Here is a 71,555-nt window from a genome sequence, read left to right on the forward strand (position 1 = left end):
TAAAATCCACCCACAGCTACCAGTTTCAAACCAGTGGGCAGGTGTGACAGACAGAGAGGGCAGCCTAAATGGCAGAGGCTTGTTTGAGTTGCACTAGTCTTCCTGCATTGACTCAGCAGAGCATATGCCCCCGGCCACATGAAACACTCGTCAGCCTGTGGCTTTACAGTGTCCTGCCCGCAGCCTTTAAAGAGGAAACTGAATCATAAGTCAAAATGCAACATCTGTGAGAGAGACATGTTTTAGTGGCTCTTTTGGCATGTTTAGGGACACTAAGGTTGACTGGACGTAAAATATATATTTTTTTGTTTTATATTCACAAATTTGTAATATTAGGCCTATCTGCGGCTCCAATGGAACAAACAGTGGAAATCCTCCCTTTCTGGCACTTTTTTAAAGGTAAACATCTTCTTAAAAATCACATTTTTGTTGTTTTTAATATGCTCCTAAAATGAAATAATCCTGGTGATAAAAAAAATATAAGGTACACTGCAAATATTCATGGTGAAATGTTGCTTACCAGTGAGCTTACTCCAGTGAACAGTCTTGGAGGATGACTGACGTGAGCTCTGGTTTCTGTTTGTTTTGCAGGTAGGTTTTATCCTCAGGGCACGTAGTGTTTCTTGTCTCTCCTTTGCCAAGATTATTCGGAAGACCTCACCACAATCCTCCTCCCCCATATCAATTCAGAGAAATGTCTCAGCATGTTTTGCCTGTATGGTATGCACCATGTTTGTGTGTGTGTGTGTGTGTGTGTGTAGTTGGCTGGGGGAATGCAGACTATATCACAGTCTCACTTTGACCCGTCTGCCAGACTGCACATAAATATCTTGCAATTCCTATTGTAGGTCTGTGATAGAGGACAGGAGTACAATTGGGGATTACATTCAAGCATATTGCTTTTTAGTTCTGGTTTAGTGGTTATATTCTGTATGTAAATATAGCTAAATATTATGGATTACACATTTGTTGTTTTACATTGCAGCAAATCCTACACTTCTTAGGCAAGGGAAACAGTGAAAAAATGGTCACCCATCACCTGTTTGTTGCATTTTTTAAAGACATGACTGCATACTAAAATGCACTAGCAATATGTGGTACTCAGTTGTGACAGCATACAATAGGGTTAGAAAAGTGAAACAGCCCCCCCTACTGTTGCATCTTTTAAACTACAACAAACTATTACAAGGTTTATGCCATTATTAACACTCTATTGCATCAGTACCAAAGCCGATGATAAAGTTCATACAATAATATATGTAAAAAAAAAAAAATGCATTGTTTCATCTATTTATTAAAAATCTTTTATTTCACATTCAACAATGTAACAACTGTAGCAATATGCAAGTCCCTATACAACATTATACATTCAAATAAATAAAGTATGCAATAAACATATTTACATATCGGACAATTACTCATATTGCATTTCTCTATGTCCTAATAATGTGCTCATCAATGAGCCATAGCTCAACACTAGAGACATTACAAGGTTGTGAAAAATGTCTTACACGTTGCTCCTCACACTGTTTTAAGGTAGTACAGTGTAACGCAACATAAACACATTTCTTACCAAAATAAATATTTTGAGGGGATTTGAATCACATTAGAAAGAGCACTTGGGTTTCCTCCAATTCCATCAGAATAGCATTTGTTTATAAGAACAGAAAATAAGTTAACAAACTCGCTCTTTACACGGTAAAACTTGGTATTGTGAACTATAAACCTTTAAACAAACTAAAACTGAGATGTATTATTAACCTTAAAAAATCGTGTGACATCGTGTGAAATTAAAGGACTGTGTATTTTGTGTAAAGCAGTGCAGTTGGACTGATTTTCAACAACGCAAATCATTATACAGATGTTATGCCATTACCACATACACATGTTCATCACACTGATATACAGTAGGTCTACTGTATATTTTGGTGCACTGAAACTCTCTTCAGTTTACATAAACATACTATTACAGTGTATTACAGCTTAAAGCTTGGCTCACCACATTCTCCGTTGTTAACTATGCAAATTAGCCATAGGTCATTGGGAACACCTGCTCACATCTGCATTTTAAAAGCACCCAGAGACCAAGGTTTTCTGGCTGCGTGTGAGGTTGCTGCAGTGTGTGTGCAGGTGCAGACAGCTGACTGGTCTACAGTAGAAGAACAGACTGATGACGATGCATTGTGCCCCATCCCCCTGGGCATTTCTGTCAGGGCGACCATGTCACAGGCCGTCCATCATGGCCAGAAGGTCGTCTCCTTTGCTGCTAGCACTGGGAGATTGATCCCCAGACTCTGTGAACTCCCCCATGATCTTGGCCAGTTCTGCATTGGCCTGCTGGTCCTGAAAGACAATGTTATTCACCAATCACTGTGCCAGAGTGGTCATGACAAGGACTAATACCTCATTACAGTCAATCCTATTAGACTGGCAAAGCCACACATCTCTGATCATTGACTGTTTAATCTTAAGCCTATCATTGAGATAAGTAAAATTTGGCCCTGAGTCTAACCACGAGGCTTATCATGGGTAAAAGATAGCCGATAGTTGTGCTGGTCACAGACTGGGGCAGAACAGACTACAAGATTTTTGCCACAGTTTGTTTTTCCCGGACAAATCTTCTTAGATCTGGGATAAAAACCCTGGAGTCAAGTGGCTCTGAGATCACGTCGTGAGCTTTCCCAGATGCTACATCAGTTTTTAAACATATTTGATATCATTGTAGTCAAATATAGGATGTGTTGGGGCCCCTTTGGAGACAAGTATGAGATAGGAGAGAGCAGCATGGAATCAGAGAGAAGCAGACAGTCCAAATCAAAATAAACATCATAGCTAGAAAGAGAGCCAACATGAGCACTTTGTGGATTGTGTGGACGTGATGTATGGAAGGCTTAATAAACACCAGGGTTGTAAACAAATTAATTTATCCATGCTGGCCCCGCCAAGATTAAAACATCTGCCACCATAAACAGATTTTCTATTTTTGGAGTTGGACTGTTCTTTAGGAGCACTGTTGAAATATATATGCTGTTCAGTTACGCATTGTATCACACTGTCAGAGTGCAGAATGTACTCTGGGCACAGATAAAGCAGCAGAATGTCAGGCTCAGTGAAAGTGACACATAACTGTATATTTTGCTCAGTCTAAAAGTTTGCATTCACTCACAGCTGCTCCTCTCATCCATCAATCTGATTTGATCAGCTGTGAATGGATCGACAGATCAGTTATCCACATGGCGCATCACAGACTGCTGCTGAGGAGTTTTTGTAGTCTTTTTCTTGAGAAGTTTTGTAGTCTGCACTGTAGTCTACACTAGACAGTATGGTCGCACTTTGAAAGTGCAACAAACTTCAGACTTTCATCACACAAATACTGGACATCGAGTTATTTTATACTAAGAGAAACAGTGTGTGAGGACAGATAACGAAGCTTTACCTTTGTTGCTTGGATGTTTATGACTCCATATGAGAGCTCATCTGGTCTTGATATTAATGCCTCTCTGTAATAAAAAAGAGCCACAATGTCAGTTTAGAGTAATTGAAACAAGTTAAATAGCTTAACTTTAGTAACAGTTTCATTTGATCAAGTTCGGTACAAAATATCGACAGCACACACACACAAATAAGGGGACTCACTCTTCTTCCTCGTCTGTGGCGAAGAGGTTGACTCGGAAGCGGCTGTCTGCATTTCCTGGTTTCTGAACTTCTAACCCTCCCATTAACTTGGCCAACAAATTCAGCTCCTCTTTGGCCAGAGGGTTGGGAGCAGCGCTGACCTATTGACACACAATGGCTCGTTTACTTTAGTACATTTGTGTTGAACCTTTTGTTTAAAGATCCGGCCACATGATGACAATGATTATGCAACAGGAAGTAGAGTACAGTTCTGTACCAGAGTCACTTCATCATATTCCTGTTCATGATATGTACCATGGACATGTGAAGAGCTAAAACATGCCACAAACAGTCTTAAAAATGTAACTTGTGTGCATGAAGTTGATGAACATTTTGTGCATTGATATAATCATTATTTTTTTACACAGCTGACAATAAAGCCATTTCACCTTAGTGTGCTGAGCAGAATTTTTAGATGTTCCAGACATGTGGGTTTCCACTGGGCGGCTTACACTATACCTGAATAAAAAGATGCAAAAAAGGAGACAATGATCACCTGAACTCCAAAGATGATTTATCTACTCATCCAGTAGCCTTTATTCTTTTTTTATGGACTGGTGAAAAGTGTCAGGCATTTAATCCTCCGCAGCTTGCTCACAGTGTGATGTAGTGAAATTATGTGATATCAAATCACATAAGTAAGACTTGTCAAGAGTCGTCAAGTCTACACCGTAACGTTTTAAAGGGATAGTTCACTACAAAGTCAAAAATACATATTTTCCTCTTATCTGTAGGGCTTTTTATCTGTCTAGATTGTTTTAGTTATGGTTGCCAAGTGTTGGAGATATTAGTCGTAGAGATGTCTGCCTTCTATCTGTTATAATGGAACTAGACGGCTTGTGGTGCTTAAAAATGCCCAAAACATTTTTTTTTAACTCAACAGCAACTTTCCCATTCAGAAATCATGACCAGGTTATTTATGATAAACTACAGACTTTATTGTGAGCAGTTTCATGTAGGAACTATTTTCTTTCTATCAAAATGCATCCACCAACCAAAGTATGCATCTACTCATGGATGAGAGGCTTGTGTTTGTGACAGCATGGGACGTTAACATTAATGGCATCCTACTCGGCTGAGCTGTAATATTAGATAGCTCAGTGGTGCTGGGTGAGCTAGTGGTAGATGCTCACTTCCTTCTGAGCAGTGATACCGTTGCCGGGTGTAGTTAAGTAGGAAGGAAACCATTCCTACATGAAACTGCACATAAGATTATGGATTATCTCAAGTAACTAAGCTAAGCCAATATCTCCAACACTCGACAACTTGCATCAAAACAATCTAGATTAATAAATAGCACCACAGGTAAGAGGAAAAACATGTATTTTTGATTTTGGGGCAAACTTTCCCTAAGCCTGTGCTTAGTTCTTACGAATATCTCATGAATTAGAAGACATAATCTAATCCCCAGGCCACTGTCATTGCATAAATATAGTACCAAGTCATGTTCATGTACATTTTTTGTTCTTTGCAGCGTCTTACATATTTGTGCCAAGTTTGGTGACCCGATCTCCAAATATCTCAAAAGATCCCTCCCGGAAAGCAGCTGTGTAGTTTCCTCCATTACTGAACTGCAGTCTGGACATCTCTTCACCAGTACAGCTAAACATCCTGAAATCACCAGATATAAAAACACAAACCATTACAGACAGGCATGTTTTCGAATCAGTTTCTACGCATAGCAGTTTCTTTTCCTGTAATGAAAGTAAGTCGACAAGTGTATGCAACATGCAATGCATCTAAACTTAGAATGTAAAAGCTTGTTCAACAAAACCTCTTTAATGCTATTAGCTGGAGATAGGCCTACTTAACTTCAGATTACAGTGTCTGGGTGAGATAAGCAAACATATGAAAGACAAAAAGGCAAACATTAAAGATCAGTATAAGGACCAAAGGTAGATTTTAGTATCCGAGCCACTTGTTTAAGATCAGTCTCAGTGATCTCCATTATTCTTCAGAGTAAAAACTGTTTGGATCTGAGTGGAAACAGTAAGAAAGTTAGTGTGGTACCTTATCAAGCCAGGGACTTGTGTTCCATAAGGCACGGGACCACTGGTAGGAAGCACAAAGCGACCATTGGAGTTTTGCACTTTGTCCTTTAAAAAAATTGACACCTGACAGAGATGAAAACACAGAAACGGGCATGTTAGAGAAATAAAACACAAAACAAAAGAGAATATTATATCATACAGTTAATTTTGTCCCCATGATTCAAACTTGTCAACATAAAGGACTTACCCTTATATGCATGTCTTGGAAGAAGATAAGAAGAGTTTGTCTGATCAGCTGGAATTCCCCACTGGACAAGGGTGTATACATCTACAAAAAAAAGTATAATCGGGAAAATGTCATTCAATGAGTAAACTACCCAGCTCATGTATGTAGAACATTTCTCATTTTCTTAAATTATCAATGGTAAACATTATCGCGTTTAAGCTATATAAAAGTATAAAATAACAAGCAATGTAAAACAACTGTTGCTGCTGACACTTGATATCACATGTGCGGTCATACTGCGACTCGGTGTGTGTGATTATAGTAATCTAAATGGTTTGGTATTATAGCAACATAGTGTATCAACGGAAGTTTGTGTAAAAATTCTGGGAGGAAGTGGAGGAGAAGAGGAGATGTGTACGTGTAAGTGAGATTCTCCATCAGGTTGCATTTTTCTTCAATACCGTAGACAAGTAAATGTACACGGTGCAGAGGCCAATTTTCATTTTCTTGCCTGTGTGTTTTTTGCCGCCCCCCACAGGCCTAGAGTGTGCTTACTGAGGAATGAAGGCCTGGCTAAGACAAGGCAAGGTGCCGCTGACTGTAGGTACACAGCTTTTAACCTCTCATCTGGTGCTACCTTTTATTTAGGGAACCTGAATTTTTTTTAGTTCAGTTTCAGACAGTCCTTTTTTGCTGCTCAAAGCCAGTCATTATTAATCTATAAATGTACTTTTAATCAGCTACCACATGAGGGGTCAAAAGGTTAGTAGACCTGGTATAATAACCATCAGTTTTCATAACACGATTTTAGATGGACTACTTTACTTTAATGCAGGCTTTCAAGCCAGGAAAAGACAACATTTAAATTATTAAGAGATGCGAAATCTAAAATGATATCTGATCTCATACCATGATGATATCGATATAACATCAATATATTGCCCAGCTTTAGTGATACATTGTGAGTCATTGATTTTTCTCAGTTTTGTACTTCACACCTGACTATGTATACCTAATCTAAAAAAGGGTTACTTTTTTTCTGTGGTTTCCCTTTCTTCTTCTTGCTATACTTAGACAAGGTTGGTGGCTGTTTTGCATTCTTTTAACTCTGACCTACAGCAGTTAGCATGCCACCAAAAACTTAAATATCTCACTGCAGGGAAGCCCAACAAGCCATGTGTAATGTTGCAACCCTCTCCTGTCCGTAAGTAATGTGAGGGAAGTGAAGTCAAGCGTCATACCTCTATGAGTTGTCGGTACGTCTCATCAACCTGGCTGAGAATGCTGGGAGTGTCTTTCACGAAGTCTTTGATTGCATCCATGTGGTTGAAGGAGACGAGGAGGATGTCCTTGGGTCGGGGACAGAGGAGCACCTGGTACTTGAAAGCCATGGTCATCAAGTCATAGAGCTGTTAGAGGGGACACACATGCACAACTTTACTGACTCATCCATCAAAATAAAACCAATGCTATTGTTGTAGAATAAACAGCAGAGGGAGCCACAGACAGTGTTAAACAAATGAATCACTACATACTTCACAATGACTGTTTTTCTCAATGCTTAAAGTAAATAAATAGTCCAATAGTTATGCACTGTTATATAAATTTAAAGCATTTCTTGAATAGATTTATCTAATGTAGATCTGAAGCATGCTTAACTATAAGTACTAATCAGGTGTATATGTTGAGTAAAACAAACTGGCATCACTGTGCAGTTGACGAGAGAATGTGATTAATGTGTGGATTTGCCTCGTGTACTGAAGCGAACATTTAAATTAGATGAAAAAAGAAACAGAAAAAATCAACAAATGCATGATACAACACAGTGTACAGTTATACAGGAGAGTTACATCTGCATGACGACTCACCTTATCCATGCTAGCTTGATTGAGTCTCATTATCGAGGCATGGGCGAGCCTGTCAAACACAGTCCGTAGAGCCTTTTTGGAGTAAAGCTCCTGTGGCTTGAAAAGCTCCTCTAGGAACTTTTTGTTGAACATGGTGGTGATGATGTCATTCATCACTAGTCAGGCAAACAGTGCAAAAGAAAAGTCCACAGAGTTAACCAAGGTTAGACAAATGTATTTTCGTCACTTTAGGTTCAGAAGCAGGCAGCAATCTATACTATATGTTGGCCAAAACCATTTCATCCAAAGCCTTTCCCAACGGCCCTAATGAAGCAGCAGCGTGGGAAGCCATCAGCGTATGTGCTTGGCTAGTCAGGTGGGAAAATGTTTGTGCTAGCACTCCCCTCAGAGTGTTTCATTTTGCGGCGATTACGTTCATTAATCTCTGTTGCAATTGGCAGAGGTGATCACAATCACTGCTGTGACTGTGGGAAGTCATACCTCATAGAGTCACTTCGCTTTTTTCCAAATAATTCACGGTCTTATGATTAGCTGAAGGGTGAGACAAAAAATTGTTTAATACAGCGAGGCCTGGTACTATTTTCTGTAGTACAACTTGGCAAAAAAGAAGCTACAAAGTTTGCCAAAAAAGAGGAACTCTTAAAAATAAAACACTGTTCTTAGAGACAGACAGTGTAATGACCCCAGATGAGCTTCTTGATATATGCAGAATACACAACAACAATGCACTATTTTTTTAAGGTAAGAATCAAATTTATGTAGTGATTATCTTATGGTACATAGTAAATGTTTTTTCATATGTGGTATATGGACCTGTACAGTAGCTTTAAAGGAATACTTCTCCCTCAAAATAGCCATTTATGTATCAATTACTCACCCTACATTACACTAAATCTGTGAAGAAAACAGTTTTTCTCAAATGTCTTAACTGTGAACAAACAATACAAAAACTGAGAAAATGCACTCTCACCTCTTCACGCTACTACCAAGCATTTGACTGTATAAATGAGACTTGGATAACAATGTTGTGTGAGAATTTAAAAACAGATGTTTTGGTAGAGTTTTGCTGTTGTTAAACTTTGCACCCATTTACTTGACTTAATCAAGGTTTTTCTCGGTTTTTGAAGCTTTTTCTCACAGTAGAGGCATGTAAGAAAAACAGAACTTTCTTTATGAATTAAATGTAGCACTGGGTGAGTAAAAGATGTACAAACGATCACTTTGAGGGTGAAGTTTTTCTTTAACTGCTCTTAAATTTCATTAAATTTGCAGACATTGATCACTGTTTTAAACAATAAAGGCCCATATTACCAATAAAGTTGGTGGCCAAAGCACAATTTTTGTGAGCTGATCTGTACATATGAGGTCTCATCTGCTGTTTATATCTAAAGTCCTATCGTTTATTCAGCGTATGGCTTTTCAGTCTAGGCCAAAGCAGAGCAAAAGAGCCACTAATGCATCAGTGCATGACTATGCTGAAGCTCTGTAATAATACCTCTCCTTCTGTCATCCTCTATCCAGCCAGCTATGGTGGAAACTTTATGATTTAGGAGGAGATAGATAAGTAAAACAGTGTCCTGGAAAGTTGACTGTTCAGTGAAAAATGACTCATGGTTTTACCAATGTTGTTGTATAGAAAAATAGCATATATGCGAAAATCCTGTATAGTAGAACAAAAAGAGCAGTTTACAAAACTGAAATTTGCACTCGGCTCCTGATGACAATACCCCACGCAACAGCAACTGCTGTCTAATATGATTTTATCAAAATATGTGAATATACAAAAGACAATCGGTTGACTCATAACTGTTAACTTACTCTTGACTTCCTCACCAACCAGTAAACGGACTAAATGAATGAGCAGTTATCGCAGCCGTTTCACTGCAGGGTGACATTTATGTTGTTATCTGGTTAGCAGCTAAGCTAGCTACCTTTCTTAGCTTTGTCAGCAGGGATATTCTGAGCTCGGAGCCGCTGGTCCAGGATGTACAGCATTTCTCCGCCGAGGTTGATGAACAGCAGAGGCAGAGTTCTTGAAGACATGGTGTGATTTGGACGGCTGAATATCTCCAGAAGACGTAGTTAGCTAGCGGTTGGAGCTAGCTCGGATGTTTGCAGGTAGGGGGTCTGTCTGTTTGGTAAAGCCTCCTCTGGTTGCCAGGCCACGAAGCAATCAGCCAACCAGCGCGTTGTACGCTGTGACGTACATGAAAGGGGAGGGGCCAGTCGTGTGTGAAACTTTCAGTGAAACCCATAGACTGTGTATTATATTATATTATATTATATTATATTATATTATATTACAATATATTACAATACACATATTGTATATATTACAATTATATTACAATATATTGTATTGTATTATATTATATTATATTATCATATCATATTATATAAGTCCCTAAAACAGGGGTCTTAAATGTTTTCCAGGCTAAGGACCCCTATCATATCATATCATATCATATCATGATATATTATATACAGCCTATGGTAAAACTACGGTGTGATAGGCTTGATCACACATGCATTTAACTCCCATTGTTCTAAATTAGACTTTAATAATAACAATATATTGACATACTCAGTTCATCTATGTATTGTGTTTTCATTACAGTTTTTCAGGCTAAGGACCCCTAAGCTAAAAGTCGGAGCAGGGACCCCATGCTACACATATTTTAAAAAACTGAGTTGCATATCAAACAGGGTCTACAACAATGTGTTGAGTGGTCCAAATTGGTCCAGATTCATATGCTTATGCAGTACGTTTGTTTTTGAGGTGGACAGTATTTAATTTACTCTCACTCAGAAAGTGATCCATTGTGGGTCACAAGAATGTCAGTACACTTGAAATACTATTTAAGCGAAATTGGCCAATATATTTCAATAGCAAATAATAGTTAGCTAAGTAGTTTGCAACAATTAGCCCGTAATCAACAATGTGTGCAATAAATAAAATCTTTTACAAATAGGCCAGTGTATGTTTGCTTATAATATGTTAGGTCCGTGACATGTTTTAATTTTTGACAAACAAACAAATAAAAAAAACTGAAATTAACACTTAAATAGTCAAACAGTAATTTGACCCTCTGGGGAGAAAATAAAGGATTATTATCTATTATCATATTCATTTTGTCATTTTATTATGAGCTGTTTTGTGTCCTCTTGTCCTTGATCCTCTTCCACAGAGTCCACCATGATGTTTTACAGTAGCCCACAAAAGACAAACCAAACACTGGCTCTAAATAGGGTCATCAGTGTTTTCATGTTGGCCACTGAAGGTCTTACACACTTAGGACACAAAAGAGGCTTCAGTTGGTTGCAGTCTGAAATCTCACCACTAGATGCCACTAAATCCAGTACACAAATTATACCTTTAAAGGGTGAAGAAAATAACATCAAAGAATCTGTTTTGTTTTTATTGACAATGTTGTACAAAAGGGTTCATACTGAAATGTAATTAATCATGTTGCGAGTTACTAAACAATGCAGTTTATTTACAGTATTGCAGATCACAGCGAGCACTAACTGTCACACTGTTAGATTTACATGTAAGGCCACAGGTAAAAAAACAAAATTTAATTCACTGAATTGTATTTTTCATTAGCTGATACTTCATTGTTGCCTGCATGAAAGCTAGGCCTGCTACAGGAATGAACAAATGACTTCAACAATAGCTGGACATCATCAACAAACAGCATACTGAATAAGGGTCATAATCCTTTATCCTCTTAAGCTGAAACATCTCCGTTCCTGATGCGGATTTCTCGCGCCATCCTGCACATCTCACAAATCCCACAGAAAAAGGTCATCAGGGCATCATTGGTTATTGTTCCCTGTGGTCAAAAGATTGAAAACAAAATCACTAAAGGGAAGAGCAACCCTCTCGATGAGGAAATTTACCACAGTTCAGGTTTCTCAATTGCAGGGAACACCCAACATTTCCTACATTTATGAAATCTGTCTTTCAAAAGAGCCATGTTATTGAAAACAGGTCCTGTGTGAGACTTACAACAACACCCAAAACACAAGCAGGGGTCCTCTCGAGACTTTGAAATATAATTATATGTGTAACTCACCTGAATACCATAAGTCAGTCTCATATGAGTCCTAATGGCTGTTGAGCTTCCTGGCACACAACCCAAACAGCAGTTTTCTCCGTACTTATTTGCTGTGTAGCAACTCAATACAAGTGGACAGAAGCAACCAAGAGCACCTGCAAAACAAATTTCATTGAGAATATTTAAAAAGGGAAAACGCATTTGGAAGAAGTGAAAAGTTTATATTTCCCCCCAAACACCCATCCTTTGTTGGAATATGTTTAATTCTAATAGTTTAATAATTCTTTATTTTTATTTATTTATCTCATATGAAAAACATCCCATGTTCTCTGCTTTTTTTCTTTCTACATTGTTAAAAAAAAGTTCATTTTGTAAAAGTACTTAGTACTTAGCAAGAGAAATTAAAAAAAACAAAAAAAAAACAATAGAAACAGCATGAAAGTGATCCTCTATGGACCAATATTAAATAATGTCACAGTGAAGCATCTTAAATGTTACTTACAGACAAACCAGTCACTGCAGCAGGAGCACAGACCCGTGCTCCACTCTCCTGTTTGGACATTTGTCCCATAGCCGCCTGCACCTGGTTGGTGGGTGACCACTGGATTTGACATTTTGGATTACTGATTCTGCTTGCTGATTTTGATGTAGCTGCCTGGAAGAACAAATTCAGCTGTTAAAACAGGAAAAATGCAAAACAGCATTTTGTTACGGATGAGAAAGCTGCCTTAATCAATTTTTCCCATGGACTAATATTGTTTTCACATTTTTTTGCACATACTTACATGCATTTCTATTAATTTCCATTCTCATTTCACAATCAGAGTAGGAAATGTCTTCATTTAATTAATCATAGAATAATCCAGAGGTATTAGTGTATATATTCTAGTTCTCTCTATTGGAGAATAACTGTAAAACAGAATTAGTGTGTTAAAATACTCTAAAGCTTCATAAGCGTTCATGAATCTCCCTGCAAAAGCATATAATGTATCAAACATGTCATGAATTTCTTCTTTAACACAGAACAAGATGCTAGCTGGTGGGTTTTGAGATTTTTTTTTATTTCTACACTAATTAATTGATAACTGTTTCACATGGTTCTTCATCAATATACTTGTATTTTGAGAAAATCCTTCTTGACACAGTGTGTACAACTCAGCTACTACTGGTCAAAAATATTTTGTTGTGGTACTCGTGTCTCAAACTTGAAAGACCTGACTTGGAAATTTAGATATTTGAAGAATGCCATGTATATATGTAAAAGCACTTTTAACACAAAGTACTAAAGAACATGTGACAGTTTGTAATCTTGTATCAGTGCTGTCAAGAGGAGTTTATTGCAAAAGCACAACTTTAAGTGTAGAAAATATGAATTATTTGCAAATATGCCCTATGGGCAATATCAGTTTAACTACATTAATAGTGAATTCTTAAGTTAAACTACTGCGAGAGAAAAAAGGTGTCACTTACCAGAAGTGTATGTCACTGTGAGCTCCTCCTGATCAAACTGACAAAGCTGTACACCACACAGGAAACTGTGACGAGTGTGAGCTGTGAAATGCTGGTTTGCCAACAAACTGCTGTTTCTGAGGACGACAAAGATCTGTGGTGCTTTACTGATAGGCTCAGACCATTAACAAGAACTGCTGCTTTGCTTTGAGGCTGATAGTGGCTATAATCACAAATAGCTACAGATCACTGGAACATGTAACTGTTGGGAGGTGAAAGCTTTGAATTAAATGGTTTTCAATCTTGCATTAGATCAACACAATCCTGAGAATTCAGTTTTCAAAATTGGTAATTGCCTGCTTTCTTATAACAACCACAAATGCATCATGACCCTTTTGTCATATAGCTTGAGGTTTGCAAAAGGGGGACAGCTTTACGCAAGAGCTGAATCAGTACAAAACGACATGCAACTTGCTTTCTGAATGAGTAAAACCCCAGAGGGAATCAAAATGTTCACATGAATGTTCCAGTTATATATATTATATATATCTTCATTTGTTAGTTTTGCACATCTTAGGTGTGAAATAACCTGAAATATTAATTAAATATTTAGGAAGAACAATATAACATCTCTGAAATCCACTGTTATGTCATCCAGCATATTAGACATTATATCAAATGATGACTATGGGGTTCATCAGTTTACAGGGGCCATAGTTTGGGGTCATATTGTACTGGATTGTTCCCAGGATTTATTCTTGCTAACTGGTCCTAGAGTCCATATTTAGCCAGGGAAAAAGGTATTCAAGTATGCTGCACCCTTAGCATAGACTCAGTTGCAAACTTTTCTAAATATTCAGTCTCATTGGACTCATTCTAGATGTTTCTAAATGGCTGGATGTGTGGACATCTGCCTGTAGACATTTTGAATGATTGAAGGATGGTGTGTTTATTATCATTTGTTTTGATTTTGAATTGTCATATGTGTGTTTTCTTGTCTGCAACCCTGTAATTTATCCCGATGCCTCTTTTGGCCAGAAAACTCTTAGATATTTTTAATCTCAATGAGCCTTCTGCTCAATTACAGGTTAAATAAAAATCACATTTCAGTGAGATCCTTTGTAGATTTTTTTTCCCTCATTATCTGTTTATTGGAGTTCCCGACATCATTTGGTTCCTTGCTCAAGTGAGATCAATGGCCAACTCACTTGTTTTGTGCAGATGAATCTTAAACACTTCTGATTTCAGTTGGATTTCAGTAGAAACGAATTCCAAAGTACATCTGAATACACATTTCTTGAACATTTTATTTCTGACATCAACTTGACGACAAAAGCAAGTAACATTCTAGGATGGAAACATGTGAAAAGGAGAAGCTATGTTTCCACCTCCCACACATCCGAGAGAGTGTGGAAGTGAAGGTGTTGGCTAAGACAAGCTTTTAGAATCAGCTGTTATAACACAGAATATTGTCTTTTATTGGGTGTGAACATCTTTTGTCTTAACTGCCTTGGTGCCTGTAGAGGCTAAACTTTTCTTCATCTGCAGCCGCTGCTCTGCCTTCTGCTTCTGCACCTCTTTGAAGACCTGAGAAGAGACACACATGGGAAGTGTGTAAGTGTCAGTAGAGGCACAAAGTAACACCTTTGACTTGTTGGAGTCAGTTAGACGAGCGTATACATCAACATACAGAAAGCTTCAGCAAAGCTCTCAGAAACAATATGCACTTATGTTTCAAGGATTTTACAAACTGTATTATAAGAATACTTCAACAAAATGAACAAAATGACCATTTGCGTATCAACTCCTCACTATGTGTTAACTTGAATTTGTAAAGAAAACCACTGTTTTTTTCTCATGCCAACATGATGAACGTAGAGTCAAAAAACAGAAAACATTCTTCATGAATTGAAGTAATAAGGGTCTGTGGCAAAACTATATCAAAACATCTGTTTAGAAAAACTCACACAATTCGTGCAGTATCATCCAAGTCTCATTTATCGAGTCATATACTCTGTACTTCCCAAACATGCATTCTGCTAGAACTCAGCGATCTAGAGCACTTTCACCCGTGAGCAGCGGTCTTGAGCATGCCTGGGCATACGTGTGTATTTGAGCTCTGCTCACATGTGTGCACCTGTTTGAAACTGATGTGCTCTGAATCATGATTTAGAAATAAATGTTTTAAAATTACTGAACATGCGAGTCAATACTGCAGAAGTTGTGTGAGAGTTTGTTAACAAATGTTTTGACACAGTTTTGTTGCGGAGCCTGATTACTTCAATTCATATGGAATATTTGCAGTTTTTGGATTCTTCATTCACTGTGGAAGCATACAAGAAGAACAATTTTCTTCACAAATTCATGATAACGTTTGGTGTCACTGATATACAAGTGGTCATTTAGCACGTGAGGTAATCTATTCTTTTTCAAGTGATACCATTATTATACACTGCCGATTAAAAGACACTACATCATACAAAGAAAATATAGATGTAAACAGAATAATTGGGTTTTTTGTTTGCTACCTTAATGCAGAAGGCTTTCTTTGCCAGCCAGCGGCGAGTGGCCCGTCTGTTGTACTCTGGAGGGAAGGAGTAGGTGATACCCAACTCCTCGCACACTTTCTCAAAGGAATCATAGCTAACCAACCTCAGGTTTTTCAAAAGCTTTTTCCTTCGGTCAATGGCCATGAGCATCCGCCTCTTGTTAGCTTTGTCCTGGGATGAAATGACATATAAAACAATGAGGTTGAACTACAAATATGATTTAAACAGGGTCAAATGGGAGAAATTATGGTCACCAATTGAAGTTTATAACCTCATCAGCATGCGAGACACTTTGTTACGAATGCAGCAGAGTAACAAGTTAACTATGTTTCATGTATGATGTAATGTGGAAATTTCCAACCATGATCGTGCTAAGCATGTTCTTGTTAATGTGGGGGAGTAAACAGGATATCCTGTAGCACACGCATGCATCACACCAGAGGAAGACAGAGAGGAAATGTGGAGAGACGTATTCATACATGAAAGTTGTAGTGGTGCAAGTCAGGTAACTCATGACACAATACGTCATCTAAGATTTTTATAAAACTGTCCACAGAAGAACCCTTTCTGTTTCGCTTGCCAGGGAGAAAAATGATGCTGATTCTGCTCCTTTACTCACCTTGTGATGTTTCTGCAAGTGCTCCTGATAGTTTCGGATTCTAGCCGTCAAAACAGCCACTGAGGGAAAAGAAATTAAAAGGGAAGCTGAATTAATATACAGTTAAAAAACACCATATCGTATCTTTGTATTTTAATGAAAATGTACAACACAGAAGAACTCACCCTGGACTTCCATTGAGTGGCGGTCATCCTTATCCCTTTGGACTTTAGCAATCATCTGCTCCTTTTTCATCTGCAGCTTTTCACTCTGAAGACATGAACACAGAAATTATCTGTTTATGACTCTTCTTTCTGAGAGTGGTTTTTTTATTGTTGTCAAAAACATTTTGGAAAAACAAGAAAAAAAGTACAGCATGAAGCGTCGATCAGTGTGGAGAACTCACATGACTTGCCAACTCCAGTGACAGAAGTCTTTTGACAATATCATCAGTCCTATTAACAGAAAATACATGAGTGTTAGAGGAAATGAAATAACAATAAATATGAGTATACATTTCTAATGAATTGTGAATATTTTTTTCTTTTTTTTTTTTTTTTTTACTTCTTTCATGTAAGGTTCTGTATAATGTAAGTTTACGTTTGAGCAAGAGGCACAGCCGCATAATCCATCTTCAGCATTGTTGGAGGAAGATCGCTGAGCTGGCTCACAGGTGCTGAAAGATACAAAATGTGTGGATGAAAAGCAAGCATGTCAAAGTATACTACGCAGGATTGTCAAGTACAGTTCTTAAACACGACCACCAGAAAAAGTTCAATTAAAAGCCAATCCCAGATCCATCGTTTGGCATTTTGTTGGAATATATTTGTGGGTTATTTTTAGTGCTTTGTGTCTTGCATGCCTGCTGCTTGCGGTTCGGCACCTGGTCACTGCCTTTTTATAAAGCTTCGACCTCACCTGAGCAATGTACACACACATAAACCTCATTAACACAGAAAATAAGAAGAAATGAGTAAATACAGGCAGAGGGCAGAGTCCCTGCAGATAAAAACACAGCCACTCACTTCTAGTGGGTTATAAGTAATGATCACAAGGTTTTATTTATATTTGAGTGCATACTTTTTTTATTTTATTTTTTCAGAAAACCCTAAATAATATATCGATATATACTGATGATAATGTAGCCTCATAACATACCAGTTTTCCTCTTCTTTGCACTCCGAGCATAATGTCTCACTGGTGGTGGAACAGCAAAGCTACCTGCACCTGAGGAGAGAGGAAAAGCACATTTAAATGTTTTGTGAGTGGAGTAAATAAAGAAAACACCGAAAGAGAAACATCACAGACAAAGACATCACGCCTTATTTGAGTTTAAAGAGGCCCAACAGTTGGTGTTTGAACAATAAGTGAATCAAGAACAAAACCTGATACAGTCAATGTTGCAAGACAAATGAAGACATGACATTTGTCAGACACAATACAAACTAGCTCAGTTACCGGTCAAAGCTGACTGTGACACACATGGGAACGTCACATAATGCTGCAAGTTGCTACTGAAGCAAATCAAGACATCTGTGACACAATAACTCATGTTGTGACCTTCACAAATCTGGTTTGTACGTCAAGACTTCTACAAAAAAAACTCTCATGCTCACAAAGACACAAAATAGGAAGCACAAAAGCTGGGGTGTGAGAAATTCAATGAAGTTGTTAAAAAAAAAAAGTGGTAAATCTGTAATGACATTGACTGCCATCTTTTAAAGATGAGTTCTGTCTGCGGTGATGCAATAGTAAAGAAATACTGAAAAAAGAAACAGGCCATTTATAGGACCGGCACCACAGAGGCCTATATTCTGAGTTCATAGTGCCCTTTGCAGATTTTCTGCCTCATATTTCCTCACAGACTCTGAGGCTAGGGATGCATGATAATGTTTTTTTTTAAATGTTTATTCTTTATTTTTTTATCAATATCCGATATACCAATCTATAACAACAACAACAACAATAAGACACGTATGTTGATATATGCTTCTTTTTTGGAAAATTATTAACTCTCTTCCCCAAATCCTCCGACTGAATATTCCTCCTTTTATCTGTATCTGTATGCCCTGGTTTATCTCTATTTTTATATGTAAATATATATATTCATTTATTCACTTATTTACTGTTGTTACCTGTGATGTTTGTACTTGTTTATTTTGATTATGAAAAAAAAAAGAAGTTTGTCATTTTGGCAGAAACCAGCATATTGGCCAATTCTGATATTACATTTTAAAGCCAGTTTCCGCCAATACTGATGACGTGCCAATATTATTATGCATCCCTATCTGAGGCTATCCTAAATTTGGTATCATTGCAAGAGGACAAACTTAATTCTGATCAGAAGTAAGGCGATCCTTTCATCCCTCCTGCATGTGAAAAAACTCTCTACTTGTGACTAGACCCAATACCAGACATTTTTATTTGCATCATGTCGCTTAGCATGGATGGAGTGATGTCTTCATGGCTGTGTGTTAATTTCTATTCTGATCTGCGAGAGGAAAGTTACAGGATGATGATGCAGCTGATCAACACATTTACGGTGCATGACAAGCAGGACTGAGATAATCTGTATAACACGGCCGTCACACACCCCTGATAAAACACAGCTATGCACATATCAGATTGTGAGAGGAAACTGTTTTTTTTTAATACCAGTGTAATTAAAATACCAAAGTATGTAATTTCCTTTAGAACACTGATGCTTCATTCCTGCAGAAATACAGACGCATGTGCAGCGAACACGATGGTGCACTGCAGCTGTTGTGGTGTCTCAGAGCTCTCCGGCCATTAGATCATTTACAAAAGGTTTTCTTGGTGGTAAACATAATGTTACGTTTGCGAGGGCAGCTGCTTTTTATTTCTCATGATACTGTCAGTGATTTAATTTCTGTCAGACAGCACTGTTGATGTATTTGATCCTCCTCAGACTAGTAACTGTGCACCCAACCAAATGAATAACGACATAGGGTTATAAACTATTTATCTATAGACATCTGATTCATCATTTTCCTGCTTTTGTCATCAAACCCAGACGCGAATTGGTCTGCAAAAAGATGACAACTTGTTCACAGGCAGGTCTGTTTGAAGGTTTGGTGCATCTGTGACTGTCAGTGTGAAATTAGGATGCCACAGTGTGAAAACCAGTTATCACTTGAGGAGGGAAATGAAAGTATAGCTGCTCTAGATGCTCATGATATGATTGATAATACAAGATGAGATGCATCAGATGGAACAGAGTCTGTTCGGATATATATGTACTGAGTGAAGTTTGCGATAACAAATCTGCAACCCTGCTGCAGAAATGGGTCTATGTTAAAAGTATTTATCATCTTATGTAGAACTATATGTGACGTTGGTATTTTAAAAAATAATTTGGTTTTGAGTGATCTACCTGCAATACAGACGATGTAGCTTTTTATTCATCAAAGTTACTTTGAAACACAAACATATATGTTTTCAAAGTAACACTGACCATATTTCACACACATCAAACATTCTCAGCGGCTTTTTTCTATGACATTCACTTGTGCCAAGAGCTGTTGCCAATGAGAGAAAATGTATTCTTGAGATCACTCATCTGCATCAAGTCATTTTGCAACGACTAATGTTAGTTGATCCTTATCTTAGCTGTGCACTTCAGATTTTTGTCATTTAATTTAGTCCTGGCCCCACTTTGGGCATTTATTATTCAACACACCGACTCAGCTTTTCCTTTTGTTGCGAGTATTGCAATAATGTTTTGTGATACTGTATCAGTTTTAAAAAAAATACTAAACAAATTGTTTTCTTAATTTATCTGAAGAATATTGCGAGCACTTTTATTTTTACTAATATAGGTTAACATTAATTCCTTTGTTCAGACTGCACAAAAAGCAGTGCTATGATATTTGTTGTCACAGAGAACGGGATAAAGACAAATGCAGATTTCACTGTTCTGATTACATGAAAAAGGTAAACTGTTATATGCATATATGGCAGTGTGTTCTTTATACTAGACAGTTTTCCAAAAATTAGATTTAAAAAAAATTGCATGATACTGCCTTGCACACAGTATCACAATATATTGCAATATATTGAATCATTTCCACTTTATCGTGATGTGTATCGCACTGTCAGATTCTTGACAACACAAAGCCCTTATAAGTACTTTGAGCCGATCTTACATGGAGCTATTTTATAAAGCTCTATAGCTGAGTGTTTTAACTTTTTGTAGCCTTCATACTTTACTTTTGGTTCTTTTTGTCTTTTCCCTGTAACTGTATGTTGCAATTCTATGTAACCACAATGTAAATATTTACCTTTATATCTTCTTTTTTTTTAAAACCATGACTGATACTGTATACACATTATTGTATGTAACCTTCATATCTTATTTTTTCTTCACTAAAAGCCTAACTAGGAGCAGGAGTTTGAAACTAGCAATAGCTATGATCTCTATATGTGAAACATCAGTTGCTACGGTTTGTTTTTAACAGGCTGAAGCTGTACTACGTTAAATTGCTTTGTCCCTCTCAAACAAACGAAATTAGGGGTCGACTGATATTGTTTTATCAGGTCCGATACAAATAGCATTCATTAGTACTTAAGGAGACAGATAACTGATGTTTGAAACCAATATGCATTTACAATAAAACGAAAATATTTCTCAAAATTTTAAATCAGGAATATAACACACTCACAACACAAAACTTTGTTTACATGCCTTCAGAAAATGTATCATCAACACTGAAACTTTCAACATCATATACAGCAAGTTTCCCACAACTTTTTCTTAAATAAAGTTCAGTAAAAATTTAAATAAAATGAGTGAATAAACCCTGAGGTTTAACAAAGTAAAAGTTCCTCCCATGGTGACACTTTCTTTGCATGCATTGCAGAGTGTTGGTGTTGGTTGAGTGTAATACACACACTTCTGTCATTAACCGACTTTATCAGCGATCATAAAAATAAAATGCCGATACAGATAAATTGGCAAAATGCCTAATATCGGCCCCAATAACTGGCCAGGCCAATAATCTCTTGTCCCTTAAACAAAATAAATAAACAACACCAAATAAGGCTTTATTTATGAATAATTTCAAAACCCTTTAAAACATTTAAGGATCCATGTGGCCCTTGCGGGTGCTCAGGATATTGACCATTTACAGTTGAGTGACCTTTTCCAAAGCCAAACAAAAACACATTTAGTCCATCCCCAGTGCTGAAAGATTGTTTTAAGTGCCTCCCCCGTTTAGCACCACCCCTCCCCTCTCATAAATAACGAACAGTCCCTTACATTTTCCGTTTGTTGTTAATAACGTTGCAAGTTAAAGCTATGTAAAGACTGGAAATTTTAACTCTGGAGCACAAAGCCAACAATATCCGTAATTTTTAATATGCTAATGAAACTGAGACAGTTTCCGTTTTCCGTCCCTGCAGCGGGTGCTGACCGTCGGTGTGCTAACTGACGATGCTAATGCTAAGTGTCCACAGACAGACGGTGTTTGGCACCGTTCACCTGCTTTAATAAAACGCATCAACCAGCTAGTTCATTAACGCATTTGGACAGTTTTTTTACACTCCTCCTGTCCGTCACACTCACCACAGCTGACTCTCGGTCCCGATACCGAAGCCGGGCTGCGTGTCCACGGTCTCGCTGACAGGACTGAGCACACGGCGCCGCTTTCCCGCAAAACACCCACCGAAGGCCTCAGAACAGCCCGTAGAGCTATGTTTGTGAACATGGCTGTCTAGATAACTCACTGAGTGGAATAAAAACTGTCCCAAAGTTATAAAAATGTGACAGGTAATCACACTCGACCCCTATATGAGGCTCGCCATTTTGGACAGACCAAACTAGCTGAGTAAGGATAGGGGGTTATTATACCCAGGCTACGCTAACAATCCCAGAACACATCGATAGGACAAGAAAGGGGGGATTATTTCAGTTTTTTTTCATAAAAATAGCAACAGTTTGTTCCAGTATTACTTTCTTTAGTTGTAAAGATAGTTTACTAAAAACTGAATCACTTTATTTGCTGTATTTAAGGTTTTTGTGAAGAGTGCTGTGAATGACAAAGGGTTTCAGATTGGGTAGAAATGGGTTTTAGGGACTGTTCATTATTTATAGGGTGAGGGTGGGGGCAATGTTAAACAAGGATGGTATTTTTTTATTATTTTTTTTGTTTAACATTGAGGAAAGACATACAACTTTAAATTGTTGTATTTTGTTTATAATAAGATACCCTCTAAACTCCATAACCTGCCAGCATGTTTGAAAGACATTTGTAAAAAATCTCATGGGCTCATAATGTAAAAATTAGGTGATAATGATGTGATTTGTAAGGAGGATTTGCATTTTGCTTAAGGAGTTAGCTTTGTGTTGGTAATAACTCTTATTCCTGTGCTGTTTTAATTTGGTGTGAATATAGGGGAAAAAGTGAAGTGAAAGTGTTCGTAGTTTTGGAGAGGGCCAAGATGACAAAAAATGTCACATCCCAGCCACTCCACTCCTCCAGTAAGTAAAGGACAGTCCCTTACAGTGTAAAAACAACACGTAGCAATAGGTAAATTAATCAAAATATTGAAACAGTGATCATGATTTGACAGCTTATTGTTAATAACAATCATGGACATATACTCAGTGGTGTATTGGGGGAGACACCCAGGTATACAGGTTAAACCCACCTTTTTTTTCTGTCCATTAACAGTATAACCCATTTATCAGCCAAAAATCTACTGAAATATATAAGGGAGTATACCTCCTTCCTCCATGGGTAACCTACCAGCCCACCAGGTTGTAGACTACACCCACCTCATTAACTACCACTACACCACTGCATATACGGTGCCAATTGCAGTGGAAGTTTATGCTTTACATTAATTAACCTACATAAAATGGCTAACGAGAGAGTGGAAGAGGACAGAGAAGATGAACAGAATAAAGAATACAACACAATAAAAAGCAGACGAGTATTAATGGGAATGTTTTAAACGATCATGTGCTCTTTCAATCAAGCAAAACTTCCCAGCTTTTAATTAAATTAATCTTAATAACTATCCATTACCTCAACTAAAAGGAAACATAAGGCAGTGTGGACTACACTGAAAGTCATGTGTAATCAATATTTTTTTTCAGTTCCCGGTTTTTAATGAGTGCTCTTATTTTAGCTCTTTAATTAATTACAAAGTCTTGCTTTTTTGTACTTGTGTGTGTGACCTTAGGTTTTAATATATGAAACACTTTGTGTTACAGTTTTGCTTGTATGAAAAGTGCTATAAAATTAAAGTCTGATTGATTGATTGATTGATTGACTGATTGATAAAATCAGGTGTCCTATTTTACCAGCAAAATTCCTCACAGCCCTCAGTTAGTCTGCAAGACAGCACATCAGCCAGTTGTTAATGGTGATGAAAAAATATTGTGTTTCCTATTCCTCTTGTATTTCCCTGTAATAAGGTTTACAAAAAATATTGTAATGAAAAAAAAAACAGCAAACAAAGAATAAAAACAAACGCTACTTTAAAGTCTAAAAACCATTTGCCAAAAAGAGTCCCATTTTACCTGAAATCCCCACAGGCAGCTTTGTTGAGTGATGGTTTTACACACACGCAGTTTTCACTGAAAATTGCTCTGCTTCCAGTTTAAATCACATCCACAGCTACAGGGAATAACTTTTCTGGCAAACATGGTGGGTAAAGTGGTTCAGAGGTGAATGATCAGTCAATGGGAAAATCTTTTTTTTTCCCTGTCTTGTACAGTTTAATTTTTATATTCAAAGAAATTGTTTTAACTGTGTCCCCATGGTATAAAAAAAAGTATCACGCTGACATATAATCCCCACAAGAACATCATCTCAAAATATCAAATGTTTCTTCAGTAAAAAAGTTTATTTTCTAAAAAGGTGACATATCTACAAAGTGTGGTACAGACAGAGTATCATAATCGTCATTTATTCAAAGTGATTTTAGAATCAGATCTTGAATGCATTTACAACCTTATGCTCTGCTCAATCAACGTCTCACAATCAGCTCATTACAAACTCAGATCTACATGAACATGATGCAAAGCGGCTACATTTATAATCGGAAAAATACTTTTATTCATTGATGATATCATTCAGTGCTCGAAGAAAAGGAAACTCCTCCCACAAAATGTCTGCCCCTTTCTCAGGTACACAATCATGGCACGGTCCAAAAAAACATTGCTCATTTGGCATCCCATCAGCTGCGACATTCTGGTAGCACTTTGGACTGAAGGACTCTTCAGTCTCCAGGAGGGGCTGTGTGGACTCAGAGCGCAGGTACACATGGTCTTTAACTGTAGGGCTGCTGCATGGAGCGGTGAAGATCACAGTCGCGTAAGGAACAGAGTCGCTGTTTGAACCATTGTAGCCGATGATGAATGGTGAACCACAAATGGACTCTCCCAGGTCGCTGGTGTCCTCTGTGTTGCTCAACCACGGGTCATCGTCCTCTTTGCTTAGATTCACAGGGAAGTCCAGGAAGCTCAGTTGGGACAGGTACATTGGATCAGGCTCATCAGTGTCCCAGGGAAGATAGGAATCCTGAAAAATAAAAAACAAAAATAAATAAATAAATACTAATAATAATAATTAGTAAAGAATTTCTTAAATTTTGGAAAGAGCTAAAAATATAGATAGAGTCTTTACTTTGTCTCTTGCCATTTTTTTATCAATATATGTTAAATGAACAATTGACCCCCAAATCCCAAAGACATATTTGATATATTGCACGGTAGGTAAGAGGAAAAAACATTTTTGACTTTGGAGTGAACTGTCCCTTTAATTAAAATTAAAGAAGCATTCATGGCTTTTTTGACTACTTGGAGTCTGTGAAAAAAGCTGTAAACACTACGCTGACATACAAAATGATTAGTGTGTTTGCAAACAGCTGCTTGTTTACACATCCTGCAGACATGGTGCAACATTATCATTTATTTAGTGGTGTGTTTGTGGCCACCTAGGGAGTCCAATATCCAAGTCCAGGATTCCCTTTCCATTCCAATTCCAGAGGGAGACATCTGGCTCTACAGCTGATAAATGCTCACTTTGTCACCAGCTTACTTAGTATATCTGCTGTTTAGTGGTGGGCAGGTAGTGCACAGAGGATTTATTGCTGCTTTTTATCTTGCATGGAATTATATTCCATACCTGTGTTGATTCTGATGTCCATCTCTTGATGCTGCTATTAGCCGGATCTGGAACAGTTGGCCAAAAATGACCCTTCAGCCTGCAAAAGAAAGAAAAATGTTTTGAGAACAAATGGTGTCACAAATTTACAGTGAAAGACTGTAGCAATGATCTCACCTTCTGTGAGTGGAGAAACAAGTCATGACTATTAAGATGACCAACAACGCCAGGCCGACACCGGACACAGTTACAACCGTCACAACACCAACAGCATCTGAGAGGAGAGACACACATTTTACTTCTGAATGAAATGTCTGCTCTCTTGATCTCTCTATTTTAGGATATGATGATATGTTTGGAGGCCTTTTTCCTTTTTACTAGTCCGGTAACATTATCTCCGCCATCTTTCTCAGCTTAGCTGTTCCACAATTGGAGACTGACCTCTGGTGGCAGAGGTTGTGCACCGCAATACAGTGCATCCCCTTAATACAGCACCTCCGTATCAGTTTAATGGAAAAAGGAGCGTCTGTCTGTTTTGTCAGTATTTAAAATCATACCATCAGGATTTCTTAATACCTGATATACAATAGTAGCTTGATAACACCCAAGCCTAGACACTGTCAAATGATGATACCCACCAAAGGGATCAAATTTAAAATGAATTGTTGATCCGTTCAGGCTCCCACCAAACGTGCTGACCATCATCAAAGCGTCATACAGAAACACAGTGTTGAGGCCTTTCAGGACCACTCTCCTCTCCTCCGGGTCAGCATTCACGACTGAAAGAAAAGTCAGACATTAAAAAGCATAAAATATAGGTGTTATTATACCTAGGATGCAGGATTGTTTGCTTATTCAATTACATTACGTGTTTCACCTCTTTATATTTGGGGTTCGGTTTTTTTCATGCTGTGTCGCTTGCATGTCTGCTGCTTACAGTCTGGCACGTGATTGCTACCTTTTATGAACGTGTTAACAAGCAAATTTTGCTTACATATTTGCCATAGTGTTTTTATGTCAGCATAGTATTTACTTTATTTATCTTTTTTTTAAAAAAAAAAGTCATTAATGGTGCTTCGATTTAACTCGAGAAAATTTCCTCCAAAACACAGGAAGAAATTACAAGTTAAGAGTTACAAGAAAATAAGCATTCATTTTGCTATAAAAACGTAAAAAAAGATGAACACACACACACACACACACACTAACAAGAACAATAACAATAATAACGATTATTATTATTACTTTTATTATTATAGTTTTTAAACATTTTCCATAATTTTAAAAATCATTATTTACTTCTAAAAATTGATCTCTCTCTCTCTCTCTCTTTCTTTTTGTAAAATGAATTTTCTTGTTGCCTTTTCCAAAACCTTCAAACAAACTTGCATAGGTTTTTAAAGGTTTAAATGCATACAAAAGGCATCTGAATGCAACGCAAGAAACAGGTGTAATTTCAGGTTTTAAAGAGGTAAGGGACCTGGCATGTGGTTGCTACCTTTTGAAAGGTCTTCTTTACAGAAAAATACACCGGCACACTCTTCTAGTGGGTCGTAAATGATTGTTGAGAGAGATAACTTCAGTATTGTTTCATTTTGTTTATTTAGGAAGATCCAGCATACTATATCTTTAAGGTCTTTAACCTACCGTTAATGGGTCCTTCCTCATTCCAGTAGAAGACTTTGTAGCTCTGGATAATCCCATTCCTTTGGTCTAATGGTATCTCATCCCAGGTGAGCTCAACATATGACTGCCAGCTCTTTTTAATGTGTATTTTTGGAACCATGGATGGAGCTTTAAAGAACAATACAATCATGAGTTATCACAATTATAATGAGTTATCATGCTCATGATTTGAAACCTTCAGGCCAGCCAAAATAATTATTCATTTCTATCCACAAGAGGGCATTATTCCATCATGTATCAATTGTTTCTGATAGGTTGCACAATATATTTTTTTACTCATGTGAATCAACTCTTTTCTCACTTCTTCAAAGTTGAGACAGACCAACTCTCACACCCCTGCCTGCTCTTTGTGTGATCCTCTTTATGTCTTTGGTGACTTACCCTTTTGTTTCGAGTAGGCATTAACAGTCTGAGGACGGCCTATCCCATCCTTAAACCTAGGATACACAGAGATCCCATAGGGCTTGTAGGGCTCAAAGCTGCCTATTGATGAGAGTGAAGAAGTTAGAGTGTATCAGTGCCCATAAGCTCCTAACAGTGTGTACACAGGCAGGATGTGCACAGGAAAAAGAAGACCTTGGGTTAGAGTGATTTCTCTGGGCAAAGGATGAACACTAGATTAGGAAAACCAAATAAAAGAAAGTAACAATAAGAAGCACATGGATCTTCTAACCTGCAATACAAATACTATAAAACATACCTGTTATAAGAAGACCCGTCTGGTTTCTGTTGGCGATTTCAAACTGGGTGAGCGAGAGGTCTGTTTGTAGCAAAGGTCTCCATTCCACCACAAAACCTGAGAGACCGGGAGAGGAAAGGCTTTTCCACTGGACCAGTAGGGATCTGTCATCATGGGGAATAACTGCGACATCTGATATCACTGTTTGAGCTGCAGACACATAATATATCAAACACATTGTGGGAAAAATGCATGAAACTGTATATTTGAGCAATTTTATAAAAAAGTTTAAAGCTGGGGTAGACAATTTTATTTTGTCCCATTGTAAACACTGTACGCATTGTAATTTAAGTGGACTGGAGGAAGACTAGATGTCTGCACCTCCTCTTGACTCTGTTTGCGTTTCTACTGGCTGTCCTACAGATGTTGATGCTCATGCACGTCCTTTCAGATGGTGAAAGCCATCAGTGGTGAGGAACCGTGCAGGGAACGTTGCTATTCCAGTATTGGCAACAACTACCAACACTGTAAAACAATTCAAAAACAGAAACAGACTAATTTTTTAAAAAAGTCTTAAAGAGAATCTGACAATAAATGAAACAAGACACTTGTTGATAACGGTGAAGCATTTCAGATGTGGAAAGAAAATGCTAAGAATTTAGCCTTTTGTGAACCGGTGCCAAAGACTCATGGCTGGTGCCGGGAGAAAAGTGGGCAGCAGCTCTGAAGACAGACCCCCTGCTCAGCGGCCACTGCAACCCGAATTCAGCTAGCTGCAGCAGCCAACTGAAGGTCCGTCTCCTGAGGCGCTGCCCGCTCTCCCAGTTGCGGAAAAGCAGTCCACACCGGCAGAGAGCAAGGCAGAGGGAAGGTGGAATGGATAAGTAGCTAATTCTTTTTTTATTTGTTTTTATTATTACTATTTTGGGGGGCTTTTACTGCTTTATTGATATTGCAGCTTGAGAGTGACAGGAAAGGGGGGTGAGAGAGAGGGGATGTCTTGCAGCAAAGGGCCGCAGATGCAACTCAAACTCTGCAAAAGGACTAGAGGCTCACCCTAACTAGATAATTCTTGTCTCATAAATTTTGTTGTCTGACAAAAAAAGAAGGAGTGGTTGAATGAATGCACTGTGGGCAACTCCACAATAAAATATAATTAAATACACTAATGTACTGGAAACACTGGGTTGCTGTAAGAAGCGTCTGAATGTGCCCGTGGTCGTCTGGTAGGTGGGGCTTTGGAAAGAGACAGGAGAGCTGCAGGAGGACGGTGTATTTTCACATTCTGATGTCTCTTTTTGCCTTTTCCAGATTTCTGCCAACCCCAGCTTTAAGCAGGTTTAAGGCTGTCAATGTTACCTTTAGGTAGGTAAATCTGAACTTCAGTGGGGGAGGATCTCCCTGCGGCATTCACAGCACTCAGATACAGTCTCTTTGCTCTCCCAGGAAGCTGGAATGTACAGTAATTCTCTTTTGTTGAGCACACCTTTCCCTTTTCACCTGGCAGCGTCTTCACTGACACAATGTATGACACATTTTGGCTGTTGGCACGGAATTGTTTTGATGGCTAAAACAGAAGAGAAAGGTGAGAGGATATTTGAAAGACAGGCCTCACACATTCAACCAGAGCTGTAACAGAAAATACATCAATCTGTGACAGGTGCGAAGCAATATATGATGTGTGTGTACCTTCCAAAACAAGTGTATGCTGAGTTGCTTGTGCATGTGATCCCCTGATACCTTCATCCAGGAGTCTAAACGTCCAGTGGGAGCTGAAAAGAAAGACACGGCTGTCAGCTTAGAAGCTTGTCAAAACACTGCTCTTCTCTTCTCACTCTTTAAAAACTGAAACTTTCCTATATGAGACAGGTCTATGGATTCACTGCCAGGGTGTGAACTCAATACATCAATTCAGCCTGTGCTATAAAGCAAAGCAATGGGAGATGTAGAACAAGGTATTAGCATATATTGAAAAGACCAGGATATGGAAGAAAAGGCAATAGATTGGAAAATGTTAGAGTGACTGATTGCTTCACTCTGAATTGATCGAAGCCTTACCACTCTCCAAGGTGACTCCAGACTGGCTGCGGCTCCATTCACTCCAGGGGCTCTGCTGGTATCTGACTCTGATCTGGGCGAGATACTTAGTCCCATGGAGGAGACGGCACAGGTCCAGAGATCTTGTTTGTCTACTCCGGATCACTTGGATCTAATATATGTTCACATAAACACAGATATGACTCTGGGCATTCATGTAATAAACTTCCAGCAGGTTATACTACTAATGGTTGTTTGTAGCTGCTATATCAAAAGTTATAGTTTTTTGTTTATATTGACACTGGAATGAATGAAACTCACTGGTGGGTCATTCCATTGGCTGCTGTCAGCCGTCTTAAGCCGGACTTCAAGATTCAGTCGGTAGTCATGCATCCAGGCCTGCTGTTGAGATAAGCTCCAGCTCAGCTTTAGGCAGTTGTACCTTTTGGGCACCGCATGAATCCTCAGAATCGCTGGTCGGTCAAACTTAGCTGTAATAAAACAGTCAACAGAGCAATGATGCAATTTAGATGTGCTTTATGTTTTTGTTTCCCAATTCTTTTAGGCAGAAAAATTACAGATTAGATTTAACCCCAGTTTGTATCATCCATGTACAATCATTATATCTAAGTGGTCATACACTGCAGTCAGAGGTGTTAAAATATCATTAAGAGTACTGTAGCAATCATCAGACACACGATGGTTTAAAAAACTCATAAGTGACATCAGACTTTGTGAAGCTCCTTTTGGGGGTAGCAAAAGTATTTACACACCATTTTATCAACATACGCAGTAATACTCCCTAACACCTGTAAACACACTTTGATTTAAAATAGGATTGTTCAGAGCAGTATAATAATTTAATCAAATACCAGATGGCGGCCAGTAAATGACCCTTTGGTCGAAGTTACTGTTTGCCCACAAGAGAAAAAAAATTTAAGTAAACATTCAATAGATACATATTTTCTGTATTTCACACCTGCACTGATGGGTTCCAAAATGACAGGCGCTGAGGTTGCTACTCCAAGTTCATTCACTGCCTTCACATATATTTCAATATCTGAGAAGAGAACAAAGCCGGAGCGAGGGATTGTATAGTGGTGGATTCCTGGCAGCAGCTTGTAAGTGTTGTTCTCGTTAGAATCCCTGAAATGAGGAAATCAGAAATCAGAAATGTTTGAAACTCAGTTGTGCAACCTCACATACATATTATGACACTTAAACATTCCTGACAAAGTGAAGTTTGCTTTCTGGTAACTGTTTTAGCTTATTTGCAGAATATTACCGAATCTCGGTGTGAAGGGTGTACTTTGTAGGCAGGTGGGTCTCCTGTTGCCCAGGGGCCCAGCTACAGGTCAGGGTGTTCGGGTTGGTGAGGTTTGTCTGACAGCTGAGGTTCTGTGGTGCTTGTGGTGGATCTATTGACGGAAAAAAGTTTTTTTCAATGGATTTGTTACAGGAGGTTCTGTATGGCATCAGTGTGCTGATACCATCTTTGCTGCTTTTACTGGAAAGCTCGAAAATGTGAATAGATCTATTAAACTTGTCAAATCTCTGTCAGATGGGTGGACAAATAAAGTAAAGTTAATTTAAGTGTCCAGTGTTGGAAGTTTAACTTTCTATATTTTATGTTGTTGTTAATCTTGCTTTAAAAATGCCATATATTCCCTTTTTTCGGGGGGGTGGGTGTGGGTGTTCATTTGCGGATCATGAACAAGTTGTATAAGCAAGTTTACGTGATTATTAATGATCAAACATGCGCAAGAAATTTAAATCTTTCTCACATCCAGCTCTGATCTCCACTCCTCCAACTACTTGAGTTGTAGAGGCATGGACACAGCAGGTGAGGAACTCCCTGGTGTGATTGAAGCTCGGTATAACAACCTCAGATATCCTGCTGCTTTCATTGGCCACGGAGCTGCTGGGGAGGAAGCCATTGCCGAGGCGCCACTCTATACGAACATTTTGTCCAATAACCTGAGGGCAGCTGTCTCTGATGACACATGTGGCTGTGACTGGTGACCCCAAACGCACCACCGAGCTGGACGTCTGGACCGTCGCACACGGCAGCATGACATCGTCTGCACAATGAGAAAATGAATTTAAATGTGTGAAAGAGAACATTAATTGTAAATGCTGTAGCTTTATATTTAGTTTGGACAGATATCTCCAGGGCAGAGAAAAGAAAGGTGAAATAACAATTGTCTTGGTAACTGCTGGTATTTCCATTTAGATTTGCTATTTCAACCTTAGAGCAACACTCACCATTTCTCGCTCCATTCACAAACGCCACCAGCGTGACAATCACTGACACCCATGTGGATATCATGATGATAAAACCTGTAAGGCAGCCAAAATAAAATGCATATTCTTAAATTACAAATTCTCATGCCCTATCAAAACAATATCTGAATTATCATTACTTCCAAATGACAAGGTGCATTATGTGATGTAGGTACTGGGAGCGATACCATCCGTCTGTCTTTAAAAGACATCATCAACACCATGTTTCATGGGTGATATGAGCAAGCCTGTGATTTCCATAATGCATAGTGTTTTAATGGACAGCTGGCAAATGCACTCACTGCTGCACAACAGCAGAGAGAAGCCTGCAGTGCTGCCGGTGTTAAGGGTTTGCAGAACAAACTGACGCATGACAATATTACACTGATGTCAGCATGGGTCCACGTTTATGTAAAATGATTACACAAATGATGTCATATTCAAGATGATACAAATTTAAATTGTCTGTAGACAGAATAAATAAGAATGCTGTATTTCTCCTCTCATCTTATATTAGAAGATTGTAATTGCCCATTGTTAGAAGGTAAGGATACGGGGACGCGTATAATTTCATACTTTTTATATGGAATGTATTGCTGTCGTTTTTATTTTATGTTCTTAGGGTATGTCCTTTATGTATTTTAATGGTTAAACTGAAGGCAAATTTTTACATTTGTGGACAAATAAGTTTCCGTAAATTCTTAACTGGCCGTGTTCACTGCTGGAAAGACGATCTTTTTATTAAAATTGGTTGTCTATGCAGTAACCAGACAAAAATACTTTTGAAATAGGCACTTCATGGCCATATACTGTATATTTGATTTTGCTCAACAGGTAGAAAACCAACTATTACCAGGATATACTGCACCACTTTGGCCCTACAAACACTCCTGCAAGGAGATGACGTAGTGCTAGTTTCCAATGTGGTGGCCAGCAAGTAACAAATGATCTTGACTTGCAGTTAAACAGTAAGCTAAGACATGTTTCTGCAAACATTTTAGGCAAGAAACAGGCAACGAAGTTACAGAATCTCGGTTTATATTTGATCAGAACTGCATAGTTTTACTATGTGATCTCAGTATTTTCAGCATGCATTCTTGGAGAACAGAAAACAATATGGCGCCTGTTCACAATTTCTTATAATACAGCCAAACAGTGCACTAAAATATGTTTCTGAAGACATTTTAGTTGAGAAATAACAGAATTTGTTTTTAATCGGCACTGCCTAGTTTTACAGTTTAACCTGAGTTTGGCCTGAGTTTGAGAGAGTCAGAGAGGTGGGGCTCGCATTCAGTCCGCTTCTATGATGTCTTTATGTCCATGGTGGCTGTGGGCATACAAAAATGAAGAGGTACAATTATAGTTTGAGCGACAGCCCCAGAGACAGCAATTTTCGCAAATGAGCAGGCAGGTCTTCGCGCTGGCAAGATGAAGAGAAGTTTAACATAGTTTGTTTACACATATAACCCTCATTGTTATGATATAAACCTTGTGGAAGATGGGCAAAGTGTCCTTTAAATCTCCTTATTAAATTCAAGAATTTATTGGGACATCATTACAAGCAAAAGTTAAAATGACTTTTCAGAACTGAAACACTCACCTTTACAGAATCATGAAACCTTAAAATTCAACTGGACTGTAGTTGAGGCCCACACATGCCTTCACAGCATTTCTTCATCTGTGTAGGAGGAAAGATAATGCAGTTATTTGTCTGGAATAACTCTGAAACAATTAATTTAATAGATTATATAATTTAGTTGTTTTACTGGCAGAAAGCTGACAACACTTTTTCCCTAATAAAAGAAAAGTACATGTAGATTTTTGTGATACACCATATATTGTGAAAAGGGGGCGGGGGTCATTAACCTAAACTACCTAAAGAGCCATTTTTGAAAAGAAAGAAAGAAAGATTAGATTTTTGGTTATTTTGCTTTCATAATATATCTTCTATCAGACAGTATAAAGAAAACCTTAAAAAAACTTCTGATACAAAAAAAAACTGTAACTGGGATCATTTCATGGTGCAATCTATACTTAAATATACTCAATACTCCATCTTTCATTGGATCAAACTTTAAATCATTATCTAGTAGTACAAATATTTCTGATAACAGTACACATATGTTACTGAGAACTCAGCAGGAAGGAAAGCTCTCATGTTATCTGATGGCAGATTACATAGACTGATTTCTCCACCAGAGATAAGTTTCACACAGGCACGCTCACGCACACAAACACATTTACACACACAGAGCCAGTAAGTGAGACCACAGCATTGAGAAACTTCCTGTGGTCTTGTAACACTCGGTCTTAGTCTCCCTGACTGAATCTGATGAGAAATGGAAGAATCCATCGTTCTTCCCGGCCAAAACATGTTGGCAACATCTCCAAGTTTATTGTCAACAGACTTTAAAAAGCTCAATTCAACTTAATTTTTAAAGCCAACATGAACCAATTGAGATGATTTGTTATTACATTTCCATTAATCTCAGAATTTCTGGCTGAGACCGACTCTATACCTTTGGGCACGAATGTTATGTCTAGACTGTCAATTTAGATGACGAGGTAATACCTTAATAAATTGTAACTATCACTCAAACTCACAGTCAGATCGCTGCCCTCAGCACACAATAACCTCCTGTTTGGTGAAGTCTGCGTTAAAGCGTTGTGAGAGAAATGGAGTTTCTCCCTGTTTCTTATCAGCCGTGTGCATAAAGGCCTCCATTTTCCCCTGCTTTGCTTTTTAGAATTGCTGCTTACTACTAATAGGTAATTGCCTGTGGCTCTGACAAAAGGCAATCGAGATAAAGAGAGAGGGAGGCAGAGGGAGAGGAGAGATTTGCTATTAAATTTAAAGTACATTTTTGTCAACAGGCTCAATTTGATACCAGATGGTACAAAATAAAACAGCTTTTTTTTAAGGTGTGTTGGTCAATTTTGTCCCTGATGTATTGATGCAAATGTGTTATCTGGATTCATGTTTTTGTCTCGGTGAGTCACTACGCGAAGAGACATTTTGCTATAGCCAGCATATGTTTCCTCTCTTTTTACTGTTGGAGGTTACAAACACCCACTTTCAGGATTTGGCAATATCCTTGACACAGAGTGCAGTGACAAACCTGCCACTATTTCCCCTTTTTGGTCTTAGTAATCATACTCAGAACTGTGCTTTAAACAAGGAATTTCAAAAAAGTTTAAAAAAAATTTTTTTTTGTTTTTTTTATTTAGAGATGCATCAATACTTGGTGGTTCTTCAAGCTCAAACATAGTGAACTTCAGTATCAGCAGTTGTAAAAGTCCCAAAAACTCAAAAGGAGGAAAGAAATTTGTTTCACATCCTCTTCTTTAATAGATGACCAGATCAAAATCATGTTTTCTATGGATTAACACGCAAACGTTACTTCCACAGTCACCATTTGAAAGAATGTCACAATGAAAAAACAGCCCACAAAACTCACAAAATAAATTGCTTGCATAAAAATAAGGCTAAATATATTCCAGTGTGTTTTTTTTCTTAATGGTCTTTTGTAATTTTCACACGTTCTAAGCATTAAACTTCAAGTATCTTTACTTTAAACGGATTATCTTATCATAAAATTCCTCCTTAAATCCTGAATATTTGAAGATCCCCTCTATCTGTAGTATTTCATGTTTGTTAAACGTTCTGGCATTATTAGACAAGAAACTACAAAGGATGATAAATGGCACAAGTACAATACAGAACAGCCAAAAAAAAAAAAGAAAAAGAAAAATCTGATTAAAGAAGTGTTTTTAATGGATTTAAGGTGAGCTGTCCACGAGTTGGATCAGGAAGCAGCTCTCCAGCCTGAACCTGTGTCACTCAGAGACAACTTTAGTGAAGTTTCCCTCTCCATTCTGGCACAAGTATCAAAATGAAAGGAGCGGCAAATCGCTTGATGTGAAGATAAAGGAGAGCCATCAGAGAGGCTTGCCACTCACCACACAACAGCTGCAGCAGACACAGAAAGACGAGAGGCTCTCATCAGCCCTGATAGTGCCAGATGAAACGGTGTGGCTCAAAGCAGCTCAGATTCGAGGACATATGTGTGTGTTAGCCAAGCAGCGGCAGCACCAGCAGCAGTAACATCCTTGTTTTTGAGTTTGTGAAACTTCACTATTTTCCAGGAAGAAACACATGACTGATGAGGGGCCCAGTTGTGGGAAGAAAAAGTTGGGGGTTTAAAGTCTTTGAAAGAAAAGACTTGAATAGTTCAACTAAAAAATAATCAAATCTGGAACAACTTCAATAATTCTTCACAGGTGATACTGGACATTGAGATATACATTATAGTTGTAGAAGAGCTGTAAGAAATATTATTGCTATATATTTATATTTATCAATATGTATTGATTCTGAACGTCAAGGGACTTGAATACCAATTTTTCTGCAGATTTGATACAGCTGCACAAGCTGCTCTTTCTCGCTCTCGATCTTTTTGTTCATGTTTACAACAGTTATTCTGCTGTTCTCTGCTTCTAACCAAGAAAAGAAAGTTTGTCATCATCATGTTACAGTTCTATTCTTTTAATGTTTTAGGAAGAGATTTAAAGTTTTTGATCTCAATGTCAATTTTTTCCCCTTCGGTATCATAAATGGAATGAAAAAGTTATATTTTTCAATGTATTGTATCGAAGAAATTCCACTATTGTGAAAACACTACTTTATACTATATATTGCATTTGCAGTGTCTGGGAGTAGTGGACCAGAGGCAGTCTCAGAGAAAAATGAACACCTAAGTGCCAAAAACTGCAGTTCCTCCGATGGTCACGTGAGGCTGGCTCCAGAAGCCAGTGTGGGGGGTTCTATATTTATTTATTTCTTTTACCTATTTTAATGTATGACCTGTAAAAAATTGGCAATTTTTGCAATAAGCTCAATCGAGTGGCTTTTTTTTCTGACATGTTTGTATATCTTCTTTTTCTGATTTGAACTACTACTTGAACTAACTTCCCCGCTAGCCAAAAACATGCTGAGACATTGATATTTGGTTGAACTTAGGTTGTGACGACAGGTGACCAAAATTCAACGTCAGGACAACCTCTAATGTCAACACTGATTTGACATATAGAATAAAGTAACCAAAATCAAAACATCTCATGCTAGCATCATCTTGGTGTTGAACAATGATATTTAGTCGTAACGTTTGGGGAACAAAACCCAACATCAGTAGATATTTAAATTATTCTCAACCTGATTTTAATTTTGACCCAAATTTAGAGTCCCATGACTTTCTGTCATATTGATGTCTGGTGCCAGCTGGGTTAAGTTGACCAAACTAGATTTCTTCTTTGTGTAGCTTTGCCGTACTTCAACTTCTTCCAGTGTGAAGTAAATGGTAGCTCCCAAAGTTATGCTTTCCCATCATTGTGCATCTGTGATCGCTGATTGAGTAATAAAAACAGTCATTTCACCTCAATTTGAAGTAATTAAATGTCAATCTCTGAACAGGTGGCTGGCCTTTGCTTGTTTAAGTGTACAGAGGTATTTCAACTTCATTTAATGGTCTTTTCCCACAAGGTGTTAATATGGCGGCTGTCAAGTGCCCTATAATACGACTCCAGGGAGCCATCTTGAAGAATGCAATAAGTCTGGTTCAGGCTGACCCCTCTGTGTTGAGCGTGACCTTTGAAGTAGCGGATCTGCTGTATCACCACGGCTGCCTCAAAACGCAGTCGTCTCCCTCTCTGAGCTGGTCTAAGCCTTTGTCGGCGTAGTAATAGAACAAGCTCTTAAATGGGATTGTAAACTGTGCCTTGACCCCCCAAGGGCACTTGAAACTACTTGCCATATCACGTTTATTAGCTTATTAAATTGTAAAATGATTCTCTGGTTGAGGCCTCATTTAAAATGGTACGCGAGCCAGCGAGCCAGTAAGCTCACCCACTCAACTTTTAATCTAATGGCCGCATCCCTGCTCGGTCACTCCGTCACTCTCAAAAAAACATAATGGAAGCTAACTGTTAATCAAGAGGCCGCTGGAGGACGAATTAAATGCACACAGTGGTAGGTTTGTGAATAGGAATCAACGGGAGAGAAGGAAAGCAGTCACTAATTAAAAATACATTAACTGGTTATCATGCGTTGACATATTTTGCTTGATCTTTTTTCCTAATCAGCAGTAATGAACGCAGCGTTCTCCATCCACTGGGTATTAACATGCTACGTTTCAGTGAGCAGTAAAATTAGCTGAGGGCCCTGAAGCTAAGTTGAGCTGATGAAGCTTTGCTAGGTTTGATTACGGTTCTTGTACTGTACTTAATAGAATGCTGTCTCCTCTTTAGATTCCTATTCACACCGGAGATGTGACTAACCCCAAATTAGTCACTGCTGGGAACATCTATCTTCTATGATACAGAGAATTACAGCCGTTAACTGCAATCACAACTGCTGTAATAATGGCTTCTGCATTTCATGGATACTACATTCAAATCTAAAAATATTTAAGGCCCTTTTGAAACAATGCTGTCCTACTCCACTCAACCCCATGAGTAAAAATCAATATACAGTTTTTTTCTTTTTCTAACAAGTACTAAAAGTGTTCTCAAAGCAGCCCTTTAACCACAGAACTACAAGTCAGAGATATTTATGTGCTATTAAATACTCAATACTGACCTCACAGCTGTAATTACTGACACCAGTCCTGCTAGAAACGCACAGGAAAAGTGTTTATATTTTAGTACTGTAGTGAGTTATATGATGAATGACCCTTGTTGGTACAACTGGGTCGTCACATCAACAAATTTTAATGGAATGCAACAAAGAACTCGAATTACTCTCACTGAATGCCTCCACACAACAGTTAAGTTGCACTTACAGTTTCATGTCTATGACAACATTGGGGTCCACCAGCAGCACAAAAGATCTATACATATAACAGTTTTTATGTGGACACCCAACATTAGTGTCACCAATTCAGTGTCTCAGCAAATGTTTCCCCTTCTGTTTCTAAGATATGATGTTAAATAATGGCCAGAAAAGTGTTTTTGCAGAACATTATGAAAGTTGACCTTTTACCTTTCGGATCGTCCCTTCATCATTTCATCCTATTAGAACATTTGTTTGAAATTAAAGAATTTGAATTCTCGAGTTTTGGCCAAAAACACGTTGTATGAGGTCACGGTGACCTTGAACTTGGACCACTATTTCTATTCAGTTCATTCTTGAATCCAAGTGGATGTTTGTGCCAAATTTAAAGAAAACTCCCTTTAAGATCCTCTTCTGATATTGCATTCATGACAATGAGACGGACATCAGGTCACAATGACCCTTGATCACCAAATTCGAATCAGTTCATTGTTGAGACTAAGTGGATGTTTGTGCCAATTTTGAGGAATTTTCTCAAGGTGTTATTGCGATATCCTGTTCACAAGAGTGAGACGAATGCAAGGTCACAGTGACCTTTGACCACTAAAATGTAATCAGTTCATCCTTTAATCCAAGTGGAAATTTGTGCTAAATTTAAAGAAATTCCCTCAAGGCATTCTTGAAATAATGCGTTCATGAGAAAAGGACATATGTACATACAAACAACTTGAAAACATAATGCCTCCAGCCAAAGCTATTGTTGGTTGGAGGCATAAAATAGAAATTGTACAATAGTCTGTGGAAAATGAGTCATGAGTTAATTGCATTAATTAAATATGAAAAAAAGTAAACTTGTCATTACAAGTGTGCAAATGCAAACTCGCTTGCTATAAAGAAAGGGGTTAAAAAATATGTAAGAAATATAAACTATTCTTATGTCTTTGCAATAATATTCACTCATAAAATTAGTTTTAATTTATTATATAATTCAGTAGTCAGATGGCCAGATGTGGCCTGATTGAACTAAAGCTATATGACATCAAGATGCTTACAATGACGATGCCAACACACTGATGTTTAAGTGCTTCAAGTTATCATTATGAAGTAAATGTTGATTGCACACTGTAATCGCTATAAAGTAGTGACACCACTGGCATTCAGATTCAACACAAAAAAAATGAAGGCTTAATCTAAGACACAGTGGAAGTGGATCAACCATTGCAGAACCAAAACAAGAAAAGGATAATAATTTGTTTTCCCTTGTAGCCATCGGGAGCTATCTCAAATTATCAAAAAGTATTTGCATAAGTTCCTTGCAGTTACTATCCCCAGTAGTGGAAATGTTAAAGGATGGGACAACCAATCCAAACAAGTTACTGTGGAAACTGTGGTAGTTGCTGGGTTGTGAGGAAAACGGAAACAGATCCAGTTGTCTTTGCCACTGCGGTGCCACTTTGAAAAGCCATGATCACCATCTTTGTTTGGCATCTTAGCATGCTAACATTTGCACAGTTATGCTCCAAACAGGTGTTTTGATTTACTCAACCTGATTAAACCTCATTTTAGGATTGTGTGGGTGTAAACAGACTGTGTGTAATTTACTGACTCTTCTGTCTGCAGGGGACAGGGTGTGTGGTTGTGCAGGCCGTTTAAGGAATCACCAAATTTATTACAGCTCATAACATAGTTTTATGTATTGTATTTTTTATATTTCTTTGTATATTCTTTGCACTTTGCAACACACTTTGTAATGTTGTTTAAATAAGTGCTATACATATAAAGCTTATTATTATTATAATTGATCTTGGACATGAATGTCTTATGTCCACCTGTTGGTGGCACTACAGAAATAGTCAAGGGGTAAGCAGGATAATTGGGCCACTGGGAACCATACACATCTGCACCAAATTTTAAGGAAATCAATCCAATAGTTGTGATTTTTCACTAAAAACCAATAATGTCAACCTAATGGTGGCACTGGAGGAACATTCAGGGGACCACCATTGAAACACTTGGTGGAATTTCAGTCAAGACCAAAGTAGTGGGCAGACTGACAGACCGAATTACGACAGACTTCTTGTTTTCTGCAGCAAAGGCTCGCATATGTGCTCTACTAGCTGCCCACATTATCAAAACCCCCAGATGGAGCGACCATATGTCCTGAAAAGTGACAGTGTGGAAGGTGAATGTTCCCATCATCACTGTTGTAATCATAACATGTGTATGAATGCTGTTAATGTGTCCTGCCATATGCATTTAATTCACACAAATGTCTCTATCCTAATGCCTCTGCAACAATTAAACAGGTTAAATTCATTTTGCATTGATGGTACTTGGCATGAAATATTGATTTTAATTATAACAATCATTTCTCATATTCAACATTAACAGTAGATGATGCTTAATGTGTCTACATACCTTAAACTTGCTGTATTTGGTCGGGGGAGACGGTGAGACACTAAAAGAGAGAGAAGGGGGTGAGTCATGCGCCGACTCACGCTCGTGCTCCTTACATGCACCCAATCCACTCCTATCTAGTACCTGTCACACGCTGGCTGCAAAATGGAATTGACTATTGATTTCCCCCTTACCACAGGTCAGTTGCGCTGGCAGGCTATAGTGGGCTCACAGAGAGCCTCGCGTGGGACAACAAGAGGAGAAGAACACCAGGAGGAAACACACACATTACAAAACCCACACAAACACATGAGCACAAATACACATTCTTCTTAACCACCTCTCTCTGGGATTGTGTAATGGAAGACAGCGAAGGTTGCTTTGAAAGAGGTGTGTGTTACAAAATGTGTAGTGTTACACACATGGCTGGGCTGTGATAAAACTGAGGCGGGATTTGTTTTGTGTGGCAGGAAAAGTTAAATAAGCATGTATGTGACAACTTTTTTGGTATGCGACCCCATAAAAATAGCAATGTCTACTCTTGACTTTACATCATAAGTTATTGTCATTACAGACAGTTTGGCATAATGTAGTCTCTTAGGGGTGATTCATTTGAACAATTTTCAGTGTATTGAAGAAGTGAGAATATGGAGTATTTCACAAGATAAAAAAAAAGAGAAGAGAAAGTCAGAATAATTAAATAAGTATTTCACTGCTGAAAAGATAGTCTTTTCATAAAACTGGCCTGTCTATGATGCAGAAAGATGCAAACCTTTGGCACTACATGACCAGAGAAACTATGGCATTCGATTTTGTACTAAATGTTAAAAAAAAAAAACTACAACTACCAGAATGCACTGCACCATACTGGACCAAAAGAAACTCCTGCTGGTGGGTGATGTAATGCTTTTTGGTCATTTTGATACAATAAACAACATGGTGGCGACAAACTCTAAACAAACAATCTTGAATTACAGTTAAACAGTAAGCTAAAACATGTTTCTGGATACATTTTAGGCGAGAAATTGGCATCGCAAAAGCAAAATCTTGGCTAATATCTTCTCAGCACTTCCCAGTTTTACCATTTGGTCTGAGTTAAAAAGAGAGAGGGGAATGTCTCTCTTGATTGCTTCTATACTCTGTGCGAAAGTACCATCTGTAGTGCAAGCAACAGCCCCAAAGCATTGAATTGAAAATGGGCAAACTATCACTTCAACCTAACTGTGTGTATCACAAGTATTTAAATCATTTAGTGTCTGTGGACCCCATGGAGGGTCCCAATCCCCAGGCTGCCAACCACTGACAGAGAAGACTATTAAAGTTTGTTAAACGGGTATTTATTAAGCCTCCACTTTGTTGTTTATGTGGGGGCATAAAGTAGGAAGTTTGCTTCACCACACTTTGGCAATTTAGATTACTTCTGACACACACTGCAATCTTTTGATATGAACAGATGGTATACTGTGGATTACCATTGATATTTGTCAAAGCACATAGGCTACTAAGGATTTTAAGGTGACAAAAGCAATATCCTACCTCTTTGAGCAAGTCAGTCAGGATTGTTTTGAACTTGAACCCATGGGTACATTTTGGCAAACAGCAATTCCAACAGCTTTGGTGGTTATCCTTGAAAAATAGAGCCATACTGCTACAAATCACATTAGTATATAATATCTACATCCAAAAACACCACCAAACCATAACTTAAGGGAAGGTTGGAAGTGTAGGACTACCACCCTAGATATAAACTGCATATAATTTGTTTTATTTTACTTTTTGCATGTTTGACCATGCATATATTATCTATATAGGTATTTATTGTTGCTAGTATGATGTCACCACGTCTCAATATATTAAGGATCACAAAGGGAAAACAAATCTTGAGTGTTTTATGTTTTATTTTTATGTCACCCTTGATGTTTTTTTTAATAGTTTTAATTCCATATCTTCCCTCCATGTTATGTCACATAACTAAAACTTCCAACAAACCTAAAATATGCAAAACAGTCTGTTCTGACCTAACATGCACTGATAAAGTATGCATGTGTTGTATGAACATGGATGAACATTTATATCCAAGCAATAGACTTTTTAAGTACATTTAATTGTTTTTAGAGAAAACACTTGTAAAACTTTGTAGCCTAAAGCCGATAAAATAAAGAGTACAAGCTCCACTTGCTACTAAGTTGAGTGGCACGACTTCCTCTGAAGGCTCTATAAACTTTTACTGTGTGTTGGTCTGTGGACAATGATCCAACTGACATCAGAAATAAACTGGTCTATGGACCGTTTTGTTGAATTCTGTAGGGGATGCCAGGACACAGGGCGTGCTAGCACCAGAGGACTTAAAACTTTATTTAATGACAAACTGAACCAGCAGGAACCAGAGGGCTGTGACTGTTGGTGTGGTGTGTGCTTGTGTTGTCTGCAGTGTTTTTTATTATTTACTGCTGCTCTTTTCTAAATGTGCCCAGCGTTGCTGCTAACATGAGCTATTTTGGAGCTGTTCATTGTTTCATTTGCCTTTTTCGTACTGCACAAAAGTAGCCATTGTTCAGGGTTGTTAAGGAATAAGCAGTGCTTCATTGTTTTCACTTTTTTTTTAGCTAAGCATAAATGCTTTATGCAAGCAGACATGATAGAGGGCACACACACACCAGCCAGGCTGGTCTGGTTTGCAGAAAAAAAACAACTCATGAAATCAATAGTGGTATGGGCAGTGAGGAGCAGATGTGTGAATTTTTTAATGGTGCAGGATCACAGGAGATGTACAGTAGCAAATGTGTGAAATATAAATAGCCCTATAATAAATGATACTTGCATAATTTTTATAAAGATGAAAATGAAATGAAATAGCAATACAAATACAACATTTTTGTTATTTTGTCCTACAGGAGGACAAAATAGTGGTTTATGGTGTCGATTTACTGGGAAAAAGTAAGGAGCATTTCGTCAACTATGATCCATTTTGGACTGAACATTTTTAGAAAATCTACCACATATTTAGAGAATTGTATTGATACAATATTCTAGTCATATAACACTTATGTTGTTATTTCCATATTTCTTTTTTATCTCAATAATCTTAGTGATGGAAAGGACATTTTGTCACATTTTAAAGAATACCTCAGCTATATTAGCTTGCTAATGTCAGTTTTTATGTTAGCATTATCTATTCACAAAATACACAATACAACTAGTTGTTTTTCTTTATATTTGTGCATTCAAAGGATATATGAGCTGTCTGGGAATCAAAGTCAATACATTTATTCTCGGTTTAGCAAACACTTACCCTAATTTCTTCTTATTTCAGTTCCCTCTGGAGCTAACTGTCCTCCAGCCATGTCTTGTCACATGACTATTACTGTGGTCATCAAACTCTACAAAAAAAAATAAAAATGTGAATGTGAAAGTGAATTAAAAAAAACTTGAAATTACATTACCAGTGTGGTTCTTTTTCTGAAAAAAAAAGTAAAAACACTAATATATCGCATAACACATTTCATTCACAATGCATTTCATAAAAATGAGTATTTATGTGTGGTCTAGAAGTAAAGCAGGTCATCTTCTGATCAGAAGGTCAGTGGGTCCTATCCCCAGCTTCTCCAGTCAACATGTCAAAGTATCCTTGGCCAAGACACCGAACCCAAAATTGCTCATGATGCTGTACCATCGGAGTGTGAGTGCATATTATTTCTGAGCAGCAGGTGGCACTATGCATGTTAACCTCAGCCAAAAGTGTGTGAATGTGTGTGTGTGAATGGGTGAATGTGGCATGCAGTGTGAAAGTGCTTTAAGTGGTCAGAAGACTAGAAAAGCGCTACCCAAGTGCAGTCGATTTACCATTTAAAGTTAATATTAAGTCAATATTAAATTCAAAATTAAGCAGGACTGAATGTTCAAACTGTGGTTAAGGGACAGAGGAAACAGCATAAACAAAATAAAAGGCCACTTTTGATATTATAAAAATAAGGACTGATCCACCATTTAATTTTTGCATGCTCCTTTTGTTTTTAAGCAGTGTAACAAAAATGTAGAAAATTGATACTGGGGTATACTGCTCTCCATGTGAGATTTGTTATCGCCCATCTTATCCAACTCTCTGTAATAGTTGACTTAAACTGTATTGCCAGGAAGCAGATCTGATATAGAGATGTTACGCTTAGTTGTCAGTCACTTCATGCTAATGAACCTTCTTTCTGGCATGTTGTGATGTTAAGACAGGAAGCTGTTGGCGATATGCTCCGGGTATAGTATTTTAGGCTGCTACAAACCCACTGGTTTATACAAAGGTGATTCTCCTATCTGCTCTGATTTTCGTTCTCTTTTCTCAAACTGTACATGGGGTCATTAAGTCATTGATTGAGGGGGGCGAACAACTGCAGTGTCATAGGAAGTGTGTTTGTAGCGATCAGTAAAAGAGGACTGGTTGAAAACTTCTGCTAGAAAGTTAGTATTTCTGCATTTGCTTTGTGGTTCAGGTGATACACTGAGATCATGAATAAACTACTGAACAGGCCTCCAGCACACAGGCCCAGAGGCCCCAAGTGTCGGGGCCCACTTGGCCTTTACCTGCAAAAATGCCACTCAAATTAACACATACTGACGACTCAAATGACCACAAAGGGACGTGTGCAAAAATATAAAGAGATGTAAAGGAGCTGCAAAAACTGAACAAAACAACCAAAAAGAGACAGACAAAGCACACACACAAAATAACCAAATGACCCAATGTTGCTTCAAAGAGACTCATAACAGCAACAAAGAGACACCAGACAACCAGAAACACAAAAAACACAGAGACAAAGCAACGACAAGGAGAGACACACAATGGCAACAAAGAGATGCGAAACCACCACAAAGTCTGTGTGTTTTGTTCTATGTAGAAGTGGTGAGGCCCTCCTATCTGTGCACAGGGGCAGGTCGTCTCATAATCCACCCATGACTCATATCAAAATTATTCATGCCAGATATACTCTGCTCCTAGGTTTGAATTTAGCCTGACATCATAAACATGTAGTCTCCAGGTGGACTTCCATCACTGCCTGCGGCTGCTGAGCGTCCTTTCATTCTGTCCATCCTGACATCTTATATGATGTATGGCCGCTCCTCGCTGCCTTCCTCCCCGCTCCCCATAAACAGTTGATTGCTTTACTTTGTTCTGTCACTCATTTCCTTACACACGTTCTGGATGAGTGCTCAAAACAGACTCTCATTCTGGCTCCTGATTGACTGATTTATTGGTCGATCACTGAAAAACCTGACCCGCCTTCCATTTCACACTCTTTAATGTCTTTCAGTGAGCAGTCAAAGCCAGGGGTTGACATATTAAATGTTTCCTCAATTAATCTGGTCTGAAAAAAAATCCATTTGTGCTCCCATCTCCTGCTCTGTTTTGTTAAAAAAGTTAGAGGATAAATATCTAATAATTTTTGACACCATTTACCCGAATTTTAAATCTTAGCCTGCATTATAACACCTCATTTTCTCTATTAGAAATGTCAGACCACCAGTGCAGCATGCCATTATTGAAAGACTAAAGCTATTTGGACATATTAGCATAACCACTAGTAGTACTTGCAAACAACAGATTGTAAACAGATTAGGGGATTTGTCAAAAGCTGACCTTCTGTTAAGCAGCACCTGTGTAAAACAATGGGAGCCAAAACGATATCTACAGTTCCCATGAGCACCAACAGATGGCACTCTGGTAACATCCAGACCTCAGTGAGACATTATGATGAGGGAGGAGGACAAATAAGAGAGAGGCACTGAGAAATATAACCATTAGTATTTTATATTCAGGAGAGAATTTAAGTTGCAAGTTGTTTTAGAACTACAGGTGAGGAAGCAACAATGCAGGAGCTTGTACACAGATAAGTTGGACATTGTTTCTTGCAGTAAGGTTTAGAGAAAAACAGACACGATTCTGAAATCCCTTTACAAAATGCTTGCCTGTAAACTTTAAGAAGTCCACACGGTATTTGACAAGACAGCCAGAGTATGTGTCAGACCCTTTAGCTCAGTGACATATTCTAACTGGACCTGATTTAACTTCTTAGATGTTTTAGAGCATGGTTACCTTGAAAAAGTGGTTTGACATTGAGGCGTCTGTGCAGCGGCTGAGCAAGACGGCCGGGGAACCGAATCCTTCTCCGTCTACCAGCAGCACTTCCAGTCATCGCTGTGACGTGGTCTCTGTCGGTGATGCCAGATGAACCTACGACAGCAACGTCTCTTCCCAAGCTGTATCCAGTTGGACCCCTATGATGACCCCGGCTTCGGGGCAGGGGGAGCCCACTCAGAGACATGCCATGTCTATTTGGGACAGACTCATCAACAACAAGGTCATGCTCATTGTAGACAAATGAGTGCGGCTTGTTGCGACCTTGAGGATCCCAATTCACAAGGTCAGGCTGGCCCCGGGCTTCAGCGAGAGTTGGAGGGGCAACATGCTTGACCTCCTCAAAATTGGACTTGCGGTTAATAACTGAGCGTCCTCTGGGAGGGCTAAACACTTGATCGGTGGTGTATTCACTTTGAACTGGACTGTAAGTGCCGTGCCAGCTCCTGGGGTGAGCTTGTTTGTGTATGCTGTCATGTAGGGATCTCTCTCCGTGTCTGTAGGAGGCCATGTCAGGTTCATCCAATTCAAGATCATTGTTATAGTAAGGGTGAGGTCTCCCATAGTGAACTGGTCCATTGAGATCAGGGGCTCCATGGACTCCGGGATAATCCAAACCTAGAGCAGCTGCACGGGCTGCAGCAGAAAAACACACAGAGTTTAAGCCACTCAATCACATATTTAACTCGTAATAAAAAGGTTTGTGCTGGTTTATGATATATATAATATAGGTTCTGATATTATTGTGGTTTGCAGAACAATTTTTGTACATTTTGAATAGCATATGGTGGTGGACTATGCTAAGATTATGTTTAGATTTAAATGATTTCTGATATTATTTTTGTTAGAATATAGGCAAAAGTTATTTGCAAAAAGTGTAGTGCTGTAAGGCAGTTTAGTGTGTAGAGATTATGTTAACATTGTGCTTGAAGACAATGAGAAGTCTGCGCAGGTGTGGATCGTCATCAGTTTTTGACCGTGTTAGACCGCATAATGCTGTTTTATAGTGTAAGATAACAGGTGATGTGTGTGGTGACACAGGATTGGATATCAGTTCGGTAGTGGACCAGATGAGATATAATTTTAGAAGGACTTGGTCTGCTGTATTTTTTTTAGATTCTCAAGTTTTTCCGTGCCTCACCTGAGTCCTTGGATTTCATAAAGGAACTGGAACATGAGTCAAAACCGAGACACCTTGCAGAAATGTGACCTAGTTTAGTATGTTAAAATAGCCACCACAAAAGGTATTAACAAACTAGTGATGCACCATTTTATCAGCCGCACATCAGTATCAGCTGATCTTTCCTAGTTGGCTGCCATCGCATAAGATTCACCGATGGCATTCACCGATGGCAGTGGCCGATGTTTTCAAATTGCGACACCTTAATTTTGCGCAGGCAAAAAGCAGGATTGAATCCTACAGAGTTGCGTCATGGGACGACAGAAAACGTTTTTGGGAAGAACAGAAATCTAAAGGATGCGTTAAACACACACATGAGGGGACACACCCTGTTGTGTCTCTGACAATGCTCCACTGTGAACAACAAATTAAGAATATTGACAGGAAGAGAACAAGTCAATGATAGCTGATAGCACAGGCCAGTGTTGCATTACAATGTGTGTCCCCATTGAATAATGTTGCCATCCTGTTATTGCATAGGGCCCCTCTCAGTGGCTCAGGTTAGGGCTAAGGGTTTGGGTAAAGTTTAGGTAGGGGAAACATAGAAGGGAAAACACCGGAGCTAACTGCTGACAGAAGTTGCACTGAGTTACATTATAAGGTGTTCGAGCTCTATTTAATAAAAATGCGTATCGGGTGAAGGTACATTTTTTTAAACTTTGTTTACTTTAGTTTTTGATAAACATGTGACATATGTATACAGTAAAGACAAGAAAAACTGAATATAGCAATAGAGCAAATAAGTACATTCAATAATAATGGATAAAACAAATAAATAAATAAACAGGATGCAAAAATAGCACGCTATTAGATATATATTTACAACATTTTTAAAAGACAATTTGCAGGATGGGGGAAGGCAAATTATAATGTTCTCAAGATGTGTTTAAATGTAAACTTTTAAAATGTAGATTTTGGTGAGAAACTTCAATAAACACAGTTGTTTGAAGGAGACATTTTGTTGATATTTTCCCAGCAGCGTGACATAGACATGAGAGGGAACTGTGATATTTTATAGAGTAAAAGTAATATAAAGTAAAAAGGCTTTGAAGCAGTTATTTAAAAAAAAAAAAAAAAAAAAAAAGACGAAAAGAAAAAGTTTCATAGCCATGTATGACTGAATTTAAGCTCATTTAAAGATAACGTAAGGAAGGACTAAATGACTCTAAAACAGCTCAGTTATATTTTTGTAATGAAGATGTCTTTGTTTCCCTGGCAAAAAGGGGATATTAATGACAATATGAAAAACAGAAAAAGAACAAACCGAAACAACACAAAAACAAAAAACAATGGTGTCTGTATCAGATTTTGGCCAAATTATTATTTTAAACATGAGTTTCAGCCCTGAATTTCATTATTGGTGTATCCCCATAACAAACTGTATTCATTCTCTGTGTGCTGTGTCATTGTTTTCAAATGTCAAATAAACCGACTAATGGGTAATTATAAGAAAGCAGTAACATCAATCAAAGCTCACTACATACCTCTGGCTGTTTCAGCACAATACACACCTCCAGCTGACACAGAGTGCAGCACAAGTGTGCTGCAAAAGACAACAAACAGTGTAAGACAAAGAGAACAGCTCTGAGCTGCTATCATTTTTTTTAACCACAGCAAACATTCGGTTTAAAATACCTGAGAAGAAGCCACAGTGGCACACGCATCCCTGCAGTCATGACAGGCATAAACTTCACGGCAATGCAATTACTGAAAACACTTGCCACTCTTGACTTCTTTTTGCAGCCACTCTGACTGCCCAAAAAAACCTTACCGGGCTTGATTTACTAATTACAGACAGCTGGTTGTCATAGAGACCAAAACCCAACCACTGAATCCAGTCAGCCACTGGCAAATTGCTTCATTACAGGCAATTAGTTAAAATGCCTGCTCGCAGCAGATTTTGACAAAACATGACATTTTGGTTATTTTTCATTTTAGCGGAACACACATTTAAAACATGGCAGTGTGATGAGCAGGGGGGAGTCATGTAAATATTTATGGTTCAGTCCAATCTATTATCTCTTTTTATTAATAACAGCAAAGGTAAATTTGAAAAAGAGTGTAACTAGGTGCAAGTCCTTAGGTGTAATTTTTATATTATCTATTTTTCAATCCAAGCATAATTAAAAACATCACCTCAGAACTTTAAATTACCTGAGCAGGTAGCTAATTAGAACTTCTAATTTACTAGACCTAAAACCCTGATAATGATATACAATTTCCGCATGATTACCATAACCACCACAAATTTAAAATGATCTCATTAAGCTTGGCCTCTTTTATTAAATGGTTCAAGGAACACAGAAAGCATTTGGAGGCATAGCAGTAACAGTGGGTATTTTTCATTTTGCTTTTCATAAACATGTACAGCTCAGTGCTAATTCTTTTTTTTAAAAAAAGGCACAATTTATTAAAAAAGAGAAAGAAGCAGAGCTTGGATTCTCACAGCTGGGTATGTGAGCCCACAATGAAGCAGCTGAGCAGTGGAAGCATTTAATAATTCACTCAAATTATTTCTGTCAGGACTGACAAGCTAAACAGGGGCTTGATTTAATTCTGTAATTGCACGTTCACCTTTACCCTGAACCCATACTTTGGTAATTAATAGGCCCAAGCTTTATTTGAAGTGTGGCACAGCAAGTAATGGAATTTAAATTGCAGGTGATGTGAAACCAAAGACGTAAATGCCCACTTGGCCAAGGAGCTCACGTTATTTTCCCACCACGGTGTCACCCTCCCAAAAAGTGTCACTGACCCCAAATCAACCTAGACCCAATCCTCTGCTCCGGCGCTTCGAAGAACATCTGTCTGTCGTTTAGGGTGGACTAGACTTTCTTGAACTTCGCTATTTAACTTTCTTCATGGTGCACAGTCCTCAGCATTGTCATCTGTACAATAATTATCATGTTTATTTATTAAGTTTGCCCTTTGTACAATGTGCATATCAGTGCTATAACTTACGATAATTTAACTATTTTGTGATGCTTAAAATTAGTAGTATGGTTTAAGTCTGTGCTATCTCATTTGAATTTATTTGCAGACATGATCGAGATAGCTACCATTAGGGATGATTTACCATTAACTGGTTAATCGTTAATCTGGTATGCCGGTAGGAGCCAGCTAGCAAGTGGAGCAGCTCCTTCGGCAACTACTGCTAATAACGCCACCCAGACCCAACAGGGTTGCCGCGGAAACATTGTGTCCACCCTCCTGTCTCCTTCCAGCTGACCACAGTGAGTAAGCAGCTCAATTTTGAACTATAAAACCTCTTCAGTATTGTTGACTATGTTATCCCTGAGAGCTCTGCTTCCACTGTTAGCAGTGTCAGCTAGTGGTGCTAATATATCTAACTGCTAAAACTCAACTGGGTGAACCTCGAGAGGAGGGGAGGGCACCAAAGGGTGGGCATAATGTTTCAGCAGCAACACTTTTCGCCATTGGGGTGACATTACCAGCCGATTGCCAAATGAGCGGCGCTGCTAGCGAACCTTAGCTCCTGAAGAGCGGGCATGCTGTCACATGTTAACGTAGTTGGCTGTCTGTCTGACAACAAAGCCATCAGAAGATAAAGTCAAAACATCTTCATCACAGAACATTAAAAATTTCACCCCCCTCTAACTGGATAGCACTTTGAAATGCAGCGCTAAAGCTCACCAGAATAGACGACCGCACTAAAAGGAAAGGCCTCCAATATTTCAAAGTCTTTTTTTTCTTGAAAATGAATTGGTTAGCTAGCACTTAATGGGTGTCAGCTTTCTGGAAGCAACATTAACAAACACTGACATTTCTAGCTGTCAGGTGAAATGAATTCTCACCACCTCTTTCCAGCCAATCACGCTTGGCTATGATGAAGCTTGAATTTGCGCGATGAGGTTGCTGTATTCAAGTTGACTTGTTTTGATTGCACCAGTAGGTCCAGTTATTTATTCATTCGCTTAAGTTATGGCCTTAAAGGTCCAGTGTGTGTCCAGGATTTAGTGGTGTCTAACAGTGAGACTGCAGACCTGAAACTGCTCCAGTGTGCCGAGTTTGCAAAAGAAATAAGGAGGCAAAAACACAAATGGGCCTATCTAGAGCCAGTGTATAGTCTGACTGTTAGAGCTACAGTAAAAACAACATGGCAGAGTCTGCGGGATAGGACCCACAGAGTCTGTTGATATAAAAGGCTCATCTAAAAAAAAAAAAAAAAAAAAAAAGATCCTTACTTTCAGGTGATTATAAACTAAAGAATACGTGGACATCACATAACATCTTTGCTAACAGATGACCCCAAATCCCAGACACCTTTAACTGCTTTCTTGCAGAAGATAAACATTCTTCCAGTCCTGCTGTCTCTGTTAGACTGATGGACTCATGGACACAAACCTTCGTCCATGCGTCATAGATACGTCAGCTTGCTACAAAAAGAAACAATGTGGGTAGATTTGTAGCCATGTCAAAAAAACATGAAATTACACATTTATGCGTATTTGTTCTCCTGGCTATGACTCATGTTTGATCATTTTTAATCCAAATACAATCATTTTAGGCCTTTTATACCACAGTTTAACATTTCCTCTCTGACAACACTGATAAACAAACAGACCCACACATTTAATCACTGGTGGTTGTGGCGTGTCCATCAGCAAAGCCACTGTGCTTTGCCTTGTACTGGTCAACATGTCTAGGGAAACCAAAGTAAACCTAAATCTCATGTGGACAAGGTTGAATCACTTGACACATGACCTCTGGAGGCAGGTGATGGTTTACAAGGTCAGCAACAGAAGATCAGTGGCTCCACCTCGCAACCTCAGGTTGACGGCGAGCCCCCTCGCTCGGCTCCCATCATCCCCTCTGGGCCTCATTTGTGATGAGCGGGAGGTCCGCGGTGTCATTTCCACAAGATGTTGACACAGACAGAGCAGCCTCACCGGACTGCCAAATGACCAGTGAACTCTGACACTGCAGCGACACAGTGTTCCAGTAATGGCTGCTTTAACCAAAAGGTGGCATGTAATGCACCTCTATTAGATTAATGATGAAACCACTCGCATTTGTTTTGGACTAATTTTCCAAACTCGTGTAAATATGTATCAGAATCAATTAGGCCTAATAATATACAGTCCTTAGAGGATTCACATCAAAGCACATAAGCACACAATCCAATTAAGAGTGTTTACTGTTTAGATTGAAATGCTCAGCGTTCCGCTCTTAAACCCAATCCTCATATCAGTAAACAGTATTTGCCAGAGTGTCTTTTCCAGTGGTTGTGTGTGGGCATATGTGTGTGTGGGCATGTGTGTGTATGTGTGTGTGTGTACGAGTTGAGAGAGAGATAAAGACTGAGAGTATATGCAGCCTTGCAATCTTTAATATGTTTTTGTGCATTTGTCGTACGTGTCAGTATTACCTCCAGGACTCAATCCCTGATACTGACTTTGCAGACGACAAGAGAATTGGTAGTTGGAAAAAAATAAACATTCTATATGGTATTTCAAAGTGCTTAATAGCGCTACATTGAATTTTCTTGTGTACAAAAACAGCTGAAGGCAAAGTACATATATTACTACCAGAGCTTTTTTTTGTCATCTCTGATACAAGAGCCCATATCCAACATAATAAAGCCTCTATGAATCTACATCTATATTGTGTTTGCTATTTATATTCATTATATGTGCAATGTAATAGCAGCAGGGGAAGCCAGATTTACATTAGTTCCAAGTACCATTATGGAATGAAATATGTATAGGATTCTGAAAAACAGAGACAAAGCACACTACTGAGGCTGTAAGGTGACATGAAAAAGGCACAGAAGCAGTGACTCAAACTGGAGAAAACTCGTATAGTAAGTTTGTATGTACTTAAATTCACAGTGAGAGTTTTTTGTTGTTATCTTGAATAACCTCATGTTTCAGATTGACAAGAGCAGAGGATTCTGGCAATATTTATTCTCATGGAAATTACAAACCCTTAAACCTGTGCTTCTTCTAGCATATACATTTACTACATTCCTGTTTTCCTTTTATATTTTATTAATATTTTAACATATATTTCTGTTACTTTACAATACTGTTTACACAAATTTATATTCCTTTATTTTTTGAGGTTTGAGCCCAGAGGACTGTTTTTGTGCGAATTTTTTATCACTAATATTTTTTCTTTAAATGTTTTCACATTTCATGAGAGATGGTATATCATACACACATGAAATTTTCACCAATAATTGGAAGTTGTGTGCAGATGCTACCCTAGAAAGTTGTGTGCAGATGCTACCCTAGAAAAATGATCTAATTGGCCTAGTGGTGGTGCTATAAAGGGCGCTACAAAATTCAATTTTGGAAAGGCCATGCCCCTCACACTGTAAATAAGATTGACTTGAAATTTTGAATACCAGTCCAGTTCAATGTGCTCTACAAAAAAGCCTCAACCACCGTTACTGACTAACTAGATTTTCTGCCAAGCAGCATTTTTTGAAAAAATACCCTTTTTTTTTACATCATCTCCTAAACTAAAGGTCACCTAAAGGTACCAAATTTTATGGGGATCTTAACTTGGCAGACCTTATCAAAAGTTGCTGAAATCTTGTTAGATATCTCTTTGCATTTTGAAGATATTGACCAATGAAATTTAAAGCGGGCAGCTTTTTAGTTAATAAAACTTGCACAATATGTCCACATAAGTGGTACCCTGAAAGTTTCATTCAGATCGACCAGGTGGCACTACAAATCCAAAAAATTGGGGTGGAATAATATCAAGAATACTATAAATCACAAATTGCTTGCCCAGTTATTACAAAACTTGAGAGATGTAACAATGTTTAATAACATATATAAAATTGCTCTGAAATCTCTCAATAGGGGGCACCACTACTCTCAAACGAGTGCGCAAAATGTGGTCATAAATCAAAGAGTTCGTACAAACATCACCAAACTGGTTGCATATTATTAAATTTACCTATTGAAAAATGTTCCTAAAATGTTTCTGCACTGACCAATAGGAGGCAACGGTGTTGCCAAAAAGGAAGGGGGTCTATCAGAAATTTGGATGTAAAATTTAGTGTCCAACTGATCATCATAAAACTTGTTACTTATATCTTGAAGTCATGAACTGTCATAGGTCTCAATTCTTTCAACTTCTAATAGTCTGTGCAGGCTTGAGCCCTGGTATCACTGATCGCAGCTGTATTATTTTTTTAAGTTTATATTTTAGCCCTATATTTCAACTTGCTCTATTCGATGTCTTAAAGTCAGATTTTGCTTTTCAATTGTGATTTTCTTCTTTATTGATATTTAATGAGCATTGCTGGAGGGTGCCTGAGACCTAAATTTGTACTGCCAATGACTGCTTCTTTGTAACTGTTGCGTTTATGATAAAAAATAAAGACCTTGAACTTGGAATTATCAATTATCAGATGAACACAATGGCATTTAGCTGTTTGCACAATCTCCCTCTCACCTCCGTGGACAACAGATACTGAGCTCTTTGAGCTCTAGGGCTCAGGCTGCCTCTAAAGCACGAATATCAATCAACAGAGGGAGCAAGGGAAAGGAGAGGAGGAACAAAGACACACACATGCACAAAGACCAACAGTTTCTGAGAGAAAGAAATGGTCAAAACATAAACTGAATGAGATATCTACAAAAAATGATAGTGAATGATTGTGTACAAGAGGAAGCAACCCATTTGTTTCCACATTCCCAAATTAGAAAGCCATCCAATTCATCTCCTGTTCATACAACTTTCATTATAGAGGCTCGCCTGCACCAGGCGTGCTGAGCCTGCGATTTGAGACAACAATTAATTTAGGCATTTTTGGAGCCTGCCTTCTCATCTTTTAACTAACTGAACATAGACTGTTGCTTGCAATCTGTCCCTCTCTCCAGGCTTTCCATAACAAGAGAAAAAAAAAGCGACAACAAGATGCTGTAAGGCCGAACGTATAATTAACGATGACACCACCAGGATGGTTCCTTTAAATTCCATACCAATTAGGAAAAGGAGTAGTCAGCAAATATTGCTTGTGATATCTTAAACAAGTGCCCCTTGTGGCTGGTTCCACCATGCATTCAGTGGCTTGCATCGGGGACACAGTCACCTGTCAGGCCTCATTTGGATGTGGTGGATTCCACTTTGCATGGTGTTGTCCCAAACCATCTCCCTACACTCGGCCCAGTGTCAGAGATTAATTAGTTTTGTCTGGTTCTGCAGAGGCTGAGAAGCCCAAGCAAGCTAGTCAAGAGAAAGATGAGGAAAACAGTAATGGTAAATCCACAGCAGAGTTTTTGCTATCCAAGCAAAGGCATCACTCGAAGTCCCATGATGCTCAGCAGCAAATTCTGAAAAGCTGAACTCATGCAGCCAATCAATGTTTTGCAAATCCACGTGCAACTTGACTCTATGAGTGAGTAAATATATATTCAAGTCAATTTATAGTTTTACAGAGTCTTGGCTGTATACTTCTTTTACTTCAAATGAACACTGTATTTTAAAACAGCTTGTTATTATTATTATTATTATTAATATTATTATTATTACTATTATTATTATTATTGTACATCATGCATGCTTTCCTGCGACACATGCTGCATGTATTCGAGGTTTACCGTCAACATCCCTAATTACTTTTTCTTGAAGGCAGAATTCAACTACGCCAGCTGCCAGCGTCTGAGCTGAATATTGTTTCTTAAAAATATAACAACTCTCATTATTTTCACAGCCGTACTAATGATAATAATGGTAATAAATAAGCAGCGGAAAGGTAATTTCACTTCCCCTTCCTCAAGTTTACTTTACTCAGTTTTGCTTTCTATAGCATTTCAGGATTTTATTTTATTGTCATTTTCTCTCTGTAGTTTTATGAGCTACTGTATATTACAGGATCCTAGTTATCATTTGAACATCTGTCTTTTTGGTGGCTTTAAACACACCTTTAATTAGGAAGTGAAATTTGAGATTTATTTTATCTTAAAAGACCCTATAGACTAACTTTTGTTTCTTTCAAGGGTATACTTGAAATTAGCCGCGCAGTTGCCAGAAGGAAATGTTTGCATTTTATTTTCTGCAATCCAAAAATATATTACATTTGCATGTTTCATATGTATTATATCAACATTTGTAAAGTGATGCAATATATAAGCTGACTTCGTTATTGGGAGATGAAGAGGATGGTGAGTCAGGTGCCAAGCTGCAGACCACTGCCATCAAGTGTTAGTGTCAAGTGTTATATGTTTCCATCAGCTTTTTAGACTCCAAATGTGGGTGTTTTGCAGCAACCAATATGTGATTTTTCGCGGGCTTTTCAAGCTCCAAATATACGCAGGTGCTTTGTAGCGACTTGTGTGTGTTTCCATTGGCTTATTAGGCTTCAAATATGGGTGTTATGTCACGACTCGTCAGTGAATTTCCATCAGTTCTTTAGGCTTCAAACTTGGGTGTTTTAATGCAACATGTCTGTTTCCGTCAGCTTTTTAGGCTCCAAACATGAGTGTTTTGTCGTGACCTGTCGGTGTGTTTCCATTGGCTTTTTAGGCTTCAAACATGGGTGTTTTCTAGTGACCCATTTGTGTATTTCTATTGGCTTATTAGGCTCCAAACATTGGTATTTTGTAGCAGGTAAAATGGCATGAATGTTTCTGCCATGATTGTGCCCCCAAAAACTGGTATTTTAAGCTACAACAATATCTTTTCCTAACCATAACAGAGTGTTTTTTGTGACTATAACCACATATTAACCATACATTGTTGAAGAATAAAGTTTCAATGTATCCCCTACACAATGACTTGCAAATATAGCGTATACAGCAGAAACGTAAAATGGCAACAATTTTTCATGGTGATTGGGTTGAAATTATCAGCTCAAACAAAGCATTGCCATTTCTTTTCATGTAATGCCAACATCATGATATGTAGTTTAGTAGCTATTGAAATGGATAAGTGAACCCTGGTTTACATGGTCCAGTACTTTAAAGTGTTTGTTTCTACATTCTCGTTGTAGCAAACCTAAGCCATTTGATCCGTGTGTTTGTGTGGGATGACAGATGGCCACAGGCGCATGTCCTCCACAAAACACATCAGTGATAAATACTGCAAGTGGTCATAATGATGTCATGTCTTGGCATTGAATTCATCAACTGCCGTCAAAATACAATATGATTATATAAGATGCCATCTGTAAAACTCAGATTAGCATTCAGGCAAGATGTAGGAATGAATCCCATTTTCGGTTTTGCAGACAAGGCAATGAACTCCCACGAACGAGTCAGCAGGGTGGAAGTTACTTGGACCTCGATCAACTTTGAGCGCCCCACAACTGAGAAGCCAGGAGCATGTATTTGCTGGCCGTGACATCCTGTGAATCATCTAAATGTCTGTGGGTGTGGAGCCTGCTGGTGATGCCGGTCTGATCCACTGCACATCTGGCCATGCCCCGAAGTCATAGGCAGGCTGCTGGTGTGGTAGGTGGTAGGAGCCTTTCATAATGGAGCTGCAGCGAGTGGCACAGAGAGGGAAGGTGGCAGAGAGGAGGGGGAGAAAAAAGCCAAGAACAGAAGAGAGAAAAGTGACATAGACAGAGAGCACTTAGGCTGTGATGGCTGATGCTGGAGATTGCTGCCATGCTTTGATTCCTCTGTCACATCTATCTCACTGAAAAGCTGACAAATATTTCTTTCCACAACAAAGAAAGACTGGAAAGTTTTTTATTTCTCTTCAATCTGCCTTGATGAAAGTGAAGTGGTGGAAAGTCAAGGTCAAGCACTCCTTCCATTGTCTCCGTTCTGGCCTGCAGACAAAGGGAATGCCTTTAATTAAGGTGTTGAAGGTGGGTTTAGTGGTGACTGGCCTCTGCCTCATTAATGAGAGGTGGGCAGCTGTTGTAGAGGGCAACTCATCGACTGCATTGATCGCATCAAGAGAAACGTGCGTCACAAATAACGGCACTCACATTCTGCTTTTCTGAACTCTACCTTTGTCTTCACAAGTATTAAGGTATCACCTTGCAGACTTTGATACTACGGGGAAAAATATTATTGCCTTACAAGCTTCACTGATTCTCTTATTATACAGAATTAGATGTTCTCAACAGAGGGACTACAATTTAGCATGTCTTCTGAGAATGCCTAACATGGTTGCCATTGTTACAAAAATAGATATTCAAATTCTCCACTTGCTATCACAGCTTCAGTGCCTGTTTTTCACAGAGCTGCTGTGTGGCAAAGAGGAAAAGAGGAAAAGAGGATGAGATGGTGGCGGGTGGAAAAGGGTGGAGGGATTTTTTCAGCTGTACTCCATATGCTGTGTCATTTGGGGGCTTGCTGGTGTCTGTGTACGCTTGGCAGGTCTTGGCTCCTTCCCTCTCTTCATGGTGTCTGTGCACCCTTTTCTGTCAGCACCCACCTGCCCCTCTGCCTCTAGACCTGGCACCGCACAGCGTTTTACCACTTAGACACCATGAAAAGTGAAATGAACTTGAAAAGATAATTTCCCAATAAAATTATAGATGTGATACACTTTTGTAGTTCCTGGTCATGTAGAAATCTTGAGTAAACTGACTGTTACTTTATTTTGAATTTTTATTTTCTCTTAAAAAGAACTTCACTCCTATAGCACTTTCTGACTCATGATGGGCAGTTGGGGAAAAAAGGTATTAAAAAATTTAAGCACAAGATTCAGCGACATGGTCTTTTTTATTCCACACATTCATCTTTCTAGTCAAAACCTTGGGCTTGCATACATTATCCATTGCTTAACAAAACTGTCGACAGTTTGGTCAGAGATTCAGGTCACCCTAATTGCACTTGCATCATGCACCTTTTACCATGCCCTACGTCTGTCTGTGCTGGAAGAAGGATCCCTGCTCAGTCGCTCTTCCTGACATTTCTACCATTTTTCCCTCTGTTAACTTTTTTTTGTTGTTGTTGGGGGGTTGTTGGTTCCCTTATCTGCCGTGCAAGGACAGAGGGATGTCATATGTTGTAAAGCCCTTTGAGGCTTATTGATATTTGTGATATTGGACATTAGCAAATTGAAACTGAAATGAAATTACTATTTGTACAGCCCTTTGGGGAATGGCTTTTGTTTGTCCTATAATGAACTTTGACTTGACTAAACTGCAAAGCACTTGAGGTTGCATATGGGTATGAAATCTGCTATATAGAAAAATTAGCCTAACCTATAGATCATTTAAATATGGCCCTCAATGTTTAAAATCAGTGAAGTTCTCCTAAAATTCTTCAACAAGGGTAATTTATAGGTATCAAACATTTCTAGAATATTGACCAAGTATCAATTATGTATTATAAAGAATATGATCTGATGTTTAGTTTATCTTTAAACTAGCTGTATCGTAATTCTTAGTGCCACATTCGCCTTGTGTAATTATTGCAGCAGTAGTCACATCCACCCCTACGGTGCATTAAACAGATCTGTCGACCATCTGGAAGCTAACCCCTAAACTTTCAGAGGAAGTTCAGTCCTCCTCACTGTCGGCTTCTGCACAGCAGTAAACAGTCATTTGGTTTTGCTGAATAAAACAGATTTTCAGTTTTTAATTGGCCAGCATCCTCGCGGTGAAAGGAGACAGTACTGCAAATCCAGCGGAAATCTACTCCAGGAACAACCACGGCTTCATTGAGCAATGTCTTATTTGTGCTGACAGGAAATGTCAATGCTGTTGAAAGACCTGCACTAAAAGTTGCTCTGATGGACTGATGTTGTTAAAAACAACAACAATGACAACATCACGGAGCATAAACACGGACCAAATGTACATCTGCGACGCACAGCGATATGTATGGAGAATTTAAAGGGATTTTGCATTACTAACCCCCTGGGTCAATCTGACCGCCTGGGGCAGTTTGGCAGGAAGTGTCAATGCTGCATGCTGTGGGGTTGGATATACTGCGTGTTAAGTTGTACATTTACAGTACAGTTTTTGCCACCTATGCGCAGCACAGCAGAGTTCAAATCCACCACCACCTTGGTATAACCTCAACTGGCTGGGGGATCGGGAGATGCCCTACAAGTGAGGCTGCAGGTGCAAGGTCGACTATAAAGTGTGAAACATGGCCTACTCAGGAATGCTGGCCATAACAATGATATCATCTAAATATTGAAAGTTTTACTCCCCTGATGCCTTAGAGACTTACGAGCCCTCATCGCCACTCTATGTACACCAGTCAATTGCACTTGCAGTTTACATTCATGTCTGTGACAACATAGATGCTTCACACACATCTTTCGGGCAGCACAAAAGATCTATACAATCAGGAAGGTGTGCACCAAAGTTTAGTGTCACAAGTGTTTTTTCCGAACATTATGATGTAACATTAAGGTTGACCTTTGACCTCTTGATTATAAACTGTCATCACCTCACCATTCTGTCCAATTAAACATTTGTGTATGTCATCATAATTAGCACAGGAATTCTCAAGTTATGGCCAAAACCATGATTTGTGAGGTCACAGTGACCTTGACCTTTGACCACCAAACTCTAATCGGTTCATTCTTGAGTCATGTGGATGTTTGTGTCAAAATTCCCTCAAGGGCCCCTTGGGACAATGCATTCACAAGAGTGAGACGAATGCAAGGTCACCGTGGCCTTGACATTTTGACCAATGGAATCTAATGAGTTCAACATTGAGTACAAGTGAAGATTTTTGCCAGATTTGAAAAAAAAACAAAACAAAAAACATCCATCCATGTGTTCTTGAGATGTCGTGTTAACAAGAAAGCGAAGAAATGAGATAACAGTGACCTTGACTACAAAAATCTAATTGGTTCATTGTTGAATCCAAGTGGACATTTGTGTTAAACTGAAAGGCTTATTGTAGATATGATGCTCACGTGAGTGGGATGAACGGACAACCCGAAAACATAATGGCTCCGGCCACAGCTTTCACCGGTGTGGAGACATGATGACTGATTACATGGATGCTGGGTGAAAACAGCTAAACATAGTGCCAGTGCTGTGAGGAGACCTGAGCACAGACAGTGTTACAATGCACTACCTTTGGCCTCCTTTAATATGCTACATCATACTTGTTTACTGAGGCGTTTAATTGACTTGGTTTTAATTTCCATAAGCAAAGATGCAGGGAAAAATGAAATATGATTTGACGGAGAGGAATGACACCAATACATGGAGCTACGTCTTTTGATACCAACATTAATAGATGTAAAACGTGCATGGCCACAGTCCCCCAATCAGACAACTGTGGAAAACATAATGACATTAATTAAAGTCTAAATGGCTAAAACAAGTTACTCTACTACAATACGCCCACATGCCTCTCTCATTTGTAATCAGGTGTTTGTTGTGGTAAATTGCTTCTGCCTTAAAAACAAAAAAAAAAAAACTCCTGACAGGAAAAAAAAGCATTTCATGTCAGCATTTCAATATGGCAACTTGTTCACCACAAGCTTGTATTTGTAGAAACAAACAAAAGAGACTGTAGTGACAAAAAAAGAAAAGAAAAAAAAGACTAAACAAAAGAACACCAAAGACAGAGAGCAGACCTTGATTGCTGAGCAAACACCTCATGTATGAGGCTTTAAAATGGAACCTAATCACAGCGCCCACTTTGGCAGTCACTGTAAGATAAAGCATTTCAAATTACCCCCACATTAAAAAAAAAAGATGTCAATTGCTTTTCATCATTCAACAGTATTGCAAACTGCACAACTCTATTCAGCAAAGCAAAATTACACTGGGCTGTTCGAATGGACTGGTACGTGCTGAATGAAAAGTTTTTCCTCCCTGAAGACTTTAGGAGAAGCATAAATTAAAGGAGGTTTTGCTTTCTATCCCACATTCCTACCTCAAATATGGCTATGATGATAAAATGATGATATCATTAGCTAATTGTTTAGACATAGGGTCACGGGATACCACTACATTCATGACCGCTGCCTAAAAGGTCATACTGGCTCACTGACAGGGTGTGTACCAAACACTTAAATTTAATGCCTTTTACGAACTTTACAAGTTTTAACCAATTTTATAACTGTTTTTTTGATAAAAATAAATTTAACCTGATGATGGCACTATAAGAAGAAAATGTACCATATGTCATGGCAATCCAATGGTTGTTGAGATGTTTTACTTTCTACAACAAATGTCAGCCTCATGGTAGCACTATGGGAACAGCCAGCTATTGCAATTCACGCAATAGTTGTTGAGATATTTTAGTCTTGACCAAAGTACTAGACCAACCAAATGACCAACTGACATTGTCATCCTTAGAGCCACACCACTATCATGGCTAAAAATGGACTGCTCCTTTAAATCCTTAAGATCATTCCCTTTGCCTCTTTGTTTTGCAGAATTCAATCCACATTCATCTTTCAAAGTGATAAGCTGCCATTGGAGATTTTACAGTTTTGATGTCACTATTCTGGGTTACAGACTGAGTGCGACAGCACGCCACACTTCACTTCAAGATGCTGTGCGCATTTGTGTTTCATTAACAAGTGAATAATAAACTCCAAACAAACAATTCAAACAACTGTGGATCTGTGTGCCTAGAGATTTCATCAGAGGAATGATGGAAAGGTGTTTAGCACATTGGCATTAGTATGCAAACACAGGAGTGTAAGTGTGTGCATTGCAAGCCAGCTGGAGAACGGAGAAACAGTGACATTGGCTTCAAGTGGAGTTAATGCTGAATATTTCAGCTAGTGTTTTTACATTGAAGAGTGAGGTTCCCTGGAGAGAGCCGGTGATGTGCTCTGATTCAGAATGGCGATACCTGCACTTTCACATCAAGGTAAGTATGAGAAGCATTGATCTGAGAAGGAATCAATCTAACTTATAAAGTCTGTTAGTGTATTATTCATCAATTCATCTGTCAGTCTGTTTGTCTAGCCATATATCCGGCTATCAAAGGCTCTTCCCTGTCACCAATTGAAATCATCTTGAATTTTTCATTTGCTGTTGCCTTTCTTGCCTGGTGACCCCACTGATCAATCAGGTGTAGCGCATGTGAGGCTTCCCATTGTTAAGCAAAGCTATAACCTTCCTGCGCTCATTATAGTGGCTCTAACAGGGCCATAATCAGCTATTTAACAGCTAATGAAAAATTCAAGATGATTTCAATTGGTGACAGGGAAGAGCCTTTGATAGCCGCTTATATGGCCCCCCCTCCCCCACCCCCACCTTGACAAGAGATAAACTAAACTTTGCTTTTCATTATAACTTGTTGTTTTAATCTACACTCTCTGCAACCCAGCCCCCCTGGAGGGTTGGGCTGCTGTTAGCTATTAGAAACTTAACAGCTAATTTTGAAAAGAAAATCTTAGTTTAGGGCTTCTCAAAGTTTTGATGAATGACTGCCATTTTAGGGAGCAAGCATATGACTGAGGGCAGCATAGAAAAGGCACCCACACTTTGACTTTGTTATGACATATGACACCATAACATTTTGAATTTATTTTTTGATGATATACTAACAAATTACAAGTGCTTTAACAGTTGGCAGTAACATAGCCTACCTAACACTTCTATTACATTTTAGTTTTTCCTAAATTTCCCCATTTACTACATTTGTAATTAATTAAATATCAAGACAGTACAGTGTTTAACACTGATTGTACCTACCAACAGCAATTGAGCAATGGCTTCTACTGGGGTACAGCAAAGCGACTTGCAGAAACAACACGTCAAATTGCAGTACAAAGTATACCACTGGCAACATGTTAAAGTCTGGGAAGAGCAAAATCAGTGATTTCTTCCTAAAAACATTAATATTAGGAAGTGCTTGCAGAAAACACATGAAAAGACTATAAGAACTGTGTAGTGCGGAATTGCGGAGTTAGACTGGTAAACTGTTTTTCTACCATTTCTGTGTCCACAACCTTTTTGGGCAAGCCTAAAAGTATGCTCCATGATGCACCAGAGCCATCCTTAACATAATCCCTCCTTAGCATTTTATCAATATATTGCCATTCATGTGAATATGTGCACATAAACTGACTGACCTGTAGGTTTTCATGATCCCAGATATTGGTCTTCAGCATCAACTGCAACCCATAGATCTGTCTTGACGGTTTTTATTGATGACTGATTCCTTCCTAAAAACAAAAAGAAAAAGTATCTTACCCATAATGATTACACCTAAATTAACATTCATGCTGTATAAAAACAGCAAGCGGGTTTGGCAAGAATGAACACAATAAGTGCCCTAGATTTTTCACAATGCTGTGGTAGTATTTGAGAAATAATCTATTCTTTACTTTGCGCCAAATTACTGGACACTAGAAAACTGCTCTGATGTAGTAAACCCCGTTCAGCAGGTCCAAACCTCGAAAAGACTAATAATATGCAGATGCTATTTGACCCAGGTGTAATTAACATGCCACGCTGCATACATATTCATTAAGCCCTTCTTGCTTAAAGGCACAATAACTAAGATATTTATTGTCTGATAGAATTAAATGACCATAATATATCTGCAGGGCTGGTTCTTTGCCAGCTGGTGATGTCTGGCTTTTAAACCTTATTTGTTTTGGAACAAAAACACTGCTAATGTTTTCATCCGCTCAGTGATGCCAGACTGTGCTACAAGCGAATGACCTGCATCGCAAAACATTAGAAAAATACACACTATTTATTAAAAGGGATTATTTTTCTGATAAAATAAAGTTGTTATACATTTTTAATTAATATTGCAAAAGAAAGAAAAAGATGAGGCAGCTGAATGCAGTACTTAATGATACACTTGAGCAGCTCTGTGTCATTGGGGTTTGAGATGCGTTCGCTGTCAAGTCGTACACACCTTTCAAGTGGACTCAAAAAGAAATAAACAAGCTCCAGTACAACAGAGGATTGTGATTTATTTATGTGGCATATTGTCACCTGCTGCACCATGCTTTACACTCGCAGGAGCAGCAACTCTTTCAAGCGAGTGAATGCGAAGTAAAACATTGATTAGAAGTCATGGCAGTTAGCAATCAGAAAGGAAATGACTTTTCCTATGAATGAATAACATATCAGAATCAATTAATGTGCCGGTGTCTTAATTAACACAAAACAGATGAGAAATGAATAAATATGGTTGTGGAGGGGGAACCTGAAGCAAAGAGTCAAGTGCTTTACTCAGCGCAGGTTGAGAACTGATGTGGAACACAATGAAAACGCTTAATCACAGATTTCCTCTCAATCTTGGCAGAGTTTTGAAAATAGGATTTTATCTTGATGAATCTCTCAGAGAAAACCTTGTCACTTTCAATTTAAAGTATTAATGATAATGAGGTTTAACTATATTTACTGGACAACATGTACATTTTATTAAAGAAGCAGATCGGTTAAAACAGATTTTCCCCTGCATTTTTTCATGATGGGCACAGGTGTGATCAGTGATGCAGTTGAGACTAAACATAGTCAGAAAAGGAACAACAGCTCAGAAAGTCGTTTTCAATATAAGAACATGAAGAGAAAATATGAATAAGCAGCTGATTATGTGCTGATTATGACTCAATTTAATTAAAGACTAAAAAGAATGGATGTCGTGTTAGCTCTGTTAAAGGTAATTAAAAAAAAAGTGTGTGTGTGTTGCTGAATACTTTATGTTTCTTGTGTTTTACTTGTTTTTTAATAAATAAAAACACAGATAAATCCCCTGTGTGAGGGACCAAGCAAAAAACAACCTGAAAATAACGAGCCCTGATTAAAATGCATTATGTCCAACCGGTTTTCCTCTGGCTCTTTTCCTTGTTAGATTCATAGAGAAACAAAATCCAACACCAGTTTTAATCTAACAACTAGCTGGAGTTTGTTAGGTGAGAGCCATATGGTGCACATTGTGAGACTGTAAAAACCTTTTTTTTTCCTCTACACTTACATGGTTCTAAACTGATCCACCCTAATCAGATAGTATCAAAATAAAAGTTATTGAACACCATGAAATCACACCTGAAAATGTTGAGACACAAGTGGACTGAAAGTGAACAGTGTGACACAGTGGAGGCTGCAGTCTTGCATGTTCTCCCTCCCGATCCTGCCTCTGTGACACCAGGCAGTTACCCAGTCAGAGTGGTAATGCGTCCAGGGCTCGTGTTGCTGAGCTGATGCTCCCTCTGCCCACCTGCTCACAGTGTGCTCTCCAGAGGAAGGCCTCCCATCGACACTGTGCACGCACCTCCATGATTTATGAGCCATCTGTCGTGTCTGATGTTCCTGTCGCCTAAGACAGGATGTTCCCGGCTGGCATTCTGCACTGCTCTGCGTGGGCACAGCCTGGGTATGCCAAGGTCCACTGTAATTAAATTACGCAGAGTGGGAACAGAGTGGTCCCTATAATGCGAAAAACCTTCAACAGAAGACACAGAGAGGGTGTATCAAAGAATATTTCCGTTTTATGTTAGCATGAATTTCATGTCTGGAGCTTTAGTGCACTATGAGGGATTAAATAAACATCATCAGAACTATTTCCCCCCTCGAATATGGAAAGAATTGGTGATTTCATAAGGAAATGGCCACACAAATTAAAAAATGTAAATTAAACCAAACTAAAACATATGTTGCTAAGGGTCAGACACAGAACTTGCTTGAGTTTTTCCACAATTTTGCCACTGAGGAGCCCAGGTGTGTCCTCCTACAGGAGACAGAAAGATGCATCAGCATGCACAACATGGCAGCGAAAGAAACACAGAACGCAGAACACAATCCCCAGAGAAAAACAAACACTGAAACACACTGCAGCGAAACCTCTCTCAAACTGTTGTTGTTTTAGCTTAAAACTATTTCTGTAATTAGTGTTTATCTCGAGCAATGTACTAAACAGTGGAAAGTGGAATAGCTCCTGTTTGTTAAGCTGAGGGAGATGCAGCTGACAGAGTCCAGAGTCAGCAATCAAAGGAAACAACCACATTAAAATGTGCAGTGCTCTGTTGTGTCCTGTCTTGTGACATCCAGGCTTGTCCTGTTGTGTCCCACTCAGCGGTTCAGTGTGTTTTGACCTGTTGTTTTCCGGTGCTGTCCTGTGCTGCCCTGTCTTCTCTTGTCTCGTCATGTCCTGTCCTGTGCCTTCCCGCCATGTGCGGAGTTAACCCGGCCTGATCTCTAACACGAGTGGCACTTTACTACAAGGTCAGTGTTTTGTTTGTATTCCAAATTCCCGTCAAAATACAAATTATTCAAAAGCTTAGTTGGTGAATTTGCACACGTTTTGGGATTGCTCAGAATTCTGTGCCTTTTGGGAGACACTGAAGGTTACAATAAAGACGATGTAACTGAATGCTGGATACATTTCAAACACACATGTTGGATAAATTTAAAATCTACATACTGAGAGCCCTGCTTATAATTGACTACTAACTGACCATTAAATGATTATGATAAATTGTCTTAAGCATAACTCTGGAGCTCTATCATGAGGATATGATTCTTGATTCTTTTGGGGGAAATGTAACATGTACATAAAGTTTTAAGTTTTTTTATGATTACAATGATTATGTTTCCCAATGATTATTCTGGACCTTGCATAGCATAGTTACCAGTTTATGAGTTATGCTGCATTCACATGGAATGAGGGAGACCGTAGACGGCAAACCAGATATCATTTTAGTGGAAGAGAGCAGAGCGGTAAAGTTAAGTGAGGTCGGCACAGAATATCTGCAATGCTAACAAAAGACGGCAACAGTTTTAACTTTTTGGATCTTACAAATGGATGATATGTAACTTTCACAAAGAAAGAAAACATATGGACATTACTAAAAGTACAACAAAAACAACAAAACACTGAAGTACTTTTATTTAATAAAATGTATCATTTATCACTTGTACTTTTACTTACTTGTACTTTCTTTGGGAAGCAGCATTACAGCTTACTAAAAATAATGCAGTTTAATAAAGCAAAACTGGAATAAATCCCATCTTCATAAAGGTTATTCTGTTTTTGTTATTTTGTCTACTCCATTTATACCAATTAGGGGAGACTACAGGAATGCTTTTCTGTATAATTCAATACAATTTAACACCACAAACTACATCTTCCAAAAGGGCCATGCAGTTTAATCAACACCTCTCTAAAACAGTTTTGAAATCTTATAATAATGCTAATAATAATGCTAACAATAATAATAATAATAATAATAACGCCTTTAAAAATCAATATTATAAGATAGAATTTTGAATTCTGGGACTTCGGTAGAGGACTCTATCGGTGCTCTCAATAAAAGTAAAAAAAAAAAGAACCGCTAAGTTGTGTATTGCTCCTGGTCACGGTGGCTAACATCTGGCAGCCACGTAAACAGACACTGGATTGATAGGTCCACCTGTGCACAGTCAAAAATAATTCTCTTAGGAAAACATGAACAGCTTTTCGTGTGAAACTAGCTGGCATGACACTGGCTGCTGTTTTTTGTTGTTGTTGTTGTTGTTGTTTTTTAAATAAAAATGCCATGTGTTGTTATCCGTCACATATTTGTAAGTTTTCAAGATAACATTTATACTGCCTTTGCTGTTAACCTGCATAATATTTTGACTCTGTGTTGAAAGAGTCAGAGGGGATCAGTGGTTAAAAAACATCTTAAATGGTAAAGAAGCATTTCAGTGCTTCAGTCAAGAGACTCCATGAGAAGCAGTTTCACGAGTCTCCTTGTAACTTTACAACAATATGTCCCTTTCATGTGTCAATCATTTAAAAAAAAATAATCAAGGTATGTCATTTTAAGTATTTTAGTCTAATTTCACTGAAGCAAACTTTCCACAACACTAAGATTTTTTTCTTCACAAAAAAGGGAAGCGGTTTCATGAGTCTCCTTGTAACTTAATAATAATACGTCTCTTTCAGGTGCCAATCATTAAAAAAAAGTCAATCAAGGTATGTCACTTTTAATATTTTTGTCTAATTTCACTAAAGCAAACTTTCCACAACACTAAGATTTCTTCTTCATAATAGAAGACTGAAAATTGATAAAAGATATCTCCAGCAGAACATTAAGTCCTCTTTGCCAGAGAGGTTACAATTTTTTGTACAAGAGCGGAGGAGCTCATAAAAGACTCCACCACAGTGCCGTGCAAAGGAGCGAAAAGATAGGTTAAGCTTTAGAAAGTGATTGAGGCTGAGAGGAACGGCCTTCACTTGCAGCCGCAGCACCTGGCATCAGATCCACCCTCTCTGCCCTGCTTATTCCCTCAATGACACCCCATTCATCTAAGATCACTGAGGCTTCAGGTAAAGTTGCTTCATTCTCCTCACCCAAAACACCAGACAGGCTCTCTATTGATGCTATATTTATAAGGAGGTAGTTGCAGAGTGAAAAGGGATGATGTGCCTCAGGTTTCCAAAACCTGCACTGTGTCAACCTTCAAGTTCCCCTCAGCACATGAAATATCTGATGTGATGTGCTGCTCTGACACGCACTTTACACTGACATGCATCATGTTATAGAATGAGTGTGATGATGGTGTGCGATCATGGAAAGGGAGTAAAGAGGAGCGTAACGTTCTGACTTGGTCGATGCATGCCTTAGTTTAAAGACTGACTGACTTTTAACTTGTGGGTTCAATTTAACTCTTTCAACTATTGTTGCAGGCATTTCAGGCAAAACTTCACAAGTTGAGGGTACAACACCCAGCAGACCATCCTTTCATCCATCTACCCATACCAACAGAATACGCATTAAAGCTACTGTTGCATGGTGAGCACAGACTGCTACATGCCATAGCCATATGGTGTACTCAGTACTCATTGTGTACAAAAAGTTTGGCATTCTTGTTGCTGACATCATGATTTCAAAAAGTTAACACATTGTGTGTGAGCGGTTCGATGTGCTCAAACAAATTAGTGTCGTCCATGTTTGAACCTGTTCAAAA

General features: G+C 38.5%; 5 protein-coding genes across 6 annotated transcripts; all 5 read right to left on the reverse strand.

Annotated features, from left to right (window-relative positions):
• Window positions 1–1,328: 1,328 nt before the first annotated feature.
• On the reverse strand, window positions 1,329–9,877 carry oscp1b (organic solute carrier partner 1b). Its single transcript, XM_042490358.1, has 10 exons — window positions 9,692–9,877; window positions 7,761–7,915; window positions 7,134–7,301; window positions 5,914–5,994; window positions 5,686–5,789; window positions 5,158–5,286; window positions 4,065–4,134; window positions 3,637–3,776; window positions 3,437–3,500; window positions 1,329–2,343 (listed from the first exon to the last, which is right to left on the reverse strand). Exons 1-10 carry the CDS (start codon window positions 9,801–9,803, stop codon window positions 2,224–2,226), a joined length of 1,143 nt encoding a protein of 380 aa, XP_042346292.1. The 5' UTR covers window positions 9,804–9,877; the 3' UTR covers window positions 1,329–2,223.
• A 1,286-nt stretch (window positions 9,878–11,163) lies between these two features.
• Window positions 11,164–13,390, reverse strand: LOC121945888 (cornifelin homolog). The gene is made up of 4 exons (XM_042490254.1): window positions 13,292–13,390; window positions 12,324–12,476; window positions 11,840–11,976; window positions 11,164–11,596 (listed from the first exon to the last, which is right to left on the reverse strand). Exons 2-4 carry the CDS (start codon window positions 12,433–12,435, stop codon window positions 11,492–11,494), a joined length of 354 nt encoding a protein of 117 aa, XP_042346188.1. The 5' UTR covers window positions 12,436–12,476; window positions 13,292–13,390; the 3' UTR covers window positions 11,164–11,491.
• Window positions 13,391–14,559: 1,169 nt separating this feature from the next.
• On the reverse strand, window positions 14,560–22,249 carry mrps15 (mitochondrial ribosomal protein S15). The gene is made up of 8 exons (XM_042490225.1): window positions 22,002–22,249; window positions 17,576–17,644; window positions 17,018–17,093; window positions 16,824–16,872; window positions 16,603–16,687; window positions 16,439–16,497; window positions 15,799–15,990; window positions 14,560–14,857 (listed from the first exon to the last, which is right to left on the reverse strand). Exons 1-8 carry the CDS (start codon window positions 22,141–22,143, stop codon window positions 14,747–14,749), a joined length of 783 nt encoding a protein of 260 aa, XP_042346159.1. The 5' UTR covers window positions 22,144–22,249; the 3' UTR covers window positions 14,560–14,746.
• Window positions 22,250–24,270: 2,021 nt separating this feature from the next.
• Window positions 24,271–36,309, reverse strand: csf3r (colony stimulating factor 3 receptor (granulocyte)). 2 transcript variants are annotated; one of them, XM_042490230.1, is made up of 18 exons: window positions 36,197–36,309; window positions 33,837–33,914; window positions 33,480–33,563; window positions 32,219–32,293; window positions 31,738–32,034; window positions 31,239–31,371; window positions 30,933–31,099; window positions 30,275–30,444; window positions 29,975–30,125; window positions 29,606–29,688; window positions 29,276–29,483; window positions 27,938–28,126; window positions 27,619–27,720; window positions 27,199–27,345; window positions 26,190–26,330; window positions 25,729–25,825; window positions 25,573–25,651; window positions 24,271–24,966 (listed from the first exon to the last, which is right to left on the reverse strand). In XM_042490230.1, the coding sequence occupies exons 4-18, from the start codon at window positions 32,280–32,282 to the stop codon at window positions 24,499–24,501; spliced, it is 2,496 nt and encodes an 831-aa protein (XP_042346164.1). In that variant the 5' UTR covers window positions 32,283–32,293; window positions 33,480–33,563; window positions 33,837–33,914; window positions 36,197–36,309; the 3' UTR covers window positions 24,271–24,498. The 2 variants fall into 2 exon arrangements, with proteins under 2 accessions (XP_042346164.1, XP_042346166.1); XM_042490232.1 differs by lacking the exon at window positions 33,480–33,563.
• A 10,927-nt stretch (window positions 36,310–47,236) lies between these two features.
• LOC121946243 lies at window positions 47,237–50,495 on the reverse strand. Its single transcript, XM_042490739.1, has 3 exons — window positions 50,399–50,495; window positions 50,248–50,306; window positions 47,237–48,219 (listed from the first exon to the last, which is right to left on the reverse strand). The coding sequence occupies exons 1-3, from the start codon at window positions 50,446–50,448 to the stop codon at window positions 47,510–47,512; spliced, it is 819 nt and encodes a 272-aa protein (XP_042346673.1). The 5' UTR covers window positions 50,449–50,495; the 3' UTR covers window positions 47,237–47,509.
• Window positions 50,496–71,555: the final 21,060 nt, after the last annotated feature.

The sequence above is a fragment of the Plectropomus leopardus genome, chromosome 7 (genome assembly GCF_008729295.1).
Source record: "Plectropomus leopardus isolate mb chromosome 7, YSFRI_Pleo_2.0, whole genome shotgun sequence".
NCBI classification, from domain to species: domain Eukaryota; kingdom Metazoa; phylum Chordata; class Actinopteri; order Perciformes; family Serranidae; genus Plectropomus; species Plectropomus leopardus.

Bases quoted from the DNA above. Each gene is read 5' to 3' on its own strand.
- LOC121945888 (XM_042490254.1), bottom strand. From the start codon at position 12,435: ATGTCAAATCCAGTGGTCACCCACCAACCAGGTGCAGGCGGCTATGGG. The intron at 11,977-12,323 runs GTAAGTAACATT...TTTGTTTTGCAG, and splicing joins CTGCAGTGACTGGTTTGTCT to GTGCTCTTGGTTGCTTCTGT. The intron at 11,597-11,839 runs GTGAGTTACACA...TTTTGACCACAG, and splicing joins GACTGACTTATGGTATTCAG to GGAACAATAACCAATGATGC.
- mrps15 (XM_042490225.1), bottom strand. From the start codon at position 22,143: ATGTTCACAAACATAGCTCTACGGGCTGTTCTGAGGCCTTCGGTGGGT. The intron at 16,498-16,602 runs GTGAGTTCTTCT...CTTTTCCCTCAG, and splicing joins CCACTCAATGGAAGTCCAGG to TGGCTGTTTTGACGGCTAGA. The intron at 15,991-16,438 runs GTGAGTAAAGGA...ATTTCATCCCAG, and splicing joins ACTTGCAGAAACATCACAAG to GACAAAGCTAACAAGAGGCG.
- LOC121946243 (XM_042490739.1), bottom strand. From the start codon at position 50,448: ATGCCTGTCATGACTGCAGGGATGCGTGTGCCACTGTGGCTTCTTCTC. The intron at 50,307-50,398 runs GTATTTTAAACC...TGTCTTTTGCAG, and splicing joins CCACTGTGGCTTCTTCTCAG to CACACTTGTGCTGCACTCTG. The intron at 48,220-50,247 runs GTATGTAGTGAG...TTTCTGCTGCAG, and splicing joins TTGTGCTGAAACAGCCAGAG to CCCGTGCAGCTGCTCTAGGT.
- csf3r (XM_042490232.1), bottom strand. From the start codon at position 32,282: ATGATATCCACATGGGTGTCAGTGATTGTCACGCTGGTGGCGTTTGTG. The intron at 29,484-29,605 runs GTACACACACAT...CTTCTGTTTTAG, and splicing joins GCATACACTTGTTTTGGAAG to CCATCAAAACAATTCCGTGC. The intron at 24,967-25,572 runs GTATGGAATATA...TTTATTTTTCAG, and splicing joins GGACATCAGAATCAACACAG to GATTCCTATCTTCCCTGGGA.
- oscp1b (XM_042490358.1), bottom strand. From the start codon at position 9,803: ATGTCTTCAAGAACTCTGCCTCTGCTGTTCATCAACCTCGGCGGAGAA. The intron at 7,916-9,691 runs GTAGCTAGCTTA...TTGCCTGACTAG, and splicing joins TGCTGACAAAGCTAAGAAAG to TGATGAATGACATCATCACC. The intron at 7,302-7,760 runs GTGAGTCGTCAT...CCCCTCTAACAG, and splicing joins ATCAAGCTAGCATGGATAAG to CTCTATGACTTGATGACCAT.